Here is a 72,089-nt window from a genome sequence, read left to right on the forward strand (position 1 = left end):
TCTTGAGGGTCTCTGGCAAGCAGTTGCAGCTTCTCAGAAGAAGATAGTGGCTGTCATGCTCAGAGGAGCAGGGATCAAGGATAGGTGTGGCTAATAGGACCTCATTTCAGCAGCGTTCCGTTTGGGCTAATATTTCTGGGTAGTAGAAAGTTCACCTTTATTATCTATCTAATTCTATGTGTGTATGTACGTGTGTGTGTGTGTGTGTGTGTGTACGTGTGTGTGTGTGTGTGTGTGTGTGTGTGTGCAGTCAAACACATGCTAGTGTATGTGTGGAGGTCAGAAGAGGACTTGCAGGAATTGGGTCACTTCTTCTACCACCTGAGTCCAGGGGATAGAACTCAGGTCATTAGGCTGGGCAGTAAGCATCTTTGCCTGCCTAGTCATCTCGTTGCCCCTCACTGACGTTTGTTAATGGTAGCCTTTTGAAAGGAGATTATTCTGTCTGTCGGTCTTTTCAAGGTGGTACGATTGAGTATCTGTTGGTCACAGATGGCAGAAGCCCCAGGGTTCATATTCCTACTAAGGCAAGATAATGAAGCAGGGAAAATCTTGGTGAGGTGATGAGGAGAAAGACAGTCTTTTATCTTAGAACCTGGTTAAAATATCTTACCAGGAGAGAAGCAAGAATTCTGCATACCTGCATATATATATGCATATATACATATGTGTGTGTGTGTCATGTATGATCATACAGACACATACATCCATTAATAAAAAAAATTGAGGGTTTTTTGTTTTGTTTTGTTGAAACTGGGTTTCTCTGTGTAGCTTTGGAGCCTGTTCTGGAACTCGCTTTGTAGACCAGGCTGGTATCGAACTCACAGAGACCCACCTGCCTCTGCCTTCCGAGTGCTGGGATTAAAGGTGTGGGCCACTGCCCTATAAAAATTTTAATTTATTTTAAAAAAAGAACTCCAGCATGGTTAACAACTGCTTAAGGTCTGTGATAGTGTGATTATGTATGGCCCCCATAGACTCACGTGTTTGAATGCTTGGCCCATATGGGGTGGCACTATTAGGAGGTGTGGCATTGTTGGAGGAAGTGTGTCACTGTGGAAGCGGGCTTTGAGGTCTCATATGCTCAAGCTATGCCTAGTGTGTCACATGGTCTCTTTCTGCTGCCTGAGGATCAAGATGTAGAACACTCAGTGTCTTCTCCAGCCCCTTGTCTGCCTGCACACCACCATGCTTCCCGTCATGATGAAAATGAATGAAACCTCTGAACCTGTAAGCCAGCACCAATTAAACATTTTCCTTTATAAGAGTTTCCATGGCCACGGTGTCTCTTCACAATAGCAACCCTAGCTAAGACAAGACCTTTCTGCTTTCCCAGCTCTAAATCTGCAGTATTCAAAGATTCTCACCAGAAGATTCAATTTTTAGGAAGAAGACATGTATTATAAACTCTGTCTGAACATTTGCAGCTTCTTGCTTTAGTTTATGAGATTATAATGCCATCCTAGGCATGTGCTGATCCATCTACCATCTCACTTAACAAATAAATGACAAGAGATGAGGGGTGTTTCTTAGGAACCTTTAGAAAGAAAGATTTAATTTTAATTTTATTTAGGTAGGTGTGCGTGTATGTATGTGTTTATGTATGTATGTGTCGGAGTCTCTCTCTCTCTCTCTCTCTCTCTGTGTGTGTGTGTGTGTGTGTGTGTGTATGTGTGTGCACTGAGTGCAGGCATCCACAGAAGCCAGAAGAAGGCATTGGAGCCCCTGAAAGAGAAGTTACAGACAGTTGTGAACAACCTGACGTGGATGCTAACCAAACCAAACTCAGGTTTTCTGGAAGAGAAGTAAGTGCTTTTCTCCCAAGTCATTTCTCCATCTCCTATTAGCAATCTTTTGAGAAATGGCCGATTTGGTTAATGCTAAGGCAGTTAACTGCTTATCCTCCCTGGAAGAGTCCACACCCAGATGGACATAACTGTCTTTCTCTGGCTCTCCCTCGGGAATCACATACCCACATGCAAATGTGTACTCTTTCCTTCTAAGCACCTCTCTTTCTCTTAACCCTTCGGATGAAGCCTCAGTTAAAGTAACCTTTAACAAAACCTCCAACTCAGGGCAGCAGGACAAAATAGTGGGTCAAGGTTCTCACGGCTGAGCCTGGCGAATTCGGTCTCTGTGACCCGCAGGGCAGAAGGAGAGAAACCTGCTCAAACACGTCGTGCCTGTAGTTGTGTCTTGCCATGCCAGGTCTCCATTCTGAATAAATGTTTTTATTTTTTTTGTTTGTTTACTTGTTTTTAAATCGGCTGGGTGTTGGGGCACAGACCTTTAATCCCAGCACTTAAGTGGGGACACAGAGGCAGGCATAACTCTGAGTTCAAGGCTAGTTTGGTCTACAGGGTGAGTTCCAGGACAACCAGCCAGGACTACACAGTGAGATTCTGTCTCAAAAAAAAAAATAAATAAATAAAAGTGAAAAATCTTCAACTCTACTTCGTCCTTGTAATGAGCATAGTAGAAATGCCTTTTAGACATGTAAAAACATCTTAGGAACCCCACTATACTCCAAGCTACACCTGATAACCAGAACCCAGTAACATCACTCACTCAGGATAACCAGAGTCCTAACCCCATGACCCTTACTGGACAGTTTATAAGCAGAGACCAAGAGGAATGCCCTGCTCTGCACATCTGGAAAGACGCCACCTTGATCTGGCTTGCAGCTAGAGAGTCTCCCCCAGGATCCTGACCCTCAAATCAGAGACTTCTTTTAGAGACTGCACTTGATCTTAAGCTAAGACAGGTCAGAAGGGGAGTTAGACTTAGGACCATGGTTAGGAATTTAGAGGGTGAACCCTGTTGTAGTGAGAAGGCGCAGGCTGCATTCCCGCCTGGCTCCCGGCCGCCTGGCTAGCTTATGCCCCAAAATAACAACACACAAATTGTATTCTTTTAAACACTGCCTGGCCCATTAGCTCTAGCCTCTTACTGGCTATCTCTCACTTCTTGATTAACCTATTTCTAATAATCTGTGTAGAACCACAAGGGGTGGCTTACCGGGAAGATTCTAGCCTGCATCCATCTCGGAGAGGAGAGTTGTGGCGACTGCTTGAGGCATCTGCCTCCCTCCCTTCTTCCCAGCATTCTGTTCTGTCTACTCCACCCACCTATGTTCTGACCTATCAGGCCAAGCAGTTTCTTTTTTTTTAAAGCAGTTTCTTTATTAATTAACTAATGAAATCATCAGATAGAAGACATACCTACATCACCTTGTGTGATGATCCTTAGCATAATAAAATAGAACGTTTGTTTTACTAACTATGCGTGTCTACCTTGTTGCTCACAACACTGGCCATGTAGCACAATGGGAAGCACTATTCCTAGGCTGGTGGGCCTGGGCTATATAGAAATGTCACTCACCCTGAGCCCGGGAGCAAGTCAGTAAACAGCTTTTTCCCCAAGTGTCTGCCTCAGTTTCTGCCTTCAAGTTCCTGCCCAAGTCTGCCCTGACTTCCCTCAAAATAATTCAAATAAGCCCTTTCCTCCCTAGGTGGCTTGTTGTCATGGTCCTTGTCAAAACAGAGAGCCTGGAACATATCTAAGAACACACAGACAAGTCAGTCGCCTTTTCAGTCCTTAGAATAAAAGGTCACATCCCAGAGGATGGCAGTTATCTGACAGGAAGAATTACACCCTGGAACAGGACGAGTCTCTTAAATTCAGGTTATGCCCTCACACAGTGGGGGCTGTCTTGTAGAACCAGATTCAAGGCATGGTTCAGGAGACAGCCCCTTGATCAGAACTGTATTGTTATGCAGATCTTGTCCTTTTACTTTAAATTCAGTGGTTAAGTGTGCACACATCAGTGGTTAAGTGAGCCACATCAGGAGGCCTCTAAGTCCAGCTCTAGGGAAGTCTGAGAGCTCTGGCCTCTTTCCACACTGCATTCATGCATACATGGCTACACACACACACACACACACACACACACACCCCACATCATTTTCTAAAAAGGATAATAGCCCCCAAAGAAAGACCTGGAAGCTTCAGCCACCTCTACTTTGTCTTCCTGCTCTGGGGAGTCATTGAAGTCTGTTGAACCACCTACGACAGACACAATAATTTCTTATTGGTGACCTGCATTGTGACTTTTGTAACCGTTGAGTATCGTCTGAACTATCTCAATTTTGTCAAGGGACAGTTACGGCTGAGCAGCAGCCCCATGTCTGTAAAGCAGCACGGGGCGGGGGGGCAGAACTCATCCTCCCCTGGTCCCTGAGGACTACTTGGCGGCAAACCTCCGGCCCTCCGTCTCACGGTTCTCTTCTGAATTCGCTGTGCACTGAGACTCCTGCTGCTCTTCCTCCCCTGAAGCCTGTGAATGTGCACGCTTCTGTTTTGTTTCTGTTTTAGACAGCATCTCACCATGTCTGCCTGGCCCCACACTCACAGATCCCCCTGCCTCTGCCTCACTCAAAGATGTGTCCCTGATGATGGGAGTGTGTGGGAATGACTTTTAGATCACATATTTAATATGTAAAAACTGTTGCTTTCGTTTAGCTTTTTTTTCCTCTTCCCTTTTTCCTCTAAAATGATGTTCAGCTAAGACGTAAGACGTTAATCATTTGTGTAGAATTGAAGACTGCAGGAAAACTGGTTATACAAGACTCTCCTCCAGCAAGCCTCACCAAAACATTAACAGATTTTCAATCTTCCCTCCTGCCGCAATGGTTTGGTACTCTCAAATGTTAATTCTGGAAACTGAGGCTATAAAACTATCTTGTTATGGACTGTACTGGAGGGATGATCAATATCTTACTTTTAAATGGTGATTAACTTGTTAAAACACTCTTATTACATGCTTAGAAATTCTCTAATCTTTTTTTTGACAAACAAACTTAAAATATAAATTCTAAACATTAATTTAGAACTGACCTCTCCATAGAAATAGTTTTACATGATTTCTAGGCTTTGGTCCATATGAAATATACATATATTTTGTCCTTGTTGAAATAGGCACATTTTCTATTAGAATGATTGCTAATGGAAAATACATTTTGAAGAGCCCTAATAGGCCCAAGCATGGTGAATATGGCTCAGGCAGGCTTTGCCCTACCCCTATTCCCTTTTCCTTGCTAAAAACCATTAGATTGCATTCCTAGAGGTAGCCACCAAATTTCTGTTCCCTCATTTAGCCACTTCCTCCTCAAGATGACTACCAAGGTCCAGCTATCAAAGTATTGAAGTCTAGCAATCATCAAATGCCCCCTTCAGCTACCCAAAGTAACATATCCAAACAAAATCAAACACCCCATCCTAATACGGGGATTTCCCTCTACCCTTATAAACTGCCATTTGCCTATGGGCCATGTCTGTCTCCCCTCTATCCAGAGGCAGTCCATTGTCCCTCTGGGACAAATATTCCTTCACCCTCTTCCTCATCCTCCATCTCCCGTGGTTTTCTGTGTTTCCCTGACCTTTGTTCCTCTGGGGTAAATAATCTCCTTGGTGCTGAGAACTTGGTCTTAAGATGTCTTGTGCTGATCCTGGTCCTTTCACATTTTGTGGTAAATTCTGTGAGACTGGCTAATTTGATATGGGTTGCTGACACCAAATATAAGTGGCCATGGCCCAGGAATAGAGATTTACGTTTCCCCAAATTCCTTGTTCCTATACGGTGACTTCTCCATGGAGTTTTTACAGTTACAGGACAAAGAGAGTCAATCAGGGCACCTGTCACATGCATTGGTGGAGACATTAGGAAGGAGAGTTAAAGCAAAGCGGGGGATCTGTAGGCTTCAGATGCTCTCTGAGGACACCCTCAGCTTTTGATTGGTTGGAAAGTAGTGTTCTATTTGTACGTTCCAAAGAGTTACCTAATGGTCACAAAGATGTAGGGTCAGGTAGAGAAGACGGCAATAAATGCCATGAAGGGGCTACAGATGCCCTAAGCATCTATAGCTCTGGGCTTGCACCATCCCGACCTCTCTGTAGCTGTTGAAGTTCATCAGTTGGTCGGCTTTCAGAGGAGGCAGACATAAAACCTTCATTCCGAGTCTTTTACTCACAATATATACAATGGGGAATTATCAGGACTCTATGCTCAGGTCGTAAAATATTCACCATGCAAGCCGGGCGGTGGTGGCGCACGCCTTTAATCCCAGCACTCGGGAGGCAGAGGCAGGCGGATCTCTGTGAGTTCGAGGCCAGCCTGGTCTACAAGACCTAGTTCCAGGACAGGCTCTAAAAAAGCTACAGAGAAACCCTGTCTCGAAAAACAAAAAAAAAAAAAAAAAAAAAAAACAAAACAAACAAACAAAAAAAAAAACAAAAGACAAAAAACAAAAACAAAAAAAAATATTCACCATGCAAACAAGAGGACATGAGTTTGATTCCCAGAATCCACATGAAAACAAGCAAAAGCTGGACTTGATGGTGGATAGGAAGGAAAGATGGGCAGACCCCTGGGGTTTACTAGCCAGCAAGTCCAGCCTTAGACAATCTCAGGTCAGTGAGGGATCTTATCCCAAAAATAGCAACTAAAGAATGACACCTGAGGCTGACCTCTGGCTCACACATGCACACATGTGCACACACTCACATTCCCATCACATTCCCAGGATTGCAAGCATCTCTCTCTCTCTCTCTCTCTCTCTCTCTCTCTCTCTCTCTCTCTCTCTCTCTCTCTCACACACACACACACACACACACACACACACACACACACACACACTAAATAAATAAAACATAAAAACCATTTAATTGCTTTTGTTATTTACTGAATTTGTCACTTTTGGCTATTTAGGAATTATCAAGGTTTATTTAAGTATCCATTGTTGAGGTCTGAAATGAGCACTTATAAGTACTTGCTTTAATATCTTACGTCTCTGCAACTAGCAATGGCTGGGGCTATTTATTTGAACTTTATATATTTTTCACAAACTTGTAGGCTTATGTGTAAGCTAAATCTATATTAAGAAACCAGTAAGTGATATTTATGAACATGTAAAAATCATCATTATACATACAAATTAGCCCGTGAAGTTCTTTGGACGTGTCTGCTGTTCCTCATCAGTGCCATTCAGAGAACAAACCTGCCATTCACATTATCCTCTCTATATCTACTTGCCTTGACAAAATAAGTATTGTGCTATTGTATATAGAAGATGCAAACTAGTTTTTTGTTTTTGTTTTTCAAGATAGGGTTTCTCTGTGTAGCCTTTGCACACCTGGAACTAGCTCTGTAAATGAGGCTGGCTTACACTCACAGAGATCTGCCTGCTCCTTCCTCCCATGTGCTGGGATTAAAGGTGTGTTCCACCACCACCTGGTATAAGATGCAATTTGTACATAAAACAATGTCTGCCTGTCACCAGCACTGAATGTGTAAAGTGTTCTAACTGTATCGTGAATCTGTAATCAGAAGCAACCAAACACACAAACAACTGTGCACTCCAAGAAGTGCCTTTAAATAATTTAAAGGCACTAGATAGCTAAGGATGGCATCTGCAGTTTTCTTTAAGTGTTTTCTCTAAGGGACCAGAGAGATGGTTCAGTGGTTAAGAACACTGGCTGCTCTTTCAAAGACCAGGGTTCAATTCTCAGCACCCACATGGAGGCTCATGTGGTAACTCCAGTTCCAGGAGATCCAGTGTCTTCGCCAGGTCTCTTCAGGCAATGCTTGCACCTGGAGCACAGACATATACGCAGGCAAAACACCCACACTAATGAAAAGAAAGGCAGTCAAGTTCTCATCTTGTTACTATCATTTGTTTTCTTGTAAAGTTCTTCAGCATTGCCTAGTAACCCCATAAGGAAACACATCATACAGTGAAAGAGCCTGATCAGCATTTTGAGATGCTAGGACATCATCCAGAGTTGAAACAGAATCTAATCCAAGAAAGAACTTAAAACTGGCTGGAGAGTTTTAATGGCCCTGGCTCCTGATATCTGACACTTTCTTCCCCATCACAGGTTCACACCACATGAAATAGATCACAGGTTCACACCACATGAAATAGATCTCCTTGGTGGTGACAGATGGGCAAGACCAAACAAGTTGATAGATCAGTCATGTCTTCAGAGGGTTTATTTGACTTCCATTTCCCTATTACAGGCCATCTTGAGGGATGTCAGGGCAGAAACTCGTGACAGAACCTAGAGGCAGGAAATGAAGCAAGGGGTGAAGGAGCGCTACTTACTGGCTTGCTTGGCTTGTTTTCTTATGCAGCCTATGAACACATGCCCAGGGGTGGCACTTCCTACAGTCTACAGGCCTGTAGACAGAAGTTTTTGTCTTGCCCAGTCTTGCAGCCATTCAGTCCCAAAGAAAAACACAGAGGCAAATATTAATTATAAACTGTTTGGCCAATTAGCTCAGGCTTATTATTAACTAGCTCTTACAATTTGAATTAACTCATAATTCTTGTGTATGTTTAGTCATGTGGCTTGGTACTTTTTATCAGTGAGGCATTCTCATCATGCTTCCTCTGCATCTGGCTGGTGACTGTGTCTCTGCCTTTCCTCTTCCCAGAATTCCCTTAGTTTGGTTGTCCCACCTATGCTTCCTGCCTGGATACTAGCCAATCAAGCATTTTATTAAAACAATACAACTGACAAATCTTTATAGTGTACAAAAGCATTCTTGCACAGCATGGGCCCTACAATATCAACCATTAATCAAGAAAATGAATCACAGACTTGCCAAAAGGACAACCTGATGAAGATGCTTTCTCAGTTGAGGTTCCCTCCTCCCAGATGACCTTGGCTGCATCAAATTGACAAAAAAACAAACGAGCAGAGATGTACTTCAGTACTTGAGAAGCTGAGGCAGAGAATACTAAGGTTTTTGAAGCCAGCCTGTGCTCCATGATTAAATCCAGTCTCTCAGCCAACAATAAAGATGGAGTCGCTAGTGCCAGCCCTTTCATGAACAGCTAAAACCTAGGGAGTATAGAGAAATGATTCTTGTGTATGGCTGCCCAGCACAGTCTTGAATGTGCTCTCACCTTTTCTTGCTTGGATTCTGTTTATGGTATTTGCTTTGAACCCAGGCCTGCTCGCCTGAACATTGACTTGTACAAAGGAAGATAGGGCAACATAACTGTCCTGGAAACAGTGAAGGTACGCCAGATAGACACCAGCCCTCTGTTTGAGTACAAGGCTTTGAAGCAACACACCCCAGAATTAACAGAATAGCTCCAGGAATTTCATACAGGCAAAGGGAAAAAGAAGAAGCCTGGTGTTAAATGGAGGAAAAACTTAGCTCCCCAAAAAGATTCCTAGAGTTCTGGTCACTTGTCAGATCACCTTGCAGGAGACACTGGAGCAGAGATGGGAGTGGCCACACCTTAGGACTGCTGAGTTTGCATACTTTGTGCTTTATATTAAAACTCACGGGGGCTGGAGAGATGGCTCAGAGGTTAAGAGCATTGCCTGTTCTTCCAAAGGTCCTGAGTTCAATTCCCAGCAACCACATGGTGGCTCACAACCATCTGTAATGAGGTCTGATACCCTCTTCTGGCCTGCAGGCATACATGTAGACAGAATATTGTATACATAATAAATAAATAAATATTAAAAAAATAAAATAAAACTCACCCTAATGTCAGGACCCTAAAAATGGACGGTGGTGTCACTGGACCTCGATATTTGTTCCTCTTCCCAATGTGGCCACTTAGATTAATCTTCCTCTATTTTTTTGTTTACTTTTGATTTTGAGACAGGGTCTCTCCATTATAGAGAATAATTATCCTAGAACTCACAGAGATCCCCTACTTCTGCCTCCAGATTGATGATTAATTTTTAAAAAAAAACAAAAGCTTGGACCACCACACCCAGTCTTTCTCTGTTCTTCGCTGCTAACAGGCCTTTGAAGTCTAGGTGTTAGGGCTGCCAGGGCCCAGGCATATGTGCCCCAAACAAATCAACTCAGGTCCTAGAAGTATATCCAAAGCAGACTGGAGTTTTCCAAAACTGGTAGCAAGAGTGTTTCTTCTAGAATCTTCTACTCTCTGTGAACCGATGGGCCATGTTTCCCTCCCTTTAGGCTATTGGGCTATTGGCACTGCCCTGCTGCACAACTGTCTTCTAAGGCCAGACTCTGAGAGACCTTCTGCTGGGTCCCCACCACCAGACCCCTGCTGTCCCAGCTGCCCAGCTGTCCCAGATGGCAGACAGCATAGCATTTGTAGACCTTTGTCAGCAGGGCGTCAGACCCTGGAGAGCCAAGCTGGTGGGCACACCGCCTGCATCTTGGGATGCAGCTCCACCCCCACCCTCCCAACCTGCTGTCAATGAGATCTCACAGCTGTAGCCAAAATTAGTGTGGCTATCACCTGAGGTTGCTAATATTTGAGGTTCTTATTAATTAAACAATAATTGGAGAGAAATGAAAGACATTCACCACCAGGTTGTATAAACTAACCCAGCTGGAAACTTCTACTGGGTAACAGTGGACAATGATCATGGTTTCTACACTGGGCTACTCTATGACCACAAAGAGAACAAAAATGGGCTGGAGAGATGACTCAGGGATTGATAGCACTGGTTGCTCTTGCAGAGGACATGGGTTCAATTCCCAGCACTGACAAGGCTGCTCACAACCATCCATAACCCCAGTTCCAGGGGAACCATTGCCCTCTTCTGGAGTCTAAGAGTACTTCACACATCATTAAAAATAATAAGATAATTTTATAAAACTAAACATTTTTAATTATGTAAATAATAGTTGTTCTTAATTATGTAATGCATACCAGCAAAATGTTGTCAGAAAAATGCATTGAGCATATTCCCTCCCATACATCCTTCTGTCCCCATGAGTCCCTTCAAACTCCATTGGTCACTTTACTTCCCTAGAGTTAAACTCCCATATGGATTTGTATACTTCTATAAATCTCAGAACCACAAGCACACTCTTTTCTTTTTCCTTCCTTCTTTGTCAGTTTCTGCATAGACTTTTTTGTTTATTCAAGACAGAACTTCTTGAGTGTCCTGGAACTTACTCTGCAGACCAAGCTGACCTTGAATTTCGAGATCTGCCTGCCTCTGCCTCCCAAGTGCTGGGATTAAAAGCACGCACCACCGGGCAGTCTGTATTGCATTTTTTGAAACATAGTATCTTTTACTGCTTTTTCGAGAATTTCACATCATGCACCCCAATCCCATTCCCAGTCCATCTATATCCATCATTCACCCTTGCAGTATCCACACCCAAAAGAAAAATTTTAAAAAATAAAAGGACTACTAATAAAAAAACAATATTCCCTCCTTGGTTTTTCCCGCCTCTCCATCACCTCTTCGTGGCATTGGGAGCTGTGTGTGTCACTCAGTAGACCCCTTGTGTCTGCACAGCTTCACTTGCAAATGTTCATTGCCATGAGTCCTTGGTCTGGTTCAAGGTGCACTATTAATGCCGGACCATCACCAGCACCCCTCTTGGGTATCGTGTGGCTGCCCTGAGTCATAAAGACCCTGCAGCTATAGTTCACAGGACCAGTCCCTCCATGTGCTCCAGCAGGTCATAGATGGGGTAGAAGTTGGGTTGGGGCCAACTCAAAGCCCTGGATGTGGGCCTGGGTAGTAGCTCAGTTGGTCAAGCCAGGCCTCCCCTTGGACCTCCCCTGTCAAGTGAGGGTCCGGGCCAGCTCATCTGCATCTACACCACTACGGTCAGCTGTCCCGTGCCTGTGGTGAGGAATAGGGCCAGCTTTCCTGAATGTGGAGTCAGCTTTCCCATGGTTGGGTCATCAGGGCCAGCTGTCTTGGGGCCAGTGAGGGGCAGGGCCAGCACTCCTGCTGCAGCAGCCAGTGAAAGGGTCAGATCTCCCGGAGCCAGCAAAGGGCAGGGCCCTCTCACGGTGGCACTTGGATTTCAATACACACGATTCACTTGGCCCTTGGTGGTAAAACAGGCCACAGACATCAACACAGACCCCAGACATGGCCTTTGGCAGCATCATGGGCTAGATGTCTCCATGGACCCAGGTGGCAGCTCAGGCCACCCAGATCAGTATGGCCCCAGTGGAGGAATGATCTTCAGACACCAACATGGCCTCAAGTGACAGCCCAGACCCCGGGCATCCTCACGGCCTTTGGTGATAACAGGAGCCATGGACATCGGCACAGACCCTGGATATGGTAGGGTTACAGACCCAGACATGGCCCTTGGCAGCTCAGGCCCTGATGCCACCATGGCCCTGGGTAACTGGGTAGGCCACCCACATCTCTGCATTGAAGTTTGAAGCTTCTTCTTTTACCTTCAACAAGTCTGAGACATAAACACAAATGAATTTTAAACAGTCATCAAAGAATGAAGATACGGAGACTTCTACCAAAGTCTTCACGTTAGTGTGTACTTTTTTGTCGGGTTAAGGAATGTTGCCAGCAGCTGGAACACCCTGCAAACCAGAACCCAGACTGCAATGCCTGGGGATGCAGAAGAGGCACACTGCTGCCTGTGGAAGCCCAAAGGGAATAAACACTAGACTTCATAGAAACGGAGAGGAGTCCAGCCTGGTCCTCTTAGTGAAATGCATGGTTAAACATGAATGCATACAGTTTGCTTGTTACCGTAACACTAACCTCAACCTAAATATCTCTCAGGCCACCTAAGCATGGCCCTTTGTACACTGACATATTCCTGGGCACTTGTAGTGGGTCCTATGTGTGCCCTTCAAGAGTGTGGGTGTGAGGATGTAGGCACCTTCCCTATTTGTACCTTCACCCCTGGTAACACATACGGTTTCCCAGCTATAGGTTATGTGTGGTCATAGCCACTTGATGGCATGCTAGGAAACCAACACTAGAATGACCGATAGGGAACATGTCAGGACAGTGGGAAGACCCTAATAGGAAATTATTTTTTCCGGAACCCATGTGGTACAGAAGGAATGGTTTGGAAACATGTTCTGCATTCTCAAAGCTGAGGGCCTGGCTGAAGCCGGGTTTCCCAGATTAGTGTGTGGCATGAGCATATGGACACAACTGTGTCCTATTGTGCACATGCAAAGGCAGAAGGAGAGAAGTTGGCAGCCCTGATCAGCCCTACAGAAAGCCTATGTGGGGGAGGTATTGGCTGGAGGATGCTAGGAAGTGATCTCACTTTCTTAGCAGTGGTTCAGATGTAACTTGGCAACCTGGTTACCAGGTAACCAGAGCCCAGCAGCAGCCTCAACTGACTCACTTGTCTAAGAGTCACTCGAACATTGGGGATGTTCTTCTCTCCTGTTTCCATAAATCTGGTGGCTCAAGCCGCAGAAAAGGCAAGGGTGGTCTCCGTGGTCACCTTCGGAGATGTGGGTGTGCCCTCTCACACAACGCCTCTGTCCATTTTCCAAAAGCAAAACCGAGAAAACACAGGCCAGCCTACAGCAGGAATCCTTTCGGGTCCCCCTAATCCACTGCAATCCCTGCCTGGCGGTGTGATCCTCTGAGAACACTGAGGAATATTCGTCATGCCCACTTTTCACTTCAGTGTGTGTAAATGCATTGTTGATGTCTCTCAGAGATTCCAGGTTTAAAGCTCCTTCCTTTCTTGGTCCTTACTGAGGGTAAAATGGACCCGGACTCCCTATTTAAGCCCCTCAGGTTTGATCACAAATGGCCAGACTTCATAGAAAATGTGGTGCAGTACCTCCTGACTGCTGTGAAAGCTGAGGGTCACGACATCATCATTACTTTCTTTGGTGCCTACCCAGATTTTGCCACGACCTGGGAGGTGCTTGACCTAATAATGAAAACGTGAGTGGCTACACCTGAGCTTGGGCCCTCGAGCCCCTGGTTTGGTTTTAGGAGGACACTGCTCTTCTCTGGGACTCTATGTTCTCATAGGAAAAGTACAATTGTGTCCTGGCAATGTCGGTCTCCTGCCTGCCCCTTCAGATTGACATGGCCGGAGGTTGAGGGTGGGGAGATGAATCTAGTCTGTGATATTTACTTTTGCCCAGGAAGTGTTAAACACTACTCCTTCTTATACCTTGAGCAAAGCCTTTTTCCCATTTGGAAAGAAGGTTCTAGACACTACCATGGTTATGTGGGATCAATAAAGCCAGACAAGATCCCTGCAGTGGCCCCAGGAAGCCCTGTACACCCGATTAAACTTTAAAAGCAGCAGCTTGGGTTCCACCCATTGCCTTCAAGTCCTTGAAGATCTGTGACCAGAGAGAGGCTCATTCCCAGGCCCTCAGCATGGAAGTCGGAAGAGCACAAAGAGCCCCTGGCACTCCAATGCCCTCCCTAGCTTCTATTCCTATACCAGATTCAAGCAGCTCCCTCTAGATCTCTGAGTGGGTTGGGGACACATAGCATTAGTGTTAACAGCGTCATGAAATGCCACAGGTATGGATCTTTCCAGACTGGATGTATAGAGGATCATCATACAAAGACGTGAGTGGGCTTGGGTGACGAGGAGGTTAAAGTCCATCTGCACAGTGGGATGTTTGGGGTGATAGGATTGAGGACTAAGTCATTACCAGTCACCCTCCTCTTGGGATTCCCATAGAGGATGGTACCAGAGACTTCATGTGCAGGTAGAGAAAAACAGAGATCTCCAATGATCTCTTTAGTTCTGAGGAGCAGAGGGGAAGATGAAACTAAAGTGCCCTAGGGGAATCCATCCCCACCACAGCCCAGTCCAGTTAGCCCAGTCTGTCCTCCAAGGGCCAGAAAGTGTCTGGAGCCCTCTCCATAGAGCCCCTCACTCCTGACCGCTATACCCAGAAGCACGTGTACTAAGGAGCCTTTTCCTCATCTGAGGGACCACTGCCATGCTGGTGAAGGGAGGCCAGGCTTCTGACTCTACTTCCCACCGGCCTGCTCCTTCCTGCGGTGCCATACAATTCTTTCTGGCAGTCTGGATGCAAAAACTGTCACAAGATTTTAGGAAGTCTCCAGACCACATCATCCTGAAGAAGCTTTTGGTCTACCTGTGGCACAACATGTTCTTTTCAAACTTCCACCTCCACCTCCAGAAGCTGCTATCACAGCTGGAGGAGCAGGAGCCCCAGGAAATGCATGAAGAGGAGGAGGAGGCCAGAGGCAGGTGCCTGGGAAGATAGGAGGAAGTTTCAGTGATGTGTTCCACCAGGGAATTCTCCAGAAGCCTTGACCTGGAAGCAGAGTTAGACACTGTTGTGGAATATTACTTTAAGATGTGTTACATTCGTTTATGCTGTGGAATTTATGGTTAATGATGCAAAGATGTGTTGTATTCTTTGATGGTGCATTTGTTTAACACTGGAAAGCCTTGTTATTTTGCCTACTGGAAACACCTGATTGATCTAATAGGGAGCTGAATGGCCAATAGGTAGACAGGAGAGAGAAATAGGTTGAGCTGGTTAGAAAAGAGAATAAATAAAAAAAAAAAAGAAAATCAGGGAACAGAGCAAGGAGCAAGAAAAGAAAAAGGAGAAGGAGAGGGGGATGCCAGAGGCCACCCACACAGCCATCTATGGAGTAAGAAAGAAAGGAGGATAAATTTAATAAAGAAAGGTAAAAAGCCCAGAGGCAAAATGCAGTTAGAGAAATGGGATAATTTAACTTAGAAAATCCAGGTAGATAAAAGCCACGCTAAGGCTGGGCAACTGGGATCTGGGTGATGGGCCCCCAAAGATTTTTAAAAAAACAATTACAGAGCCAGGCGGTGGTGGTGCATGCCTTTAATCCCAGCACTCGGGAGGCAGAGGCAGGCGGATCTCTGTGAGTTCGAGGCCAGCCTGGTCTACAAGAGCTAGTTCCAGGACAGGCTCCAAAAAAGCTGCAGAGAAACCCTGTCTCGAAAAACCAAAAAAAAAAAAGAAAAAAAGAAAAAGAAAAAAAACAATTACAGGACACCAGTCAGGTGGTATGTCCTGTTATGGGAATAGGGGAGTGGGGATTCTCTGGCATGATCAGGACCTTGTTTGACCAGCAAGGCCATCTCTGGGAAACTCACCCTATCCTGGAAACTGCTAGGCCACCTTCACTAATGGTCCATCTCTCTGTCCATAGACTGTGGGTTCATCAGGGCAACAAGTGCAGAAGACCCAGTGTTGGATGACTCAGGGATTTAAGATACCCTGCATCTGAGACCAGCCTCTGAGGCAGGACGACGGGGGATTTTTAACCTCAGAGAACACTGATGTCTTGGACCCAGCAGTTGGGAACCATGTATGCCAGAAGCTGGGCCAGTGCAGCTTATACCCACAGGAGCCGACACAGTAGATGTGGTTATAGATCTTCTAGCTGCCGGGCAAGCCCAGCTTACTGTTGTGCAGTTAGGTGCCCCACAGCCTGTATTCCCTCTGTCTGATGTTGACTTGTAGTTCCATAATCGAATTACCTGCTTGGTTCCACCCTGCACTGGCTCTACACATAAGCTATTCTTCCTCTCTGTAGAGAGAATTTCAACTTCAACTTTGTTTAATTCATTTTTATTGTTTTCATTGTCAATATCCCTTCATTTCTATTTAATTTGTTTTTGTTCTTTTCATTGTTGGATGGCTGTTTAGGTTTAATTATTAATAAAAATGGGCTTATTCATTTTAAGTCATGAGGTTCAGGGACATGATGTCTATTCCCCATGTGATGCAATCTACTCGGGTCAACTTATTAAGAGCAGCCCTGAGCCAAACAGGTCAATCCTGGAAGGAAGACCCTTGTAGCCATCCTGGCAATAGGGAGAATCAAATCGCGGGTGTGACAGAAAATGGACAAATAACAGCTGTGGCACTAATTGTAGTTAATGTTAATAATCAAAACTCACAGTCAGGTAAAGAGGTTAATGCTGAAGAGGAACGGCCAGCCACTAGAGGGTTCTTACCTCTACCATTGCTCAGATCAAAAGGGTGATCCTGTCCTCAGGCTGCCTCCTCAGGCTGCTTCAGGCTGCTTCAGTCTGCTTCAGACTGCACTGAGATCTGTTTCCTCCTGCCTTATATTCCTCTTTGAACAGGCACATCACTCCTGTCTCCACCTCCCTGTTGCTGGATTAAAGGCGTGGGATCCCAGTGCTAGGATCACCTTAGTGTGAGCTCTGTTTCTCTTTTAGACAAATAATCTTGCTAGCTCAGGGTGGCCTTGAACTAACAGAGCTCCCTCTGTGTCTGTCTCCAGAGTCCTGGGATTAGATGAGTGTGCTACTATTCCTTGGCTTCTAGTGGCTTAGCTCTGCACTCTGGTCTTCAAAGAAGCTTTATTTGTTGAAACACAAACAAAATATCACTACAAAATCTAGTGGCAAGAAAAGTACACAAGTGTGAATGGGCAGTCCTTTGCTCAGTGGTGCCCCCAACAGTAAGGGACATTGTTTCTGAGCTCTGACACACTGGGGGTCACAGACATAGGTTTGCCTTTCTCCCTGGGCTACTATTGTCCTTGCGGACAGCAGGGCCATGCAGAGAAGGGTGAAGTCATCTTATCTGTAATGCTGCTCATCATTTTCACCAACCCTGAACCCAGAGCTGTGCGCACACCCAACATGTTCAAACAGATCATTTTTATAAAGAATTGCCAGGCTTTCCCACAAGTCTGGGGTTATCAACAAATGACAAGGTTGAGCCCAAGGATGTTTTACACGTTTGCCTGTGGGCAATGGATTGGATGCAGTCTCACTGTTCACTGTGCACAGACAACCCTCCACAGGACAAAACTAGAGAGCAGCATCACAAATGGCTCACTGTGGTTCTCACGCAGGGTATATGAGATCCTTCTACCACTTAGAGGGCACTGAGTGGAGCCAGGGGCCTTTCAGGGTGTAGAGCAGCTCATTTGGGCTCTCATCAGGGGACAGACACATGTAAACACACACACACACACACACACACACACACATGCATGCACTCACACACTCCACATCACTGGCCACCTAGGCATGCGAACTGGTGAAAGGTTATATACATCAGGCTAGTCCAGGTCTCATCAAGAAGAAGTGAGCTGTACATATCGTCTAGTCACAGAGCCAGCATGTCCAATGTCTCTGAGAACTTAGTTAGCCAAGGATGCACTAGCCAGGCTGAGGGAATGCTCGCTCGGGCTGCAGTTGGAGACAGGCTTCCCTGTAGAACAATGGAGGACTATCCAGCACAGAGCACAGAGAGGGACAATAGCCAGAAGTGACTGACGGCTAGCTGTCCTCCCTACACACGGGCAAAGCGAACTAGTGAACTTGTCCTTCACTGTCTTAGGGTTGCTGTTGCTGTGAAGAGACACCATGACCACAACAATACTTAGAGAAGAAAACATTTATTTGGAGCTGGCTTGCACTGTAGACGTTTAGTGCATTATCTTCATGGTGGGTGGCAATGGCGGTATGCAGGCAGACATCATGCTGGAGAAGGAGCTCAGAGTTCTACATCTTGATAAGCAGGTGACATAAGCCACTGTGTGTTACACATGTGTGTAGCTTTAGCAACAAAGTCCTCAAAGCCCACCTCCACACTGACACACATTTTTCAACAAGGCCACACCTATTCCAACATAGCCACACCTCCTTATAGCACCACACCCTGTGGGTGCCATTTTCTATCAAACCACCATAATGACCAATCATTATGTATGGAAATTTTTGAGGAATTGATAGAACATTTTTAGAGCTAGTAAACAATTCAACAAAGTCACAAAAAAAAACAGGCTAACCCAGGTCACATGGAAGGAACTCGCCACACAGCTGCACACCAGCCATGCACAGGGAGGAATCCAGATGAGAGCATCAACTTAAATGCACATCACAGGACACTACGCAGATGCAGCTGTTCAGTCATCGATTCCGTTACATCCTTGTCCCTGCTCTCCACACTGTACCTAATGTTCTCTCCAGAAATTCTTAAGGAAATGTCTGCAATGGGTAAGACATTTAGCAGAAATCATACCATGTAGAAATGGCAGGTTCGTGGATGAAGGACCATACTTGTAAAATTGTTCACACAGGACTCAATCAGCACATCCATGCGATTACTATGGACAGCAGTGGGTATGCTCATGTCACTGTCTCTGTGCAGGTCTGACAGACCCTGAAAACAACACAGATGGAAGACAGGGAGATGGCCGTCTGTGTGCTGCCTGCTGAGAAAGCACAGGGACATAAAGTGGAAACCCAGCTTTCGTATGTTTTTTTTAAAAAGCATGGTCGAGTGCATCGGCTACCCTATATGCTGGAGGTTTCTGTCTTTTTCTTTTTTTTCTATCTTCTGTCCTTCCTTCCTTCTTTCCTTCCTCCCTTCCTTCCTTCCTTCCTTCCTTCCTTCCTTCCTTCCTTTCTTACTTTCATTGTCTTCAGCTTGATACAAAGAAAGGTCAGTTGGGAAGAAGGAACCTTAGTTGAGAAAATGCCTCCATCAGAGTGACCTGAAGGCAAAGAGGTGGTGTGTTTTCTTGATCAGTGATTGATCTGGGAAGGAAAGCCCCTCTGCGGATGGTGCCACCCTGCACTGGTCACTTTGGGTGTAAACCTTGCTTAACCGAGATGTAGTAGGGAGGGCTTTAGACTTTCCACAGGGAGGGGCACATGGCCCTCTCTTAGGATTGGAGGGGGTGGAGTGGGAGGGTCTGTGGAGGGAGTGGGAAGGGAGTGGGAGGAAGGGAGGGAGTGGGAATTTGGATTGGTATTTTTTTAAGTAATAAAATTAAAAAATTTAAAAAGTTGAAATACATGTCTGCTTTTCTGAAGTCATTTTTGGTCAGTATTCTATCAAGAAGAAAGAAGGCAAAGACATCCTAGGAGACAGCAGGGCCCCCGAGCTCACTGGTACCTAAATTTTGTCAATCATTGAGCAATGCATTCAATGAGAGTGTGGCTCAATGAAAACTAAGAGTAGAGGGATTAAGGATGACACATGATGTCATACTCCTGCTTCTACCCACATGGACACCACCTGAACTAAACACATGTGCGCGCATACAACACACATGCACACACAAACCTACACAGATGCACAGACACACACAAACACACGCACACACGCACACACACACACACACACACACAGAGCAAACCCCAAGTTCCCTGCCGATATCAAAACATACCTCAAGCAGCTATGACCAGGGAAGTGTGATCAACTGTCACGCAGACAGAAGGCTCAGCGGAGCTGAAGCAAGAGCATGGAGATACACACAGAAAATGATTCTGAAGGGCACTGACCACACAGGGTCTCCTGTGCAGTGCTGGCCACCTTGGAGTTCACCTTCCTTGACCTCCAGATCCTCCCGTCTCAGTCCCCTAAATGGTGGGATTACAGATGTGCACCCCCACAGCCAGCCAAAGAACAGTTGATCCTTGGGAGAACAAAAGGTCTGAGTGCAAGAAAGGGTTAATGAGGAGAGGGTGCGACCACGGAACAGGCCCCAAAGAACAGTTAGATGTGAAAATCAAATGTCAAGTGGGTGGCTGAGATGTAGATGAGGTTTTTCTCAGCTGTCCCCCGACCTATTGTGAGGTAAGCGTTATGCAGCAGAAGCATATATATCAAGAGAGGACTGACAGGCTGAGGTCCAGCTCGTCCTACAAAGGCCGTCCCCTGATGGAAGGACAAGCACATGGTAGCTCTTCAGTCCGGGAACCCAGATGCCTCAGCCTCAGCAGCCCGGGAGTTGGCTGCTGGAGTCCAGGGGAGTCCCGGAGAGCTGCTGGTCAGTCTGCAGTGAAATCCCTAAGCAGGGTCTAACGCCGGTGAAGGAACGCCTCACCAACAGGAGCGAGGAATTTGCCGAGAGAGCAAGGACAACAGCAACGAAGGCTTTCCTCTTCCGGGTCCTCTTCCGTGGGCTGCCACCAAAAGGTGTGACCAAGGTTTCCCGCCTCACCAGTGCCTGCATGGAGTAGAGATGTGGAGTAAGTGACAGCCGAGATTAGTCACCAAACACCCAGACACATGAAATAATAACGTAATTTTAAAAACAATTTCAATATAAACCATGGACTGTCCCTTTAGGTGGGGCCTTGCCCTATCTCAGCCCTTAAAGGTTGCTCCAGGGTGACAGGTCAGGGGGTCAGCTAGGAGATCCCCTGTAGGAACGCAGGTTCACCTGAAGATAATGCAGTTTTCTCTTTCAGGAGGCCACTAGCCTCCTCCCCACCTCTCCCCATACCCAGTACGGTCCCTACAAGCCAGCCTGCCACCATGAGGTTCTGCAGGGTCTGCCTGCCTTTGAATGACACAACCGTATTTTCCTCTTATCTTCTTCTTTAGGGTGTTGGCCATAGCTCAGTGTACTTTTAAACTCCCCACTGTTTGGGCTTCCTCTTCTTCTACAGTTCTGTTCCCCACCAAATAAACCTCTCCCTAGACAGCATGACAAGGACATTGGATTTGGCCACGCGGTCCTCTCCCTGCCTTTCAACCATGAGATGTTCCCCGCAGTGGGCCTGGAGCTCCCAACGGGAAATACCCTCTTGACTGAGGACAACCCTTTACCAAGCCAGCTGCAATCCGGCCACGGCCAGTGAGGAGAGTCGGGCCCAGAGGTTGGGGAACTTGCCGGGGTCCCCCGTGGACAGCAGAAGAGGCGGGATGTGAAGACAACTCTTCCTGTGTGGGAATCTTTCCCTTATGGGCCTCTTGGGATCCACCAGCTGTTACTGGTAGAGGGGGCTCATCCTCACTTGGAGACTCTCACACCCCAATGCTCTGATAGGATTTCCACATATGTCTTACCCACATTTTATAGTTTTGTATGAATTGGGGAGAAAGGTAAGCTTCATTGTTGACAAAAGAGTTCATGAGCTCCTACTCCTGGCCCACCATAGCGATGAAAGATACTGCAGCAGACCATCTGTGTGTAACAGGACTCAGACCTCACCCAGCTCCAAGACGGACTCCATGATGCAGGTGCCACTCAGGCTGTAAAACGCAGCACGTAGAAAGGACCACCCGCCAGAACTAAAACAAAGGCCTAATCCATCAAAGTCCAGAGTTCCGGGAGAGTCTCTAAATGTGCTCACCTTGCTTTTTGGCTCCTGTACATTTGCTTCTGGCTGACTGTTCTTGTTAACTGAAGTTTGTCAACCCAGGACAAGGCGGCAGGAGGAGGCTGAGGAAACAAAGCGCTCAGAGAAAAGTGTCCCCACCATCGACTGTCCTGACCAGGTCTCCTGTACTGAGAATAACATAGAGTGTGACAGTTCCGAGCCCAAACTCAGCAGCTGGGCCCCTCTCTGCCCTGGAGCCCCATAAAAAAGCCCTAGTACTGTCCTTGACACACCTACAGCTGCGTCCCTCCAGCAGGCGACCAGCACTTAGGAGGTCTGGAAAGTCCAAAGGCAGGCACTCCTCTTGAGCACATCTAGCTGCATTCCCATTCAGATGAAGCTGGAACATTAGCCACCTCAGAGGGGTTGACCTAGAGACTCCCTGAGAGAACCTGTCCAGCACACGGACTGTAATGCAAGCTATGGCCAGCAGAGGGCACTGACACTCCAAGAAATTATGAAAGTGACGTTCGGCTTCAGGAAGCAAGTCCTCTGATGCACTATGTAAACCACAGGAAAGAAAGGAATCCTTAGGTGACTCACACACCCACACACATAAATGCCGTGCTGTTGCACTGGACAGCAGAGCCATTGAGAGGAGTGTCAGTCCAGCCTGCACAGACCCGGAGACATCAGCAGAGATAACTGTCCAGACAAGTGTCACACAGGGTTTCTGGGTGTCTCTTCCTTAGTATTATTGTCATAATAGATAAAGATACATCAGAGCCAGCACTGTATAAGGAGTGTGCTTTTCTATGGGTTGCATTCTTCTCCTATATCCCTCCCTTTGTTTCTCTTAGATTCTTGTTGGGTGGAAGAACTATCGCATGGCCCTCTGTAAAAATTCTTATTGAGACCGATAAGTCATGTTCTTGCTAATTCTTTAAATTTGCATGCCTTCTCCGGGTACCATCCTCTCCCCTTGTTGGGCAGAGCTCTGTCAATCTCATCCGGAAGTTCCTTCTGCACATCAGGGTGGGTGGCCAGGGTATACATCATGACGGGAGTGGACGTGCTTGTGGCCTCACAGCCAGGGAAAATGAAAACAACTGATTGGGCTCTGGCCTCCACATCAGAGCTAAGAGGAAAAGAGCATTGTGGGTAAGGGAGATCAAAGCAGAACATCATAGCTGAGAAGAAATTCAAATGGTGCTCCCAGCTGTCTAGGGAAGAGCAGAGAAAGGAGGTCCAGAGTCACGGGACTGAAATTTACTCTGGTGCCCACCTGTGGCCCGTCTGTCCTGTTGGAGCAGACGGGCCACAAATGTGTAGCGCTACCCGCCACAGCCTGTCCTCAGACACACAAACATAAAGAAACGCAGTGACGTGATGTCACCCTTTCTTGGCATGGAGTCTGCTCAGATGTTTTTCACAAAGGTCTGCAGGAAAAGGCGGGTCTTTCCCATTCTTTGTGCCTTTGAACCACCATACTCTCGTTTGTAATGAAAAACAAAACAAAACACAGTATCTTCTTCTTTGAGTTCCAGCTCTGCCTCACTCTGGGGAGGATAGGAAACCACCACCCTGTTCCTTCCACAGACTACAGGCCTGGCCTCAGTCATGACAGGACCCAGGGAGGAGCAGTCCCACTGAGGTGCTGGAGCAGTGGGCACTGAGGAGTCCAGGACCTTGCCTTGCTATGGAAAGCATCTGGGGCTGAGGCTGCTGTCCCTGAGACCACTGGGCCTGCTTTCATCTGTGTTGCAGGAGCCTGCCCAGCCGTGGTTGCCCGCTAGCGGCAACTCAGGACCCAGTGCTCCCTGCAAGACATCTCCCCTGCACACAGCTCCAAGTCCAGAGTAGGTGAGGCTGGCGGCGGGGAGGGGGCTCACATCTGGTGGAGGCGCCAGAAAGGAGCTTCAGTAGGCCCTTCTTTTCTTTCTTAATGTCCTCGTCTGGTTTCACAGCTGACCTGTTCCACACACTGCTGCAGCCCTGTCAGGAGATGTGGGGAGTCCAGGGAGGATGGTCACTGTTTGACTAGCCGGTTGTGGTGCCTCTCTGGGTTTCTTCATCCACACACCGTGAAACAGCACGTGAAGTGAAGTTACCTTTCGGGGACTCTTTGCCTTTGGAGTCCTGAGTGTTCATCATCAGCTGAAGAAAATCCACTCGGGTCTGGAAGCAGAAAGAGAAAGTTGATGACGGACACTTACAGAAAGGGCACAGATGACGTGTTCACAGCCCGACACTTGATCAAACCATGAGCATTCTGACCGCAACACCTCTGATTTGACTTAAGGTGATTTGCTTCATCTTTATTATGAATTCATAGAAAACGTACATTAGCCTGTTTGAAAAATAGGGATACTTAGCATCTCATATAGTGGAGTAAGGAATGGAAACATAACTACAGAGGAAAAAGAGAAAGTGTAGTGAAAATCTGCACTGAATTCTGATTCACTGATTAGAAATCAAATACAACTTCTGCTAAGCCCAGGATCCACTGTATTTCTATTCGACTCAGAGGAAGGGTCCAAAGCGATGTTTACAAACAGCTGCCTTTATAATCCATCAAAACGTAAACCGCTCAAGATATGAGCTGGAGAGATGGTCAAGTGGTGGAGAGCATTTGCTGCACACACAAGACCCAAGTTCGGTGCCCAGGACTTGGCACTGAATGGTTCATAACCGGAAGTCCAGCTCTAAGGGATCCATCTCCCTCTGCTGGACTCTAGAGGCCTGGCCCTCACGTGGATACATACATACATGCCTACATGATTAAAAATAAAGCAAAATTAAAAATACTTATTATAGGAAGAAGTATTTGTTATTCTTTGATCACTTCATACATAAATGGGTGAAATAACATTTTCACCCCTCTTCCTATATTCCCTCTGCAGCTTCTCCAGGATCCCCCTCTGAATCCCTTTCACAACTTTATGTTGTCTTTGTTTAATAAGACTCTTAAGTCTTAAGTGCTGTGCTCATGTGCATGGGTGTGGGACCATCTGAAGCATGGGAAACTGACCAGTGGCCACACCATCTGAAAAGAATGATTCTCTCTTCCTTAGCAGCTATCAATTGCAAAGAGTTCCTCAGAGAGGGGTGGGACCGAGAGAGCACCTCCCACATCTATAGCAGGAGTATGGACAGGCTTGATCCATGTAGCTTATGTGAGATTGAGGGTGTGATCTCCGTCCACGTCCAGAAGATGATGTTCCTCCTCACCTTCCAGAATTTACATTCTCTGCACCTCCTCTTAAGATAGGAATAAGTTTGCTAACAGTGCATACAATTTAACTAAAAGGGGTCAAAGATCTAGATCTAAGATGGGCACGGGGATCACATGCCTTCAATTCCAACATTCTGGCAGTAGAGCAGGTGGATCTCAGTGAGCAATTTCCAGAACAGACAGGGCAACATAGACCCTGTGTCCCAATAAATAAATAAATAAATAAATAAATAAATAAATAAATAAATAAAAGTTTTCAGGAATATACTGCCCAATTAAGATGAAACTGGCAGGACATTAAGTGTTCATAACCTCAGCTCTCACCATGTGATTTAGAGATTAAATCACAGTACTTCATAAAATTGTACATCATAAAACTTTAAAACATTTATAAATGCCAAATTTATTTTAAAGATAAAAATCTTTAAAAGTGGCCGGGCGGTGGTGGCGCACGCCTTTAATCCCAGCACTTGGGAGGCAGAGGCAGGCGGATCTCTGCTAGTTCGAGGCCAGCCTGGTCTACAAGAGCTAGTTCCAGGACAGGCTCTAAAACTACGGTGAAACCCTGTCTCGAAAAACCAAAAAAAAAAAATCTTTAAAAGTGTACTTCAAAGGATTCCATCAAGAACATTAAAAGACATTAAAAAGAGAGAGAGAAAGTATAGCAATCTTATGCCTGGAAACTGACTGCTATTGGTGATGAACATGCCAATCTCACAGCTCAGTGACAAGCGCGTAAACAATTCAGCTTTACAGGAGCAAAGGTCGCAGAGATGTTTATCTAAGAAAGGCAGGAAGGTCTCAGAATGGGAGAGTGGGATTGATTACCATTTGGAGAAAGCTCAGCCCAGCACTCATGGTGCTGTACTACTTAATGTCCACAAGGGGGCGGGAATGAACATCATGAAACTGCAATAACCCAAAGTATCCAACGGGAGTCCTCATGAACTCCTAACCAGAACAGAAAATGCTGCGTCTATCAAAGAAACAACTTCTCAGTTGCTTGATAAGTCATACACAGAATTCCTATGTAATTCGCTAATTGCACCCCAAGTGCCTACCCAGAAAGCATGAAAACAAATGTTCAACCATGATCTCAGATGCCAATGTCCATGACAGCTTATTTACAACACCCCAATCTAAAAATATCTGAATGACCACCAGATGGTACAGAATCTGATTTGTCTACAGAACGTGGGATTGGCAACAAATGGTTCTGATGAATATACTGTATTAAGTGAAAGAATCTAGTCACTAAATTCTATGCATTCTATGACATACTTATATTGTATTTTTACAGCATATGTGTAATAGGCTGATCTACAGGAGCAGTGAACTGGTGTTTTATTGCAAGGAGGAATGGAAGACAGGAATGGAAAAGTGCAGGTTCTCTTGGATAAAATGTTCCCTGGCTTGTCAACGGTGAGGGATACACATTGCCTTGTATGAGCAAAAGCGGCATTACACATTATAAGTGGCTGCATTATTTTTATATATGCATTGTATCTCAGTAATGATGGATGATGTTATGTTGATGGGAGTATGTGAGGAAGGAAGAAAAAAAGAGAGAAAGTAGCTACTTACACACAGAGAGAAGAAATGGGCCAAGAAAATGCAAACTTGTTAAGATCTATTTGACTTTCTGCACAAAGGAATCCTCTGGGTTGTTGAGGGGATCAACGTTCACTCCAGATGATGTGCCAGTGATCACATCCATGCTACAAGCTCCAGGATGCTAAGTAGAGAGACATGGGAATCAACATCTGTAACCGAGGCAGCTCTTATTTCTGAGCTACCCAGGCAGGGAGCCACACAGTCAGAACCACATGCTGGACCATCAGTGGGGTCAAGGCTCCTGTCACACTCACACATGGGGTTTACCTGTGGCCACTATACAGATGTCCTTTTCCCAGAGCGGAGGGGACACTAAGGTACTTACAGTCCCATCAACCACATCACCACTTACTCTTTCATGGTGACGGGCTTCCCTTTCTCTTCTCCTCGTCTCAATTTTTTCACCAACGTTATCTCCATACTGTGCAATGATGGGGAACGTCTAAGCACAAAGCACAGCATGTGTAGCTAAATGTGGAAACTCAGGTCCCAGAAGAACAAGTCATCCGCAGTCCTGAAGCCACGAGGGGGATACTACAGTGGGTTTTATGATGGGTCCTATGGGTATGAAGACGAAAGTCCAGCTTAGGGGAATTGTGACTCAGGGGACCGACCCTTGGAAAGGGACTAAGGGCTTCTTTTCTACCTTTCTCTGGATTTGTCCCATAAGAAGATGCCCTTCTCAGTCATCGCCTCCTGGAGTTCTCCACTGGTGAAAGTTGGAGACAGCAGTGCTCAAGTCTCTTCCACTCTCCATCCTCAGGTATGGTGATGACCTTTTTCATAAGTCCTGCTGGACCAAAAGTCTAGAGTTCAAATTGACAACAATTTACCCTGCAGAAGTTATGTGTACGTCCATAGCCACAGAAAATATATCAAACAAACATGACTCGTAAGTGTCTACTGACGTACAGTGCTTATACTCAATACATTTTCATTGAAGACACCTCACAACCTTAATAAACCTGGGTGTCACCTATCCACAGGGTATGGCTTCAAGTCTTCATTACAAAGTCTCTTCTTAAATGGAAACCCCTCTTGCACAGGGCAAAACTGTTCTTCGGTGCAGCTGTGGCTCTTGGGGCTGCTTGAGTCCTGAGGCAGAGAGCACTGTGCTCGCAGGCGTGTGATATCTGAGTCTGATACTTTAGCTTGTGTGTGTGTGTGTATGTGTGCAAGTGCATGCATGTGCAAGAGCATGCATGCATGTGCATGTGTACTTGTCTGTGTGTGAAAACTTGTGCTTGTATGTGCATGTGGGTGTGTGCATTGAGTGTGAGTGTGCACGTGTGTACGTTTGGAACATTTCAGTTGACTTTTCTAGATGTAATTAGTGCTTTTCATTTGTTGTTCAACCCCCTCCCCCCGAAGGAAAAAGCAGCATCAGGATGTCCCTGACCACACAAAGTCCGTCCAGAGTCAATATCAGATGTACAGTATGGTGGTGCACACCTGTGATGTGACTGTAACCCCAATACATGGACAGGTGGGTCAGAGACAAGTAGATCATGGGATTCACTGGTCAGTCACCTGAGATGCAGAGCTCTGGGTTCAGAGGGAACTTTCCCCAAAAATAAAGTGGGGAATGGTAGAGGGAGATACCCAGTGTTAACCTCTGGCCTCCACATGCATTCCCCACAGGCGGAAGTATATACATGTACACACGAGTATGCATGCATGCACACCCATACAATAATGTCCATGTCCCCTTATCTGGAAAGCTCCTAGCACCACCTACCCCATGCTGGGCTGACTTCACTGCCCTCTCCTCTGAGTTCCCAGGTGGAAGGACACAGCCCTAGCACACACCACTGCCCAGGTCGGCTTCCCCAAGATACTACCTGGCGCATGACTCTTTGCTACAAATGGTTACTGAGCCCCTCCGTAATCTCAGCGCTCCTGCCTGTTCCAGGTTTCCTGCTTGAATGCAGGCTGTCTAAGGTGCACAGGGAATGGTCCATTAGTAACATTAACTCCTGTGCCAAGCTGCTCTGCACTCATCTTATGATTAAACTCTGCTACTATCATCTCATTTAATCCCATTGTCAGCTCTTTGGGGGCAGGTTCTAAGCAAGCATGCTACACTGATCCATGCCCACAGGCCCTTTTTAATGTTTTGCTTTGAGTTTGGTTCTGGTCTGGAATTCACTCTATGTCCCAGGTGGGCCTCAAATTTGCAAGCTTCCTGTCTCTGCCACCTGAGTGGCTGAGATGACAGGCCTGCACCCTTGGCCCAGCTACCCTGTGCTTTAAATAACTGCAGCCACTGAGATTCACCCAGAGGGTCTGGGCACCAAGGAGAAAACAGAGGGGCCAGAGAAGGGCAGCCTTCAGTGGAGCCTTGTGTGTGTGTGTGTGTGTGTGTGTGTGTCTTCGTGTGCATGTGTGTGTGCGCACACGCGTGAATGCATGTGCTTTGTGCTGTCTCCTCTTCTTCCTGCAGGTTTGAGGCAGGCTAACTCAGTCCAGGCCTCCCCCCCACCCCCCGCCCTGGCCTCAATGTCAAGTCTGGCACCTCCTCACCTGTGTAGCCAGGTATCTGCCATGCAGCTACCATGTGCCCTGGTGTCCCCTAGCAGTGACCTCAGTCCCATCACCCTGCAGGACTGAAACAGGCTGAGCCATGAGCTCTTTTTAGACCCTGGGGTGAAGGAGGCCCTGTGCTTAGAGCAGGGCTGTGGCAGAGGGGTGGTTGGTTGGAGCATCCTGTCCAGTGTAAAGGGGCAGGGCCAGGGCAGACACGGAAGTATGTCCTCATCCCCACTCCCTTTCCCTCCCCTTGCAGGGCCCCCGGGGGGCAGCAGGGCCACTCCTGGGCAAAGCACAGGCGAGTGTGAACTACCCTCTCAGAAAACACATTTACTCAACCTGTACCCCAAGACCTGTCTGAGGAGGCCTAAGCAGCCCACTTTCTAAACCCTTGAACTGTCCACACCCACAAGCCAGCTCCTGCGGCTCAGAGTCCAGACTGCCTGGTCCTTCCCTTCCTACTGTGTTACTCCTGGCCCATGACTAAACCTCTCTCAGTTTGTTGGTTTGTTTGTTTTTTATGAAGTATGAGTCAGGCTAGGACTTCCCTCACAATCTTGTTGGGGAGATTGAACAAACTAAAACAGAAAAAAAAAGTTAAGACAAAAAGCCCAAAACAAACCAACCAACCAAAATCACCCCCCCACACACACACACACAAAAAACACTTTTTCGTGAAGCCTGATTTGCGTTTGGCCCATGATGAGGAAACAATGATTATTCCATGACCCACATACAGGCCTCAGGTGCTTGGTTGTCATGGTTACAATGTAGCCATTTTCTTTCCATGGACCTTCATAGTTTAATGCAACTAATACTGACTGTCAGAGACGTGCATTTGGATTCAGTAACTCCAGTTCTACAAATAAGGAAACTTAAGGCTCAGAGATGTTAAGGAACTGGTCCTACATCACACAGCCGAGGTTAAGGTCAATGCCGTCTGGCTGAATCCACACTGCTGATTGACCTTTCTGGGGTCTGGCTTGCTTTTATTCCAATCAGTCCTGGGGCTTGACTATCACATGCAGACTCCAGGACCGCTGATTCTGAGTGCAGCCTGGGAACCTGCATTCTGTAAGCTTCCTCCAGCCGTATTGCTGTGACAGACTCAGTACTGCCTCTTCCCTGTCTTTTGTCCCCACAGAGGCCACTCCAAGTGACCCTAGTTATCCAGGGGCTGTCGCCCCAGCCCGGGAGGAGAGGACAGGACCTGCAGGGGGCTTCCCGTCAGCTCCCCACACTGCAGGCGCCTATTCCCAGGCGGCCCTTGCCAGTCAGCTGCCACCAGCAGAGGAAGAGGAGGAAGCCAATAGCTATGACTGGGATGAAGCAAGTAGGTGGCTCTGGGGGAAAGGAGGCATGCTGGGAAAATTCACCCCGAAACTGAGCTTGGGATGGGGCAGGAATGGGGCTCTGGAGTCAGTAGATGCCCTCTCACCGCTAACATGTGGACCCTCAAAAAGTCTGTGGCTTGGGGTCTTGCCTATGCTGGGAAAGGGCTACTGCTATCTGCTTCCCAGTGGTGGAACAACTGGTGAGCGCCACCGTGTGGCCAGTATTGGTACCATAAGTCTTATTGGGGTATTTCTATCCTACAAAACCTGAAGCCCCTTGTACATAGTCTCCACTAGAGACGGCTTCCTTCAGTATTCTGGTTAAAGGGTGATTCTGCTTCTGCAAGAGGCCACCGTCATTTCTACATCATCTCTGTTAATCCTGACCAATGGTGCATGTATTTGTGTGTGCCTGTGTGCATGCGTGTGTGTGTCACGTATTTATGTAAGCATGTCTCTGTGTCTGTGTGTGTCTTCGTATCTGTGTCTGTGTGTGTCTTCGTATCTGTGTCTGTATATGTGTCTGTGTATATGCCTGTGTGTATGTCTCTCTGTGTGTTTCTCTGTGTGTGTGTGTGTGTGTGTGTGGTTGTGAGCTGCCATGTGGGTTCTTGGAATAGAACCAGGGTTCCCTGGAAGAGCAGCTGGAGCTTTTAAACACCCGGTTTAAGATGGCTCTTAAACTGAGCCGTCTCTCCAGCCGTCCCTCTGAGATGGGTTTCACTATGCTGTCCTGGCTGGCCTCAAAGGTGCTGTAGATTCCAGGCTGGCCTCCGATCACGAGGACCCTCCCACTTTGCCTCTTGAGTGCTGAGATTAAAGGCGAGCACCAGCATACCCAGCATTACTTTTTATCTTTATTTGTATGTGTGTGTGTGCTCCTGAGCATAACTCTGTGTACTGTCTGTACAGTACCCACAATGCTCTTTGCACCGAGCACTTTCTCCAGCCGCACAATGTTGATTTCTCAGGAACACTTTCTTCACCCTCTTATAGATCGATGTCTGTATATTTACAAAAACATATGCATGATAAACAGTCCTGCTGAATAATGAGAGTTCGGGGTGGCGACAGGCTCAGCTCCTGTGGTGACATTTTGGCCTTAGGCATAAGTCAACACATCTTGCAGAAAACACCAATAAGTCGGTTAGGTGGGTGTAGCTAGGCCCAGTGACCCAGATCTGAGGCTTAGCCGTGCCAGCACTGAGGTGGCCAATGTGGAGGACTCACCAGTTCGAGTCCAGCCTCGGCCTCAAAATAAGATGACGACAGCAACAACGTGAGAAATCTAAACAAGAGATGAAGAGACGGAGGCAGGAGGTTGGAGGACATGGACACAGTTTGGAATGACACCTTGGATGGGGGCCGCATGAGTGTTGCATCTGGGACCTGTGCCACCCAGAGGCTGAACTTCAACCTAGCCATGGCCTTGACAGATAGCTCACTGTAATATCGCAATGTTGACCTGCACATCCCATGAATTATGCCTAATCTGCTGCCTTAAAACTGGTGGCTCAGTGGTACAGCTGTGCTTTACTCTGAGGTGCCCTGGGTTGTCTCCCCAGCACCACAGTGGAGGGGATGTGAGGAGGGGAGGGGCCTTCTGGGAACTCTGGTCTTCCTGTAAGAATTTTCTGTAAGCCTAGAACTGCAGGTCTAGAGTTAAAGGAAGATAAGAACCAGTTACGGCAGTTTTTTTAAAAAAAGAACAGAATTCTTCCAAAACCTTCGCAGGAGCTGGAAAAGCTGAGCTCAGGACTCCCGCTTTTGCAGTTTTCTGACTTGGTTTCCCCTCTTTTCCAACACATACAGATTATTCTTAAAACCTGCTGTGTAACGGCTTTTTCGACAAGAAGAAACCCTGAAAAACAAAAACAAACAAACAAACAAAAACCACCCCAGATGTTTCTCCAGGTAGAAGGCAAGGAAACACAGGAACGGATGGACCTTGTGAGAAGCCCCGAAGCCATTGGCTGTCCGGATCTGGTTGATTTGCATAGCCCCGCCTTCCCGGGGAAATCGAAACTGAAAAGCAGCTGTGCCCAGCTCAACACTCAAGGAGGGGGAGACAAGGGAGCTCATGCTATAGACGGAAAGCTTCAGGGCTTGAGGATGGGGCAGGGACTCAGCAACACCCCAGCCTCAGAGCTGGACAAATTCATAGAGGACCACCTCCTTCCCGATACCACCTTCCGTAATGATGTCAGAGCCGTCATCAATGTCATGTGTACTTTTCTGAAGGAGAGATGCTTCCAAGGCGCCGCCCACCCTGTGAGGGTCTCCAAGGTGGTGAAGGTGAGCCCCCCCTCAGCCTGAACTGACCCGGATGGGGTGGGAGAGGACCCTGAGGAACCAGACTGCAGCCCTGATTCCGCCTCTTCACTTCCAATCACAGCTGCAGAGTGGGTTCTGCCCCCAGGTCCCACATCTGTGTTAGAAAAAGAGCCTCAGTTACAGTTTGTGTTCCACCCTCCCAGGCCACGTTCATTTCAGAGTCAGGGAAACTGAGGCCAAGCTTGGGGAAGCAGTTTTCTCGAGAGTAGTGGATCAAGGGACCCAATATTTGCACTGCGATGTGACCTTGGATGAGTGAATTACCATCTCCACGTCCAGGTTCTCAGCACAGGAATTGAAGACTAAGGCAAATGTGACAGGGGACAGAACAGGACCCCACATGCTGGGTGACTGGATTGATGGACTGTGACTGAGCTCGGTTCTGGGTCCTCGGACTTCATCAGTACCTAATTCACTGTGAAGGCCGCAGAAATAAAGTTCTTTTCTTTTCTTTTTTTAGTTGATTTTATTTTTACTTTTTTAATTTTGTGGAAGGGCACACTGTGCCTGTGTTATTGCGGTGCCCTCAGAATTAAAGAGCGGGTGTCACATCCTTTTAGCTGGAGTTGCATAGGCGGCTGTGAGCTGGCCTATGCGGGTGCTGGTCTCTGAGCTGGGGACAGCTGTAAGAACAGCAGGGGCTTTTAACTACTGAGCCACCTCTCCACCCTCAGATATGACATTTTATAATGGCCACTCCACAGTGGGTGGTGCTTGTGTGAGGGGCTGTTCTCAGCAGGAGTCCTTCTTTTTAAAATACTTTGTTCCACACGTGGATCTCATTTTACTAAACCTTTTCTGTTGCTCTATGACTTTTATGTTATTTTATATTACATAGGCGGATTTCTTCCAAGTGTGTGATGTTGTGTGAGCATATTCCACCAACTAACAATGCCAGCAATGAGGATCAGGACAATAGTCTCATAGCTCTGTGTTAATTTACCCACAGTCTCCTCTCGCCCACTACCATCCTTTACTCCCATGCTGACCCTCCCCCCAGAGAACCCTCCTCTGATATCATGTCACTTGTGTGCAGCTAGAACTGGCTTCCACATGAGAGAAAATGTGCCATTTTGTCTTCCCTCATGACCCTCTTGCTCCTCTTCCTTTAGACCCCTCCCCCACCTTCCCCACATAATCCTCTCTCTCTCTCTCTCTCTCTCTCTCTCTCTCTCTCTCTCTCTCTCTGTGTGTGTGTGTGTGTGTGTGTGTGTGTGTGTGTGTGTGTGTGTGAAAATCTAGACGCCAGAGATAAACGCTGATGTCTGTCATTCTGAATCTGGCTTATCTCTCGTACCATGAGGAGATCCAGAACCATCTATTTTCCTACATAGATCCTGACTTCACGCGCGGTGCTGACTAGTATTCCACTGCGCATGTGCAGGCTTTCTCTACCCAACCATCTCCCTGGGTGGTGGACCCCTTGGCTGTTGAGGGTCCGGACTGCTGGCCATGGCTCTGCCTGTCGCCTGTCATTCTCATCCTTGTCTTTCAGGGCGGCTCCTCAGGAAAAGGCACAGCTCTGAAGGGCAGGTCAGATGCCGACCTGGTGGTGTTCCTTAACAATCTCACCAGCTTCGAGGACCAGTTAAACCGACGCGGAGAGTTCATCCAGGAAATTAAGAAACAGCTGCACAAGTTTCGGAGCGAGAGACACATTTGGGTGAAGTTTGAGGTTCAGAGTTCATGGTGGTCCAACCCCCGAGCACTCAGCTTCAAGCTGAGCTCCCCACAGCTTCAACAGGAGGTGGAGTTTGATGTGCTGCCAGCCTATGACGTCCTGGGTAAGGCAGTCAGAGCCTCAGCTCGCCCCTCCATCCTCTCTTTGGTTTCTTTCTCTCTGTGTCGTGTGTGTGTGTGTGTGTGTGTGTGTGTGTGTGTGTGTGTGTGTGTACGTGAGTTTGATCATGAACTGTGGCTAACACATCTCAGCAGCCATCCATCTTTTTGGAGACCTGGTCTCTATCTGATCTGGAATTACACATTAATCTTGACTGGCAGAGCCCTGGGAACTCTCTTGTCTTCAGCTCCCCAGTACTGGGATTACAATCCTATGCCACCACTCCCATCTCTTCCTGAGTCCTGGGGTTCCAACATGGGTCCTTATGATTGTGAGCCAATCACATTACTGACTGACCATCTTCCTGGCCCACACCTTCTATTCCTGAACTGAAAACACTTAGCATTTGAGAAATTCTTCCAAGCAGAGGATCTTGTTAAAGCTGAGCTGGGGAAGGAGAGATTTAGAATTTGGGAGTGGGAGTGAGAATCCATCAGAGAAGGACATTAAGTAGCAAGGTGGCTCAATGAGGGGATGAGGTCATCTTAGATTCCCCCTCGGTTTATCAGTAGTATTTGTGGCTGGGTGTGGATTTTGTCTTTCTAAACATGAGGCAGCAGAGAACTCACAGAAAATTAATAACTGATATATCTTCTCCTAAAGGATAGGAAATCTTAGACATGTAGAGGCCTGGGTGTCTGTGGGATGGTTAGTACATGATGCAGAACTTCCCAGGGGTTCTCTGTCTGCCTCAGGAAAACTGGAAACCCAGCCATCACCACCCTAGCCCCAGCATGCTCACACGTGTTATATTACACAGTAAATGATCCCCTACGTTGAGATCTTACACCAGGCCTGACACACAGTGTGTCCCCAAATTACAAATTGTCCAGCTCCACCCAAAGACAACCAGGAACACCCCTGAAAGCACAGTGGGGTCATGGGGAGTTTAGAGACTACTTGAGGCTTTATATTTGGGGGACACAGCACCCCCTGATGGCCACGATGTGAACTGCTGCTATTAACTTAGAGACAAGGTCACTCACTTCCCTGGCTTAGGAGAGTCATGGAAATGGAGTCTCAGACAGCAAGGAATGAGAGGCCAGCCTGGGAGTCGGAGCAGGGCAGCTTGCTGTGGGAAGCTCCCTGCAAGGGGTTTAAAACCCTGTTCAGGGGAGGAGGCTCAGAGGATGGTCACCCAGAAATGAGCTGGGAGGGCGGCTCCCCAGAAGCTGTCTTGATCATGGAGTTCCCCAGCTTCAGGCATCTGTCCAGTGGGGAAGAAGGGCTACCACAGAAGGACCTTCTTGGAAATGGCAGTGTGGAAGACAGCCCAAGAGAGGATCTCAGCCACAACTCTACCCAAGATGTCTTAATCGATGCCTTACTATGTAATGGACCTTGAAGTTGAAAATCAGCACTTGGAATGACAGGGCATGTCCCAATATCAGAGTGATTTTGCCATGTGCCAACATCAAAGCCTGATGGTATGACCTGCTGCAACCACGGCCACACACCTGCACATACCTAAGGCACAGCCTACTGCCTGTCTATACTACTCAAGTGTGCACATGAGCCCCCACACACAGCCACATACTCATATGTATTCCCTAGCCTGTTACCTAACCACTCTACAAGCTCAGGACACACACACACACACACACCGCCATATCTTATTGTTCTTAGGACCTGGTCAATCAAAACCACATGATCATACACTTTAGGCACTAAGGAAAACTACTCACTAAAATAACACAGTGGGGCTGGAAAGGCAGCTCAGTGGATAAGGCAATTGCTGCACCCACCTAAACTTAGGAAATGACACACATAGACCTGTAACCCCAGCACTATGGGGGACAGAGACAGGGGAACTCTCTAAGCCTTGGTGGATGCCAGCCAAGCTCCACATTCACAGAGAGACCCTGCCTCTAAAGGAGAAGGTGGCAAAGTATAAAGGAAGACACCCAGTATCCTCTCTTGTTTCCAAACATAGGTGTGTAATGTCTCATGGACACACACATACACGATACATACACAAAATAGGGCTGAGACTGTAAGCATGAGATACATGATAGAAAACACAGCACACTGCTCCACAGTCAACCCTGACACAAGCAGGAGTGTACACACATGACAAGTCCCATGCAGAAGATACTGGATACCGGAGCGTGGCTGGCCATTATTAGATGACCATGCAGCCCTCTTGTGTGTGGCCACAGTGTGCTATTTTCTTCCACCACCATCTCCATACCTGTGAGGAAGGGTCTGCACTAGGATCAGTTGGTGGCAGGAACTTTCCAAGTGAGTGCAATCCTGAGGTGAGGGAGGATGCATGGATGGATAGGGCGTGAGGCTTGCTGTGGTAAAACTCTGCCGTTTCCTGAACTCCACAGCCAATGAGCTCGTTCCCCTCAGAGAGACCAAAGAACCCCAGAGAAGGGCTGGGGTGTAATCTAAGTGAAGCCTTCATTACAGGCCATGTCAGTGTCTACTGCAAACCCGACCCTGAGATCTACAGAAGGCTCATCAGGAAGTGCACATTCCTGGGCAAGGAGGGCGAGTTCTCCACCTGCTTCACAGAACTTCAGAGAAACTTCCTGAAGCGTCGTCCGCCCAAACTGAAGAGTCTCATCCGCCTGGTCAAACACTGGTACCAACTGGTATGGCATCTCGTCCAGCCTGTTTTTTCAGTTTTTTTTTTTGTTTTGTTTTTGTTTTAGTTTTTCGAGACAGGGTTTCTCTGCAGCTTTTAGAGCCTGTCCTGAAGCTAGCTCTTGTAGACCAGGCTGGTCTTGAACTCACAGAGATCCGCCTGCCTCTGCCTCCCGAGTGCTGGGATTAAAGGCGTGCGCCACCACCGCCCGGCTAGCCTGTTTTTTAAAAGCGACTCAGAACCACCTGCCCAGGGCTGGCTCTCCCCACATCAATCACTGATCAAGAAAATGCCCCAGAGGCTTGCCCACAACCTGTCTGATGGAGGCATTTTTCTTATTTGTGCTACAGTCTTCTCAAGATGATTCTAGATTATGTCATGTTGACAAAAAAAATTAGCACAAGTGGTGAGAAAAAATATTGGAAAAACAAGTGGGTTAAAGGGAAGCTGAGGGGAGGGGATGAGAGAGAACCAAGGGGTGGGTGGGGATGGTGAGGTAGGGCAATGCTGAGGGAGGGAGAAGGAAGGGGAGAGAGGGGAACTGAGAGGAAAGAGGACACTGTTTGTTTGTTTGTTTGTTTGAGACAGGGTTTCTCTGTGTAGCTTTGGAGCCTGCCCTGGAACCAGGCTAGCCTCGAACTCACAGAGAACCACCTGCCTCTACATCCTGAGTATTGGGGTTAAAGGCGTGTGCCACCAACGCCTGACCAAAGGAGGACTTTCTATGCTTGTTCTAATTTGTTTTTTTTCTAGTCCACCCTCCAATCAGCTAACTCTCTCTTTAGCCACATCTAACTCACTGTTCGCTGGTTGCTGCTTCATTTGTGCCTTTGCATTTTTCTTCTTTGGAAATCTTCCATGTTACTTTCTACCACTTTGATTTTCATGACCTTTCGGGAGATTATCTCTTCAAGCCTTTGATTTCTTGTTATACTCTGGGCTTTTTAACCTGTGTGCATTTACACCTGTTCATGGAAACACATGCATATGTGTTTATGTGTGTGTCCATTAGCATTTGAAGCTAGAAAGTGATGTCGGGTCCTCAGCCACTCTCCAACCTTTATATCCAGGCAGGGCTGATACTTGAAGACTCAGTGTGCTGAGCCATCAGGTCTGGACCCTAAGATAGCCCTGGGGCCCTCTGAAGGATTATGAGTCAGCTTCCTGAGCATCCTGACCTTCATGTACATGTTGGGATCTGAACTCCCTAACTTGTCTGGGAACACTTTACCCATTGAGCCATCTCCCTAGCTCCTCCCCAGTTATTTCAGAGCCTGTGATAAAACTTTCAATAGTGAGCATCATTATTATCCTGCCCCCACCCCCACTCCCTGGCTGTCACTCTCAGTGTCATGATTCCTCCTGTGTCTGCTGGGAAATGCTCGGTCTTTGTGGACCACATGGTCTCCATCCCATCCACTCAGCCCTTGGCTATAGCATCTGAGCATCCATAGACTGAATCTACATGAGTGGGTGTGGCAGTGTGTCGGTAAGCCTGTAATGACAACATCAGGTGGCAGCTGAACTGACCCCGTGAGAAGTGGTCCCCACACAACAGCTGACAGCCCTGTTCTTCTCATTGCCTTTCCTCAGTGTAAGGAGAAGCTAGGGAAGCCGCTGCCCCCACAGTATGCCCTGGAGCTGCTCACAGTCTATGCCTGGGAACGTGGGAGTGGATTCACTGAGTTCAACACAGCCGAGGGCTTCCGGACCGTCTTGGAACTGGTCACCAAGCACAGGAAGCTTAGAATCTACTGGACAATGTATTATGACTTTCAAGACCAAGACATCTCCGATTACCTGCACAGACAGCTCACAAGAACCAGGTAGACTGTCCCCTCATGACTCACAGGGAGTATAGGCTGCCCAATGTTTTGAAAAGGAGGAGATGGGAACTCTGTCACTGTGCTGGCCACTGTCCTGCTGGTCCCTTAGTGACATAAGAGCTTGCAGCCCTGGGAGACAGAGATGGGTGCTTCGGTCTGCAGATGAGGAGACCAAGGCTCTGACCTCATCCAGACCCAAACAGTAGAGAGAAGGGAACTGAGACTTTCCAACAGTGACAGAAGTCGTAAGGGCTGCTAGACATCACAACTAACTCATGGATCAATTCATTGTAAATAATACAGTAGACTTGTTGCCCAAGGTAGGGACATGCTGTGATCCTGTGTTATGTTCGGCCTTCATACCTCATCCTTTGCGCCTGGCTGGTTGATTGTTTCCCATCTCACAGATCAGAGAGGCTAAAGGACCTGCCCCAGGACACACAGCTACTAAAGGGTAGAGGATTGGATCCCAGGCCTTCCAGGTCATGTCCAAGGATCCCTCCAGGCTTGCTCTACGCTGTGGGGCAGGGACTCAGGACAAACTTTGGGTATCAGTGCTCTGCTGAGCTCCTCCCCTGCCCCTATGCAGTGATACCTGGGGCACCAGCCAGCTGATCTCTTTCCTCTCTGGATGTTGCCCTTGCAGGCCTGTGATCCTGGACCCCGCTGACCCAACAGGGAACGTGGCCGGTGGGAACCCAAATGGCTGGTATCGGTTGGCAGGAGAAGCTACGACCTGGCTTCGGTACTCATGCTTTAAGAACAGGGATGGCTCCCCAGTATGCGCCTGGGATGTGCCGGTGAGACCTTGTCATCATCCTGACCCCTTCCACATAGCTTAAGTCCCTTCATCTGGTTGGAGAATATTCTCACAAAGATGTGGTTTTTTGCTAAAGGTCTCCACACTCCTAGGGAGGCCAGCTGCTCCTCTGTTTCACAGCCATTTTAGCAGCGTTCAGATGGCACAGTGAGTAAGGCACATGCTGCCAGCAATGGTGACCTGGGTTTGATCCTAGATCCCTGTGATAGAAGGAGAGACCAACTCCTCCTAGTTATCCTCTGACCTGCACCTCTATGCTTTTACACAAATGGTCTCTCTCTCTCTCTCTCTCTCTCTCTCTCTCTCTCTCTCTCTCTCTCTCTCACACACACACACACACACTCTCACAAATTCACACAAATTCCTTTTTGTGGTTATTTTTTAGAACTATTATCTTTATTGTTTTTTTTATTACTTTAAAAAAATACCAATCTAAATTCCCACTTCCTCCCCTCCTCACCCTCCCCCCACCAATCTTTTTTTATTACTTTATACATAATACCAATCAAAATTCCCACTTCCTCCCCTCCTCCCACTTCCCTCCCTTCTTCCACTTCCCTCTTGCTCCCCCACACGCCCTCTCCCCACCCCCCTCCAGTCCTAAGAGAGGGCAAGGTACCCTGCCCTGTGGGAAGTCCCAGGCCCTTCCCCCCCCCTACATCCAGGCTTAGGAAGATATGCATCCAAAAAGAATAGGATCACAAAAAAGCCAGTACATGCAGTAGAGACAAATCCCAGTGCAGTGCCATTATCATTGACCCCTCAGTCGGCCCCAATTGTCAACTGTTGTTCTTTAAAAAAATGCTACGGAGTCCCAGGCAGCAGCTGTAGGCAAGCAGCAAATGCTATAAAGTCCCAAATGGTGGTAGCAGGGGCAGACAGCAGGCCCTGCGAGCAGCCAGTCCCAGGCAGAGAAGGCTGCCGGTCCCGGAGCAGTGGCTGGTCCCAGGCAGGGAGACACATGGTGGGTGGGCAGAAGACAGAGACATGGATAGACATGACTTACAGAGTGAGGCTGAATATTTATTCAAGGCGGTTATGAAGGGGGAAGGGAGAGAGGGGGGAGGGAGGGAGAGAGGGGGGGGAAGCAGAGAAGTGGGGAGAGAGGCAGAGGCAAAGCTGCCTCTCCGAGAGGAAGATGGAAAAGAGAGCAAGCTCAGGCCGGAAGCTAAAGATCAGCCTGCCTCAGCGGAAGGGGGAGGGAGTGGGCGTGGCTTGTCTCTTAAAGGGACAGGGACCAAAACCATAACATCAACCACATTCAGAGGGTCCAGTTTGATCCCATGCTTGTTCAGTCCCAGTCCAGCTGGCCTTGGTGAGCTCCCATTAGCTCAGGCACGCTGTCTCAGTGGATGGACCAACCCCTCATGGTCCTGACTTCCTTGTTCATATTCTCCCTCCTGCTCTTCAACTGGACATTGGGAGCTCAGTCCAGTGCTCTGATGTGGGTTTCTGTCTCTGTCTCCATCCGTTACCAGACGAAGGTTCTATGGTGATATTCAAGATAGTCATCAGTCTGTCTACAGGACAAGGCCACTTCAGGCATCTTCTCTTCTACTGCCCAGGGTCCTAGCTGGGGTCATCCCATGGACTCCTGATAACCCCTCCAGAACCAAGCCTCTTGCCAACCCCAAAATGGCTCCCTCAATTAAGATATCTTCTTCCCTGCTCCCATATCCGTCCTTCCTCCATCTCAACCATCCCACTCCCCTAAGCTCTCCCCCACCCTCCCCTTCTCCCCTCTTTCTCCTTCCCTCAACCCTCCACTGCCCTCATGATCCCAACTTTTGCCTGGTGATCTTGTCTGCTTCCAATTTCCAGGAGGATCTAAATATGTTTTTCTTTGGGTTCACCTTATTACTTAGCTTCTCTAGGATCATGAACTATAGACTCAATATCCTTTGTTTATGGCTAAAATCCACCAAAAAATACTTAAGGACATGTTCAACTTCCTTAGTTATCAGGGAAATGCAAATCAAACAACTTTGAGATACCATCTTACACCTGTCAGAATGGTTATAATCAAAAACACTAATGATAACCTATGCTGGAGAGGATGTGGGGTAAGGAGAACACTCATCCATTGCTTGTGGGAATGCAAACTTGTGCAACCACTTTGGAAATCAGTGTGGCTGTTCCTCAGAAAATTGGGAGTCAACCTACCTAAGGATCCAGCAATACCACTCTTGGGAATTTACCCAAGAGTTGCCCAATCATACTACAAAAGCATTTGTTCAACTGTGTTCATAGCAGCATTATTTGTAATAGCCAGAACCTGGAAACAACCTAGATGCCCCTCAATGGAAGAATGGTTAAAGAAAGTGTGGCACATCTGCACATTAGAGTACTACTCAGCAGTAAAAAAAAAAAAAAGACATCTTGAATTTTGCCTGCAAATGGATGGAAACAGAAAACACTATCCTGAGTGAGATAACCCAAACCCAAAAATATGAATATGGTATGTACTCACTCATTAGTGGATTCTAGCCATAAACACACAAACTCCTTTCAGACTTACACACATACACACATGCACACACACTTCCAAACTTACATACTCACTCAATCACACTCACATTCTCACACCTAGACACTCACTCACACTTACAGACACAAGTGCACTCACACACTGACACACATAGAGAGTATGGAAAGGAGACTCAGTGCTGAAGCCACTGACTCGGGAACGCTCAGCTAGGGAGAGGTCAAGCTGGGATTCCCATGAACTCTAAAGCCAGTGCTCAGGTCCACGAAGCAGCCCATCTTTCCTATCTCATCAGCATGTGGCCAACGGGACTCAGGGGGCTTGCATCACATCCATAAAGAGGCACAGAGGGACCTGCACTTGGGCCTTTTCCCTCCTGGTGCAGGGGACTTGCTGATGCTAGGGAATTGATGGTGCCACGGGTAGCTGAGCTTAGTGTGAATGCAGGAATGTTGCAGGGAGTTGGAACTAAATGCCAGGTCAAGAAGGAAGTGAAGGGGACATTAGGGATGTGGGAGAAGGCAAGAGAAGCTGCAGTGGCCTCTGGGCTGCCATGCAGCAGACAGTTGGCTATGCCTGTTCTCTCATTTGACAGATCTGTGAATGAATGACCCTCAGGTGGGAGGCGTGGCTTCCAGGGAAGTACTCTATGCACCCACAAGGGCCTGAGTTTTGAAGTTGTCCAGTTCCTGTCAAAGGGGCCCTGGTGATCTGTTACAGCACCCATTCTCAGGGTTCATGTACACCCCCTACCCAATAAGAATGCTCCTGACATGATTGTGTGTTTTCTATTGCAGACGGAGGTTGATGTGCCATACCAGGAGAACCAGACGAGTAATTTTTTCCGTAATCTCTGTTTTTTGTTGTTGTTTTTGTTTCTTTTCATTGTTTCAAGGGCTTCTTCTGCATAGCACACGCAGCCTGGAGCTAACAACCCTTTTGTATTAGTGCTGTGATAACTGCAGCGTAGGCATTGTTATAACCCCCAACAGAGATGGTCCTGTAGCTCCTGTGCCACTACAGGGCCAGTATGCGAGTCTCGGGAACTATGAGTCTTGGGAACTATGCCTGGAGACTTGAAAACACACAGCGACAGAGACAGTCAGAGAAAGACATGAGGACATGGAGAAAGACAGACAGAGACACGGGCATGGGTCACCCCTGATACAAGAATGACAAATGCCAAATGCCAAACTTCATTGTGCTGGGGGGGGGGGAGCTTCTATAGGGACCCTTAGCCACACCCAGCTCTCGGGATTTTTTATCTGCAGGCCTTGTGCTCAGAGTAGCTGCAGGCAAGATCTCATGCTCAGTTCATTCCAGCAGGCAAAGACTCGGAGACAGGCAAAGAAAATCAAGGGACCCAGGATCTGTAGCTCCCAACAGGCCTGATGTACCCTGCCTTCCCTCCATCCTCAGGTGGGCAAGAATGGGCATTTGTCCTCCTATGAGCACAGCAGCACTTGCCCAGAAGACTCTGGAGTGAGGGGAGGTGCTCCTTTGCTGCAGGCCTTGACCAGAGAGGGCAGGATGCTGCCCAAGGTCCCAGTTAGGGAGTGTCCACCCTGGGATCAGACTCCAGTCTTCTGACCCCTGCCTGCCCACCCTTCTATCCTGTCCCATTACAGACAGCCTTCCTTACAACCAGCTTCATCTGCCATATCCTCTGACAGTGTTCTCTAGGGGACAAGAGATTCAGAAGGGGAGGGGAGAACCCAAGCTTGACTTCTGTCTGTGCACCTGTTAGGAGCTTCTGTCCATGCACCTGTTAGGAGCTTCTGTCCAGTGTCTAATCAACAACAATAAACCACAGCAGATGCCATGAGGGTGTGTGAGATGAGCCAGAGAATTATAGGGGTGTGTGTGTGTGTGTGTGTGTGTGTGTGTGTGCATGGTTCAACTAGATTCATTTATTGTGCACTTGTTACATGCTCCACATGGGTCCAGGCACTGATTGCTCAGCCCTGGACAAAGCAGAAACAAATTGCAGCATTTTCTTCTGGTAGGCTGGGATCGCTCCAGGTCTCTTATTTATAAATCCACAACAGGAATCCTTGGTTCTTTCTGTCCATGTCCCCAAGACAAGCTTCAAGACCTGCCCCCATCTGACTCAGAAGCTGTTCCGCAACTGCACATGGCTTTGGGGACATGGGTGTGTGAGCCGTGCACATGAAGATGCATGGTGGCTGCAACATGCAGGCTGGGGTTCGAGGAAATGCGTGAAAAATTAAAAAACGCGTTGAATTTGTGACACTGGTGACTTTGAAACGTGGTGTCCGTGGTGATGGTGAACTTTTGATGCGCTGTGTTAAATCACGTGGAGTCTCAGCTTTGTCTCTCTGTTTCTGTCTTTATCTCTATCTGTCCCAGGCTGCCTGGAACTCATAGTAATCCTTCTGCCTCCATCCCCCCAGCTCTGGAATTACACACACATGGTCACACACACTACCAACCTCTACACAGAGAGCTAGATGGTTCCATAGTTTAGTGTTGTAAACCAGACCCCTAAATACCCAAATCCCTCAACCACCACTCGGGCCCTGCTCATTAGGAGGTCTGGGCATTGTTCAGGGCCACCTGTTCCCGTCCCCAGTGCCCACTCCCTTAATCATTGTGGCAGGGGAGAACTGGGTCTCATTGGCCCTCATTCATTCAGTTCACATAATAGACACCTTGAGAAGCGGAAGCACCAATGTCCAGGGTGGTAGAAGACACTTGTCCCCTTGACTGCAGGACAAATCACATTCTGCCTTGTACTCTGAGCCCATGGTGGACCCAGTAATGCTGGTCTGTGATTTAAGTCTTGCCTAGTTTGAAACACCTCCAGATGCACAGAGAAGGCTTTAACAAATAATGTCCAAGGGATCCTCATGTATCCTGCCAAGCTGAGGGGACCCACCTTGTGAGCCATCATGTACCCCACACTAAAGCAAGTCTACATGTGACACGGAATGTCCACATCCCATTCCTTCATGATGGAATGGCTCCTTGTGTGGACCTCCGAGAGCAGAAATGGCAGCAGGGGTGTGGTTCATCAGGGAAAGCCTGGCCTGGAGTGGTCTAGTGAGAGGCAGTGGATGCAGCTCAGCGGCAAAGTGCTTACCCAGCATGCACGAGGCCAGACATAAAAGAACCATCCTGAGCTGCCTGTGGCTTTGATGTCAGAGCCAAGAAAACAGCCTAGATCATCATGGCTAAGCTGTTCTCTGTTTCCTAGTGATTCTCTGCTTCCATTTTGGATGGGCTTCGCACATGCCCAAGGTGAAGGTGGAATTTATTCCTGTCAGTGGAGATCCAGCTTTCCCAATTCCCTCTGCAGAAGAGCCCTTCTTCCTTGTTATGTGTTCTTCCTCGTTGTGTGTTCTTGGTAACCTGGTCAGAAGCCACTTAACCATTCTGACAGTTGACCTTCTCAAACGTTTAGCTTGTGTGACAAAACTCCCCAGATAGGAGAGGTGGGCAGACAGCAGGCTCTGGAGTGTTGATCAGTGAAGGAAGCAGTCGGCAGACATTTCTATAAATGCCCTCAGACATGCCCAGAGGTGTTTCCACAGAGGGTCTAAGGTTGGTAAAGTTGGTCATGAAGATGAGCCATCATGGGCCATCAGAAAGAAGCACAAGAGATGATGTCTAGAAGGTAAGAGCAGTGGCTGTCACAGCAGGTTCCTCCTCCAGTTACTGACCTGAATTGAGTTTCAAAGTTGAATCCACTGAGAATAGATGAAGTGGTTTCCTAGGGAACTGAATCCTTGCAGTACCATGGTTGGCAGAGCAATGCCTCCCCTCAGTGGAATACTCCTTACTCAGTAGGTGGGCACTGCAGAGCCGGTTGCTCCCAACCTTAGGCAGAGGTCAAAGTTGAAGACTGGGCTTGGAAACTCAAAGTGTCTGCCATCAAGCCCTGCCACGCCCCTGGCCAGCATGGATGGTAAGTCAGTACCAACATGGCACCCAGAGGAAGTGTGGGGGGGGTGGTGAGAACTGTGCTTAGGGCTAAAGGGCTCTTGGGCAGTTCCGGTCTGGAGCAAGCATGACACTGCACAACATGGCAGTTGGACACAGTGGTATGAAAGTGTCAGTTGTGGAACATCCTACTCCACCTGAGAAATGATCCTGTCTCACTGTTGTCATGGAAACCTGATCCTGCCACCTTGTCGCTCCTCCCTTAGGCTGCTAGTTACTCATTCCTGTAGCCTGCTGTTAACCTTAAAGGTCTCTGTCACTGGGAAGGCTCTCAGTGGTCCACACAAGAGGTCATTTCATCATGGAAACATGGAATGTGGCCATATTATGCTACATGTAGACTTGCTTTAGTATAGGGTACATGATGGCTCATGTGTTGGGTCCTGTCAGCTTGGGAAGAGACACAAGGGACCCTTGGGCATTGTTTATTCAAAGCTTCTCTGTTTATCTTTCTAGAGGCCATGGGAGTATACAGTAGGTGACAACTAGTATTCAACAGATCGACCTAGCAGATGAGTGACTCTCTGATGTGGAGCCTCACTTGACAAAGTCATGGGTCACTGGCTGTAGAAAACAGTTTGTCTGTGTAATTTTTCTCATGAGCCACTAATAATGAGCTATGGGTATTTTATCACTGCTTATGTATGTTTATCTCATGAAAATACTCCATCTACTGGGCACACATATAGCTGTGGATGGTTAGGAAGATAATTTCTGCTTAAATTAGAAATTCTAATGAATAGAAATACAAGGATATGTTTTATCACTCAGATTGACATAAGAAAGTAATATTATTCTTAGTCACAAAGACAGCTGATTTTAGATTTCAGAACAGATTCAAAGCAAACTGGTTGCCCCTGGAGATGAATATCTGGTTGTCCCTAGAAACAAATACATGAGGATAATTTCTGTTTTGCTGATTCAAGATCAGATCATGAAGCAACTTTAGTCAACATAACTTTCTCAGCTCTGGACATTCTGTATGTACTCCCCAACCTCAAGTTTCAGTCAGCTGTTTATTGTTTAAGTCCTGAATTGCAATGTTACTTTTCTGTCTGGGAAGCCTGACCACACAAGCACAGCCAAGTGTTACTCACTAGAAGGTCAGTGTGACATCCCTAGCCTGAGAGAAACTGTGTGATCAGTGCAGTGCCATTTCTTATTGTTTACTCAAGCAATACTGTGACCCTGAAGATTTGATTCATATTTGTCCAGCGGTTTTGACTATGAGATGAAGCTGGAGAGATGTGGGAGAGGAGATGAGAGATGGAGAGAGAAGTGTTATGTAGCTGTATGCAAAGAGATATAGCTGTGTGGAGACAGAGATTTTCAGAAAGGGGTTTTTCAAGATGAGGTAACAGAGAAAGTTACCATTAGAAAGTGTGTGTTTCCTTATTTACCCCTCAGATAGAAGAGTCTAGGTCACACTGCATTTGTGGATTTTTTGCATACCCTGGAGGCAGCCTTGAAGCAGGCTCTCCAAAAGGTCACCAGCAGTATCTAGGGGTGTTTCAGAAAAGGCAAGACTGGAATTGTAGACGAGCATCACCGGGTTCACCAGAGCTCAGATAGAGCACAAGGCAGAATGTGATATATTCTGAGGTCTAGGGGACCTCTGGGTCTTCTCACACCCCGGAACACTGGGGCTCCTGGTTTTCAGGGCCACTAGAGTGAGAACTGAATGAGAGAGCACTGACAGGATATCCTCTACCCCCAGTTATTAAGAGAGTGGGTACTGGGGACAGGAGCAGGTTTGGGGAATGGTTAGCCCTGTGCAATGCTCTGAACTCTTAATGAGCAGGGCCCAAAAGGTGAGCACACATACAGGTCATTTGTGTCTGATGAATGAGCCTCTGGTTAACTACACTACCATGGGACCATTTAGTTCATGGTGTGGAGGGTGATAATGTGTGTGTGTGTGTGTGTGTGTGAGAGAGAGAGAGAGAGAGAGAGAGAGAGAGAGAGAGAGAGAGAGAGAGAGAGAGAGAATGTGTATGCGTGTGTATAATTTCAGAGCTGGAAGACTAAAGTAGAAGGACTGCTGTGAATTCCAGGCAGCCCGGGACATATAATGAGATCCTCTTTCAGAAAGAAAGAGGGGCATGGAAAGAAGAGAGACAGAGAGAGGAGACAGAGAGAGGCAAAGCTGAGACTCCTTGTGGTTTAACTCAGTTCATCATCATCACAGACAACCATGTTTCTGTTTTTGTGATCACCAACGTCACACATTCAATTCATTTTTGTCACGCACTTCCTCAAACCCCAGCCTGCATGCTGCAGTCACCATGCATCTTCATGTGCACGGCTCAGACTCCCAAGTCCCTATAACCATGCGCAGCTATGGAACAGCTTCTGAGTCAGATGGGGGCAGGTCTCGAGTCTTCTCTAGGGGACATGGACAGAAGGAATCAGGGATTCCTGGTTTGGGTTGATGTATAAGTGATCTGGACAGATCCCCAAGCCATGTGACATCATAGCTGTAGTGGGTTGGTTCTGCTCTGTCCATGGCTGAGCTATCAGTCCCTGGACCTACGAGGAGCATGTAGCATGTGTGAAATAAATGCATCTAGTTGAACCATGAAAACACACACACATACACACACTCACATTCCTATACTTCTCTGGCTCATCTCACACACCCTCATGGCATCTGCTGTGGTTTACTGTTGTTGGTTAGACAGGGGGCAGAACCTCCCGACAGGCGCACAGACGGAAGTCAAGCTTGGGTTCTCCCCTCCCCTTCTGAACTCTTGTTCCCCAGAGAACACTGCCAGAGGATAAGACAGATGAAGCAGGCTCTGAGGAAGGCTGTCTGCAAAGGGACAGGATGAAAGGGTAGACAGGTAGGGGTCAGAAGCCTGGAATCTGACCCTAGAGTGGACACTCCCCCTCTGGGGCCTTGGACAGCATCCTGCCCTCTCTGGTCAAGGCCTGCAGCAGAGGAGCACCTTCCCTGACTCCGGAGCCTTCTAGGCAGGTGCTGCTGTGCTCACAGGAGAACACATGCTCCGTTCTCACCCACCTGAGGATGGAAGGAAGGCAGGGCACATCAGGCCTACATCATAGTCATACTAGCACTAAGGCAGGAGGATGACAACTTCTGTGCCACATAGGACTACACAATAGAAGCCCACATCAAAACAAAGAAAATCAACATAGAAAAACGCTAACCTGTTGGCTTGGCAAAGGAACTTGGATCTGTAATAGAAAACACACAATCATGTCAGGAGCCTGCATTCCTACTAGGAAGGGTATGCAAATGAGCTCTGAGGGTGGGTGCATGACTGGCTACCTAGAACCCCTCAGAAGAAAAGACAGTGTATCCCCATGTTGGGAAGATGGCCGTCAGGACATCTTTTTGACTTAGTCCATTGAGGGTTTATGTAGCCCCACTTGAAGTCCCCTCATTCAGGTACAGATCTGTCACATGATGGGGCCTAACCACCTGTCTTCTGCGGGACAGCACTGAAGGTCCCTGCAGCCCCAGCTGCCTCTCCTGTTCACTTTTAACCCTTCCACTTTCCTTCTCATTCCCTGACCTGTGGTTTGGTTCCAAGTCACTGCACCCATGCTAAGCCTCCATCCTGAGGCCACACATAACATCACCCATTCCCTAGCATCAGAAAGTCCCCTGACTTAGGAGAGCAAAGGTCCAAGTGCAGGTCCCTCTGTGTCTCTTTGGCTGTGACACAGCCCCCTGAATCCCGTTGGCCACATGACAATGAGACAGGAAAGATGGGCTGCTTCACAGACCTGAGCACTTGCTTCAGAGTCCATGGGAATCCCAGGTCAACCTCTCCTTAGCTGAGCATCCCTGAGCCAGTGGCTTCAGTGCACTCTCTATGTGTATCAGTGTGTGGGTGCACCTGTGTCTGTGTGTCTGTGCTTACATGTGTGTGTGAGAGCTTGCATATGTGTGAGTGTGTGTGTGTGAGAAAGTATGCATCAGTGTTTTTGTGTGTGAATGTATGGGTTTGCATGGTATGTACATGAGTATGTGTGTGTGTGTGTTCGTTTGTGTAACAGCACAGAGGTAAATATCAGAGGATAACTTGGAGGAGTTTTTCTCTCCTTCTGCCATAGGGTTCTAAGGATCAAATCCAGGTTACCAGTGTTGGAAGCAAATGATGTGGGACCTCCTTCTGTACATGTGTTGCTTTTATTGGTTAATGAATAAAGAAACCGCTTTGAGCCTATAGCTGGGCAGAACAGAGCTATGTATGGAAAACTAAACTGAATGCTGAAAGAAAGAAGGTGGAGTCAGAGAGAAGCCATATAGCCCCGTCAGAGACAGATGCTGGACAGAACCTTGCTGGTAAGCCACAGTCACATGGCAAAACACAGATTAATAGAAATGGGTTAAAGTAAGATGTAATTTTAGTCTTATTTACAGATATTCTTACAACAGCAAAACCTAAAGTAGGGAAACACACGCACTGCCACCACCACCACCAAAACAAACAAAAACAAACAAAACCAGGAATTAACAATCTCTGGTTAATAGCATCTCTTAATATCAATGGACTCAATTCATCAATAAAAAGATACCGGTTAACAGAATGGATACGAAAACAGGATCCATCCTTTTGCTGCATCTAAGAAACACACCCTTCAAAGGCAGACATTATTTCAGAGAAAAGGGTACAGAAAAGATTTTTCCAATCAAATGAACCTAAGAAACAAGCTGGTAGAGTTATCCTAATATCTAACAAAATAGGCTTCAAACTAAAATTAGTCAAAAAAGATAAAGAAGGACATTTCATATTCATTAAAGGAAAAATCCATCAAGATGAAGTCTCAGTTCTGAACATCTACGCCCCTAATATAAAGGTACCCACATTTGGAAAAGAAACATTACGAAAGTTTAAGACACAATCAGACCCCACGCATTAATATTGGGAGGCTTCAGCACCCCACTCTCAGCACTGGACAGGACTGCCAGACAGAAACTTAACAGAGAAACAAGGGCAAAAACAGAGGTTATGGTTCAAGCGGACTTAGCAGACATCTATAGAACATTCTACCCAAACACAAAAGAATATACCTTATTCTTAATACCTCACAGAACCTTCTCTAAAACTGAGCACATACTCGATTATAACATAAATATCAATAGATAGAAAAGAATTGAAATGACATCTTGTATCTTACTATACTGCCATGAGTTAAAGTTAGAGCGCAATGACAACAGAAAAGCCTAAAGACTGAACAGCTCTCCGCAAGTCTCAGCTGGGTCAAGGAAGAAACACAGACAGAACTTAACAGACTTCTTAGAATTCAATGAGAATGGATTCACAATGTACCCAAACTTATGGGACACAATGAAAGCAGTGCTAAGAGGAAAGTTCATAGCATAAGTGTCTACATAAAGAATATGGAGAGCAGTAAGGACAGGAGAGGGAGGGGGAGTGGAGGAGTGAGGGGGGGTAATTGGGAGGCAGGGAGGAGGCAGAAATTTTTAATAAAAAAATAAATAAATAAAAGAAAAAAAAAGAATCTGGAGAACTCACACACAGGCAGCTTAACAGCACACCTGAATGCTCTAGAAAAAAAAAAAAAAGACGCAAACTCACCCAAGAGGAGTAAACATCAGGAAATAATCAAACTCGGGGCTGAAATCAATAAAACTGAGACAGAGACCGATACAAAGAATTGATGAAATGAGTTGTTTCTTTGAGAAAAATCAACAAGATAGACAAACCCTCATCCAAACTAACCAAAAGACACAGAAAAAAATATCCAAATTAGCAAAACCAGAAGTGAAAATGGGGGACATAACAGACTCAGAGGAAATACAGAGAATCATTAGGTCGCACTTCAAAAACTTGCCTTCCACAAAGCTGGAAAATCTAAAAAAAAAAAATAGACAACTTTCATGATAGATACCACATACCAAAATTAAATCAAGATAAAAAAATAAAATCAAGATCAAGGTCAATTTCAATAGACCTATGACCACTAAGGAAATAGAAACAGTCATTAACAGACTCCCAACCTAAAAAAGCCCAGGGCCAGATGGTTTCAGTGCAGAATTCAATCAGAATTTCAAAGAAGAGGTAATACCAATACTCCTCAAATTATTCAGCACATTGGAAACAGAAGGAATATTTCCAAATTCTTTTGATGAGACCACAGTTACCCTGATACCCAAAGCAAACAAAGATGCAACAAAGAAAGAGAATTCCAGACCAGTCTCCCTCATGAACATTGATGCAAAAATAAAGTACTGGCAAACTGAATCCAAGAACACATCAGAAAAATCATCTAACAATCTAGTAGGCTTCATCCCAGAGATGGAGGGATGGTTCAACATATGAAAATGTGGCTGACAATGGGGGCTAACTGAGAAGCCGTTGATAAAGGCACTGGGACTTGTTTCTACTGCACGTACTGGCTTTTTGGGACCCTAGTCTATTGGGATGCAAAGCTTCCTAGGCCTAGGGGGGGAGGGCCTTGGACTTCCCACAGGGCAGGGTTCCCTGCCCTCTTTTAAGGACGGAGGGGGAGGGAGGAGGGTGAGTGGGGGAGCAGGAGGGGAAGAAGTATAAATTTTTGAATGGAAAAAAAAATAAATAAAAAAAGAAAATATGTCAATGTAATCCATCATATGAACAAACTGAAAGAAAAAAAAAAACACATGATCATTTCATTAAATGCTGGATAATCCTTTGACAAAATCCAACACCCCTTCATGTTAGAAGTATGGGAGAGATCAAGGATACAAAGAACATATCTAAACATAATAAAGACAATGTACAACAAGCCAACAGCCAGCATCAAATTAAATGGAGAGAAACTCAGTTATTCCACTAAAATCAAGGACAAAAAACAAAGCTGTCCACTCTCTCCATATCTATTCAATGTAGTACTCTAGCTTCTAGCTAGAACAATAAGGCAACAACAGGAGATCAAGGGGATAGAAATTGGAAAGGAAGAAGTCCTTTTTTTTTTTTATCATATTTGCAGATGATATGATAGTCATATAAGTGACCCCAAAAATTCTATCAGGGGACTCCTACAGCTGATAAACACCTTCAGTAATGTGGCAGGATACAAGATCAACTCAAAAGAAAATCAGTAGCCCTCCTATATACAAATGATAAATAGACTGAGGAAGAAATCAGAGAAACAACACCCTTTATAATAGCCACAAATAACATAAAACATCTTGGGTTAACTCCAACCAAACAAGTGAAAGACCTATATAACAAGAACTTTGAGTCTTTGAAGAAAAAAACTGGGGAAGAGCTCAGTAAATGGGAAGCGCTCCCATGCTCTTAGATCAGTGGTATTAACATAGTAAAAATGGCCATCTTACCAAATGCAGTCTACAGTTTCAATGTAATCTCCTCATAATCCCAACACAATTCTTCCCAGATCTCAAAAGAACAATATTCTACTTCATATGGAAAAACAAAAAACCCAGTATAGCTAAAACAATCCTGAACAATCAGAGAACTGCTTGAGGTATCACCATTCCTGACTTCAAGCTCTACTATAGAGCTATAGTAATAAAAAAAAAAAAAACAACTTGGTATTGGCATAAGAACAGACATGTGGATCAATGGACTCTAATCAAAAACCCAGCTATCGATTCACACACCTATAAATAGCTGATTTTTGGCAAAGAAGTCAAAATTGAACAGTGGAGAAAAGAAAGCATCTTCAAAAAATGGTGCTGACCTAACTGGATGTTGACATATGGAAGAATGCAAATAGATCCATATCTCTATCTCCAGGCTCAAAACTTAAGTTCAGGTGGCTCAAAGACCATAAGTCCAGTTACACTGAACCCAATAGAAGAGAACATAAGATGTAGTCTTGAACACATTGGCACAGGAGACAACTTCCTAAATATAACATCAGAAGCACAGACACTGAGAGCAGCAATTAATAAATAGGACCTTCTGAAAAATATTCTCTAAGACAAAGGACACAGGCAATAACGAAAAAACAGCAGCCTATAGAATAGGAAAAAATCTTCATCAACATCATATCTGACAGATGGCTGATCTCCAAAATATATAAAGATCTCGAGAAACTACACATCAAAATAACAAATAGTCCAATTTTTAAAAATGGAGTACAAATCTAAGCAGATAATTCTCATCAGAATTATGCAAATCAAAATAACTCTGAGATATCATCTTATACCTATCAGAATGGCTAAGATCAAAAACACTGATGACAGTTTATGCTGGAGAGGATATGGAGTAAGGGGAACACTCCTGCATTGCCAGTGGAAATGCAAACTTGTACGGCCACTTTGAAAATCAGTATGACAGTTTCTCAGAAAATTGGGACTCAATCTATTCCCAATCTGTTCAAGACCCAGCAATACTACTCTTGGGCACACACCCAAAGGATGCACATTCATACCAGTAGGGTATTTGCTCAACTATGTTCATAGAAGCATTATTCATAATAGTCAGAACCTGGAAACAATCCAGATGCGCCCTCAGCCCAAGAATGGATGAAGAAGATGTGTATTTGCACAATGGAGTATGGCTCAGCGATTAAAAACCAATGACATCATGAAATCAGTAGGCAGATGGATGGCACTAGGAAAGAAATCATCCTGAGTGAAGTAACCCAGACCCAGAAAGACAAACATGGTACGAACTCACTCATAAGTAGATATTAAATGTAGAGAAAAGGATAAGCAGGCTATAATGCATAACCCCTGAGAAGCTAAGTAACAGGGAGGACCCTACAGAGGCAAATGGATCACCCAGGGAAGGGGAACTAGAAAACATATCCTGAATAAATATGGGCTTAAGGAGGGGTGATGGCAAGGGGGAAGGGAAACAGCAGGGAATGGGGTAGTTGATATAAGCGAGGGACAGAGAAAGAGAGCAAAGAAAAAAGATGTCTTGATAGAGGGTGCCATTATGGGATTAGGGAGAAACATGGTGCTAGGGAAAGTCCCAGGAACCCACAAGGATGACCCCAGCTAAGACTCCAAGCGATAGTGGAGAGGGTGCCTGGGCTTTCCTTCCCTTGTAACCAGATTGATGACCACCCTGTCATCATAGAACCTTCATCCAATAACTGATGGAAGCAGATGCAGAGATCCACAACTGGCCACTGGGCTGAGCTCCTGGAGTCCAGTTAAAGAGAGGGGCGAGGGTTTATATGAGCAAAGGGGTCAAGACCATGATGGGGAAACCCACAGAGACAGCTGACCTGAACTAGCGGGAGCTCACTGACTCTGGACTGACAGCTGGGAAACCTGCACAGGACTGAATTAGGCCCTCTGAATGTGGGTGACAGTTGTGTGGCTTTGGCAGCCTTTGGATCAACTGCCAGTGGGATCAGGATTTATCCCAAGTGCACGAACTGGATTTTTGGAGCCCATTTCCTGTGTAGGGATACCTTGCTCAGCCCTGATTCGGGGTGGGAGGAGGGACTTGGTCCTGTCTCAACTTGATATGTCAGACTTTGGGAGGCCTTACCCTTTCTGAGGAGTGGATGGGGTGTTCAGTAGGGGAAGGAGGTGGGTGGGGGGAGGGGAGAGAGGGGAAACTGTGATTGCTATGTAAAATGAAAAAAAATACTTTTAAATTAAAAAAAGTCACATACTCCACAGACCAAAAGAATAAACTAGAATCTGTAAGCAGAGGTAACTGAACATGTTTTAGCAGAGTGCACTCCAAATAATTTAAATAATTTAAGGATACTGAACACCTAAGGAGAGCATCTGCAGTTTTCTTGAAGTGTTTGCTCTTAGGGGCTTAAGAGATGGTTCAGAAGTTAAGAACACTGGCTGCCAGGTAGTGGTGGTGCATTCCTTTAATCCCAGCAAATGGGAGGCCAAGGCAGACAGACAGATCTCTGTAATTTCTAGGCCAGGCTGGTCTACAGAGAGAGTTTCAGGACAGTTTCAGGGCTAAAAAAAATCCTGTTGTTTTGTTTTTTGTTGTTGTTGTTGGTTTTTTATTTTGATTTTTTGTTTGTTTGTTTGTTTGTTTTTTGTTTTTTGAGACAGGGTTTCCCTGTATAACAGTCCTGTCCTGGAACTAGCTCTTGTAGACCAGACTGGCCATGAACTCACAGGGATTCACCTGCCTCTTCCTCCCTAGTGCTGGAATTAAAGGTGTGTGCCACCACCACCCCGCAAAAAAACCCTGTCTTGAAAGCACCTTACCCCCCCCCCTAAAAAAAATCCACAGCCAACAACAAGAACAAAAACCACCACTGACTGCTTTTTCAAGGACCCAGGTTCAATTCCATTACCCACAGGGAAACTTAAAACCAACTATAACTCCTGTTCCTGGGGGTCTAGTGCCATCTTCTGGTCTTTGTAGGAACTGCATGTTTATGTTGCACAAAATACGTGTAGATAAAACTTCCACACAAATTGAAAGAAATGCAATAAACAATCACCTGTTTTTGTTGTTGCTGCCATATGTTTACATGCAGAGTTCTTCAGCGTTGTCTATTAACACTGTGAGGAAACACATCACCTAGTGAAAGAGCCTGAGCTGCATTCTGAGACACTGGGACATCACCCGCAGGACATGCTCAGCTTGTTTTCTTATGTAAACCAAAATCACATGGCCAGGAGTTACACCTCCTACAGTGAGCTGGGCTCTGCGATATCAATCATTAATCAAGAAAATGAACCACAGACTAGTCTTAAAGGACAACCTGGTGGAGATGCTGTCTTAGTTGAGGTTCCCTCTTCCCAGATGACCTTGGCTGTATCAACTTGACATAAAACACAGATGTAATTCAGTACTTGAGAGTTAAGGCAGAGAACACTAAGGTTTTTGAAGTCAGCCTGTGCTCCAAGGCTAGATCCAGTCTCAAAGCCAACAACAAAATTGGAATCCCTAGTGCCAGTCCTCTCATGAACAGCTAAGCCAAGAGAATAGAGAGCAATGATCCTTGAGCATGGTTGCCTGGCATGGCCTTGAATGTTCCTGCTTAGATTCTGTTTATGTAATGTTTTGGATATATGTCTTTTCGCCTCAAAATTCAGTACTGTAAAGAAAGACTCGGGCAATGTAACTGTCCTGGAAACAGGGAAGGTACTCCAAAGAGACACTGTGCCTCTCTGACTGGATACAAGGAGATCGATTCAATGCACCCCAGAAATAATGGAACCACTGCAGGAAGTTCATGCAGGCAGAGGGAAAAGACTGAAGCCAGGCGCTGGACTGAGGAAATACTTGGCTCCCTAAAGATTCATAGGGTTCTGGTCACGTATCAGATCACCCTGCAGAAGACACTAGGTCAGAGGGAGGGATGGCGCAGTGGTGGACACAACCATGCCTTCATCAGGACGACTTAGCTTTGCGTACTTCTTGCTTCGTATTTAAAACTAGCTCTCATGTCAGGACCCTAAATATGGAGTGTGGTGTCACTGGACCCCATTATTTGTCCCTCTTCCCAACATGGCTACTTGAACTAAATATCCTTTCTCTGCTCTTTATGGTTTTTTCTTCCTTCTGTTTTTGCATTGAATTTTTCAGTTTCTCATTTTCCTTCAACAAACCTGAAACTTAAATATGAATGAATTTTAAACTGGTAATCAAAGAATGAAGATACAGAAACTTTTACCAAAGTCTTAAAGTTACTACGTACTTTTCCCTTGGAGTAAGGAATGTTGGCAGAGGTGCTGACATGATGTAAACCAGAACCCAGATATCAATACCTGGGGATGCAGAAGAGGCACACTGCTGCCTGTGGAAGCCCAAAGGGAATAACACTAGAATGCATAGAAAAGGAGAGAAGCCCAGCCTGTTCCTCTAAGTGAAATGCACGAATAAACATGAGAGCATGCAGTTTGCTTCTGTCTGTTACCCTAGCCCTAACCTAAACTTAAATAACCCTAAGGCCCACCTATGCATGGCCCTTTCTATACTGAAATGCTCCTGGGCCTTTGTAAGTGGGTTCTCTGTGCACCCTTGTGAGTGTGGCTGTTAGGACGTGGGCACATGTACCTATTTGTGCCTTTACCTCTGGTGACACTGATATAGAGCTGCCCAGCTCTAGGGTTTCTGTGATCATATCCACATGATGACATCCTAGGAAATCAACACTAGAATGATCTACAGGGAGCATGTCAGGACAGTGGGAAGACCCTAAGAGGAAATTATTTTTTCTGGCACCTATGTGATATCAAAGGAATGGTTTGAAATCTCTTCTGACTTCTCAAAGCTGAGGGTCTGGCTGAAGCCAGGATTCCCAGTTCAGTGTGTGGCATGAGCATATGGACACAACTGTGTCCCATTGTGCACATGCAAAGGCAGAAGGAGAGAAGTTGGCAGCCCTGATCAGAACTAGAGAGACCCTATGTGATGGAGCCTCAGGCTGGAGGGCCCCAGGAAGTGACCTCATTTCCAGATGGAACTCAGAATCCTGGTTACCAGGTCACCAGAGGCAAGGGGCAGTCTCAATTGACTGTCTTCACTGGAGGCACTTGAGCATTCAGGATGTTCTCCCACGTACAGACTTCTGATGGCTCAGGTCACCAAAAAGCCAAGAGTCGTGGCCTTGGCCACCTTTTGAGATGTTGGGTGTGGCCATTTATTCAACACCTCTGGCCATTTTCCCTCATGGAATTCAAGGTAACACAAGCCAGCCTGTGGCAGGAAACCTTTCTGGTCCCCCTTATCCCTGACTAGGGGTGTGTTCCTGAGAGAACACTGAGGAATATTCTTTATGGCCACTTTTCACTTCAGTGTGTGGTAATGGGTTGTTAATGTCTCTGAGTTTTCATAGCTAAACCCCCTTCCTTCTTTGTTCTTGCCTCAGAATCAAAAGAAGCTGGATAAACCCCTCATGTTCAATACCAACAGCCCAGACTACCTGGTAATATTCATTAGTTGTTTACCAAGAGCCTTCAAGCAACAGGACACCGCGTGCGTATATCTATTTTTGGCCATCTACCAAAAATTTTCTACCACCTGGGAGGTGCTGGACCTAATAATTGAAATGTGAGTGGCTACACACACATATGGGCTCTCAAGGCTCCTGGTTTGGTTTTAGGACGATGCTACTTGTGATCTAGCTGCCCTCACTCCCCCTGGCCAACAGCAGAACTTCCTTATGGTCTGTAATTGACAAGGGTTTGTGTTCTTTCTGGCTGGTGGTTTTCCACAGAAGCAGTAGAGGTATAAAAGGCTTTAGCTAGCTGGGCGGTTGTGGCACACGCCTTTAATCCCAGCACTCGGGAGGCAGAGGCAGGCAGATCTCTGTGAGTTCGAGGCCAGCCTGGTCTAGAAGAGCTAGTTCCAGGACAGGCTCTAAAAAAAAAGCTGCAGAGAAACCCTGTCTTGAAAAAACAAAAAGAAGGAGAAAAAAAAATCAAAGGCTTTAGCTAAGGGAAAATAAAAGTTGCTGTTCTTTCACCTGAAAAGAAGCCTCCATGTCTCAATCCCGGTACACACACACACACGCGCGCGCACACACACACACACACACACACACACACGCACACGCACACGCACCTGCCAGTCTCGGCAGCCAAGCCGCGCTGGCACAGCAATGATCCTTATGCCTTGAGCAGAGCCTTTCCCCCATTTGTATCAAAGGTTCTAGACACTGTCTAGGTTTGATGGGATGAATGGTGCCAGGCAAGAGTCCCAGGAGGCACCCAAGAAGCCATAGCAGGGACACCTAGAAACCAAGAAGCCTAGCAGGGAGCAGCTTAGGTTCCACCTCTTATGTGGAGATCCTTGAATAGCTGTGACCAGAGGCTCATTCCTAGACCCTCAGCACTGAAGTCAGAACAGCGGAAAGAGCCCTCAGCACCCTCGTCCCTTTCCTGGCTTCTCTTCCTACATCAGATTCAAGTATCTCCCTCCAGATCTCTTGGTGGGTTTGGGGACACATGAACTTAGTGACACCCTCATGAAATGCCATAGGTATGGAACTTTCCGTCCTGACTGTGTGGAGGATCAGGAAAAAAAGACGTGAGTGTGCTTGGTTGAAGAGGGAGGTAAGAACCCATCTGTGGAGTGGGATGTTTGGTGGCTAGTGTTGATCCCTCCTCTCAGGACCCCCATAGAGGATGGTATCAGAGACTTCATGTGTAAGTGGAGAAAAACAGAGATCTCCAATGATCCCTTTGGTTCTGAGGAACATAGCGATGGATGAAACTTCAAGGGCCCTAGGGGAATCCATCCCCACCACAGCTCAGCCCAGTTTGCCCAGTCAGTCCTCTAAGGTACAGAAAGTATCTGGAGCCCTCTCCATACAGCCCCTCTCTCCTGACCACCATGCTCAGCAACAAGTGGGCTGCTCAGCATTTTCCTCAACTGAGGGACCAGTGCTGTGCTAGTGAGGAAAGGCCTTGCTTCTGACTCTACTTCCCGCCACCCTGCTCCTCCTTGCAGTGCTATATTGTGGTTTCTGTCGTTGTGGCTCAGAAAACACCCCCAGGACTTCTGTGACTATCCGGACATGGCCACCGTGAAGAGGCTGGTGGACTACATAAGGCTAAATGCGCCGTCCACAGAGGTTGCTATGCAAACGGAGGAGCTCCTATCAATGTTTCAGGAGCAGGAGTCCAAAACGGGTGAGGAGGCCTGGGGCAGGTGCCTGGGAAGGCAGGAGGTGGTTTCGGTGATGGGTTGCACCAGGGAATTCTCCAGATGCCCTGTCCTGGAGCCAGAGCTGGACGTCTGTCGGGTGAGATGTCCTATTGTGGGGAGAGGGGTCTGGGGATTTTCTGACATGAACAGACCCGGTGGGACCAGGAAGGCCATCTCTGGGAAGCTCGCCCCATCCTAGAAACTTCTAGGACACCCAACTAGTGGCCCATCTCTTTCTGTCTTAGATTGTGGCATCATCAGAGCAACAACACCAGAAGCCCCAGTGCTGGATGCCTCAGGGATGCCAAAGACGCTGCCTCTGAGACCAGCTTCTGTGGCAGGGCCACAGGGAGATCTGAAACCCCTAGAGAATCCTGCAGTTTGGGGACCAATTGTGCCAGAAGCTGGACCCGTACAGCTTCTGAATTCAGATCAGCCTCTGCCGGCATCATTCGATACACTAGATGTGGCTGCAGATGCCCCCACTGCCAGGCACTCATTTCCAGCTGCTACAGTGCAATCAGGTGACCCAGAGCCTGTTTCCCCTCTTCCTGATGTTGACATTTAGTTAGGTGTTGGTCATTTCCATGACCCAGGGCTTTGGCAAAATGTCTAGCCACCCCAAGTGCCGACACTTCCGGTTTCTAGGGCCTCACATGTGCCATCAAAGCGATCAGGCAACTTACGTACCCACCCAAGGCCTCAAGCTCTACGTGATCTACGTGCAGTGTGGTCATGTGATCTCCGCGTGACACAGCTAGATAAGCACGTGTGCACGAGTGCTAGAAAGCCTTTAAAAGCTGGACACGCCCACTCCACACACTATTCCTGCACCAACTTCCTCAGGCCTGCGCATGTGTCTTTCTCTCTCTCAATAAACTCTTAAAAAGTGGGTTCCGTTGTGTGTCTTGTGATCCGTTTTCGTGCCCGCTAATTTCATAGGTACTAGAAATACCTGCTGAGTTCTACCCTGAACCAGCTCCCCATAGAAGTTGTCCTTCCCCTCTTTAGAGAAAACATCTCCTTTTATTCTGTTTCTTTTTTATTGTTGTTTTCATTGTTAATATCACCTTTAATTTTGTTTAAATCTTTATTATCGCTCTATTGTTAATGTCTCCTTTAATTTTGTTAAATTCTTTTTTGAATACAATCTTTTCTCATTTTGTATAATTATCTCCGTTCCCACTCTCTGCCCAACTCTTTCCCCCAACCCACCCCCACCTACTCCTCAGAGAGGGTAAGGATTCCCCATGGGGAGTCAACAAAGTCTGAAACATCACTTTGAGGCAGGACCAAGGTCCTCCCCCCATATCTAGGCTGACCTAGGTATCCCTCCAAAGGGAATATGCTCCAAGATGCCACTATGAACACTAGGGATAAATCCTGGTCCCACTACCAATGACCACACAGACTGCCCAATCCTCACTGTAGGACCCTCACCCCGTATTCTCAAAGGGGCGAGAAGAAATTTCCTAGCAGAATGTTTTCCCAGGAAGATAGTGGCCTTCCCCTCTCCCACCCGGGAGATTCCAAGCACAAGGTCACTTAGCTCAGCCCAGCCAGCCACCAGGTACAGGCTGATAAAGATGGCCTAACTCAGGAGCAGTGGCCTTGTTCTAAGAACAAGGAAAAAGCTGATTTAGCAAAATGGGAGGAGCAAAAGTCCTTGCACCCATACCAAAGCAGCTTCAAAAAGCCTCTTTGTAGTTAAGCCTTTAAAAGCTTACCACCACAGAGGAGACACAACTCCTCTCTCTACCTTGCTGCAAGGGGGTCATTTGGAGACAGGGGTTCCAAACATGTTTGTATTATGCTGATTAAACCTTGCTATTACAGTCTGGGCCTCTCTGGTGGTCTCACTGTGGGGGTCATAATCTGGGCACAACATTTGGTGCATTGGTCGGGAACCCCAGAGATTCCACCAGGATGATGAATGTCCGGAGGTTTATTAGCACTTACCGGTAAGAGAGCGCTCTTTGTCTTTTGTCTCTTGTCTCTGTCTCTGTCATTTTGTCTTGTCTGTCTGACTAAGGTGTTGTACTGGTCTACTGATTTGGGATTTTGGTATTGACAGGTGTTCTTTGAAGTGGATGCACTTGTACAGAGAGAACCTGGAGAAGCAAGAGAGGACTTGTCTTCCATTTCCAGACAGTGATGGACCATTTCCAGACAGAGGCTTTCCTGGCCCCGGGTCATTTCCAGAGATGGGAATTCTCCCAGTTCCGGGTCATTTCCGGACAGGGGCCTTACTGGCCCCAAGTTATTTCCAGACAGGGATGGGAATTCTCCCAGTCCCACGTCAGTAGACAGGATTATTTGCAGCTACCTCAGAGACAGCTGTTTGGGTTTCTCCCACCTTGGGAATAAATGTCACTATATGTCTCATTCCGGAAATTTGTCAGTCTCTTTGTGTTATGTTATGGTAATTGTTGCTTTGTTTTCTTTCTCTCTTGACTTCTATCCTGGAGCATCCTAGGGCCCCTAGGGAGCCCCAGCCTCTCTCCCCCAGCCTTTAGGGATGGAGAGGAGAGAGTCAAAGTCTTGGAGAGCACCCAAAAGGAATTGGGGACTGAGAGAGTAGGGAGCGCATGCCTTTGACTTGGAATGTCTTTAGGAGCCTCTACATTGGGCAGATGGTGATCCCCTGGAGTTCCAGGAAACTGTTGTCTCCTGTATATTATAAGACTGGACTGACTAGGACTAAAAAAAAAAAAATGGAACAAAACTTAAATGTGAGAATGCAGGTGACTTGGCAGCAGCCCATCTAGGGTCTGGATCCCTAGCCCTGAGCCAGGTCCTATGGCAGGGAACACACTGCCTGGCTGCTGAGAACTAAATCTTGAGACTGCAGGCAATGCAATGTGGCAGAGGATCTGGGTGGGGCCTGTGGGGCTCTGAGGCCAGGGAGCAGGGACACCTGGGATGGAGCAGGTGGCAAAGTCATCATGCACCGGGCTGAGGGCAGAGGGATGCCTCTTCAAAAGGCAGGCAGTGGATCTAGTGACTAAGAGAGGCTGGCTGCAGCAAAACAGGGCAGCCCCCTCTCCCTTGTTCTCTCTGTATCTTGAGGGTCTTTGCCTTAGGCAGGAGAGAGGGACCTGCAGGCTGGTGACAGGAAATTGACTGCTTACAATTAAAAAACTGGGCAAATAAAAAACAAGATCATGGTAAAAAGAAAAAAAAAGTTAACAAAAAACTTTTTTTTAGAAACATTGGCAACCAAGGACACTCTCTGTGCCCACTGCTGCCACCCTCTTTTCTTTTCTGAGCCAAGTTCTTCAATATGGTAATACTCAAGGTCTCTTCTGCTGGCCAGCAGTTTCCTGTCTTAACCCTTTTCTGCCCTGATACTGCTTATAAGAAATTTTAAATTGTACCAAGCTGTAACTTTAAAAAGCATTAATTTTAAAGTAAAGTCAAAAATGCATTATGTTTGAGAATGCTTTTGTTTCCATAGGAAGAAAAACATATGGGTTACAAATACTTATCACCTTTGGTTAAGATACATATTTCTGCTTTTGCTTTATGCAATGTTCTGCTAGATAAAATCACAGAAAAAACTTTAATAAAATTTACATATTGTCTAAAAAGCAAAAAAAAAGGCAAAATACCAAAATAATAATAAATAAAAAAGTTTGTCTAGAAATGTCTGGCTTAACCAATAAAACAAAGAGAGAGAAAGAGCCAGACCTAAAACTTGCAAAAGGTATATAAAAAGTCACAAAAGGTATAAAAAAAAAAAGATTGTAAAAGGCCAAAAGATGTTTGCTGTAATTTCTTGTACCTAAATGTTTAATGGTTAATTCTGGTTTTAAAAAGCTTCTTTTGTCTTGTTAAAGGATCATGGTTATTTCTTTAAAAAATTATATATGCTTATTTTGTTAAAAAAAATTAGCCTTTGGTAATTATAAGTTTTGTACTTGTAATTTTTCTCTGAGCTCTGGTCATTAGATTTGGGTTCACAAAAGTTTAAATGACTTTTTGATATAGATAATGTTAAAACTGTTTTATGCTGTTCTTTATTGATATACAAGAATGTCAGTCACCACCAGGAATAGTTGAGACTAGACTCCCAAAGAAAAAAGTTACAAGAAAAAACACCAATGCCAGGTAATAGTCACCAAAAGCATCAGCTACAATAAAATAGGCTCTACAACATATATGCTTATAAAATGCTTCATATTGTTAATGTTTAGATTTCAGCCTCATTGTTTTGCTAAAATCATTAATTTAAAGGTTCAATCTGACAAAATATGGTACATAGTTCTGATCTTCTTAAAGATACAAACTGTAAAAATACAAGTTAATAATCAGTCATCCTCAAAGTACTGATATAAGTACAGAGATAAACCTTATTTAGTCTCCTGTATATGTTTTTTTTTTTTTTTTTTTTTTTGGTTTTTCGAGACAGGTCCTGTATATGTTTTAAGGCTTAAAACAAATAATAAAGTCTGTCTAATTAGAGATGCCTGGACAGCCCTAAAACTTCAGAGATCTATAGAAAATGGCATTTAAAATAATGTTTAAAAAGCTTGTATCAGACAGAGACTCCCAGATCCTAACAGTGACCCAAGGTCTCCAAAGAAGACTATGGGACACCACGATGTCTCCACCTGGATGACGACGACACTGACCGCTGGGCAAGATGCTACGACCTGCTGCCAGGACCCAGCCCAGACTGTGGACAAACGGTAGGACCTTGGAGAATTGATTGCACCACTTTTGCCAGACAAAATAAGGTCAGTCTTTTCTATGTCCCTCTTTCACAGAAACCAATCACCTTATGGGTCTGGTAAAGCCTGCTGTTCTGATACTTCTGCCTCCATGCTATGGAGACCTGGGTATGACTGGGTATATGGGCTGGTCTCTGTCATTTTTATAGTTTAAAAGCTGTTTTGTCTGTACTTAAGTATAATTTATCCTTCTAAGATCTCTGATTGTATTAATGTGTAGGCCATCTATAATATCAGTTTAAGAGCAAAAAGTATTCAGATCCTTCCGCAAAGCTATAGCCAGCTTGTTAGCTCATTATATATAAAAGTCTGAGGATATAAAAGTTCATAAACATTAAGGGTCTAAAAAGTAATTTAAAATAGTTCTAATAAGCAATAAAACAATGACTACATACTGTTTTGGTTACAAGCTCAGGATTTTCTGTGTTTTTGCTGGGACTCAAAGGTATGAGTCTATTTTTACTGTTTTATAGATATCTGTTATTTGCTATTTCTATGATATGGATTTTAATATGGGCCTAAAAGTTTCAAATGTATTAACTTCTATTCCTAGTTTAAATTTGTCTCAACAGGTTTCCCCTTGGTTAGCAGACACAAACAACCATTAATTGCTGACTACAACCTGCTCCAAATGATTGTGGACCATGGACTTGCTAAAAACGGATGTGGACCAGTCTAGCTGATGTGAATGCATCCTGACTCTTCAACAAAGTCCACAAACCAAATGTTCCTAAAATTTTCTCTTTTTGACTAGCATTTCACCTTTGTTAACCCTTGACAACACCCCAAAGTCAGCTGGAAGCAGTTAAAAGAATACATAGTCCAATAATCCCTGGTTTAAATGCTAAATCAAAACATTAAAACAAAAAAGCCTGTAATTGTAAGAGACAATTTGCCCAAAGTTAGCAAAGCCAGCTCATGATTGAGCTGACCCTTAGGACCAAGAGGAGTGAGAAATGTAAGACCCTCACCCCTTATTCTCAAAGGGGCAAGAAGAAATTTCCTAGCAGAATGTTTTCCCAGGAAGATAGTGGCCTTCCCCTCTCCCACCCGGGAGATTCCAAGCACAAGGTCACTTAGCTCAGCCCAGCCAGCCACCTGGTACAGGCTGATAAAGATGGCCTAACTCAGGAACAGTGGCCTTGTTCTAAAAACAAGGAAAAAGCTGATTTAGCAAAATGGAAGGAGCAAAAGTCCTTGCACCCATGCCAAAGCAGCTTCAAAAAGCCTCTTTGTAGTTAAGCCTTTAAAAGCTTACCCCACAGAGGAGACACAACTCCTCTCTCTACCTTGCTGCAAGGGGGTCATTTGGAGACAGGGGTTCCAAACATGTTTGTATTATGCTGATTAAACCTTGCTATTACAGTCTGGGCCTCTCTGGTGGTCTCCCTGTGGAGGTTGTAATCTGGGCACCATGCTCACAGCTGTCCCCCACATTCAGTGGGCCTAGTTTGGTCCTATGTGGGTTCCCCCACTGTTAATCCAGAGGCAGTGAGCTCTCACCAGCTCAGGTCAGCTGTTTCTGTGGGTTTCCTCATCATGGTCTTGACTCCTTTGCTCATATTATCACTCCCCCCCACCTTTCTGGACTGGTTTCCAGAAGCTCGGCCCAGTACTATGCTGCCAATCTTGTATCTGCTTCCATCAGATCTTTCTTATTGTTGTCTTCATTGTTAATATCACCTTTAATTTTGTCTAATTCATTTTTTATTACTGTTTGCATCATTAATATTGCCTTTAATTTTGTTTAATTATTTTTATTGTCATTTTTGTGTTACGTTTTAATTTTAATAAAATGTATTGTTTAGTCATTTTAAATTATATGGTTCAGGGGCATCATGTCTATTCCTTATGTGGTACAATCTACTCATGTCTAACTGTGGATTGCAGCTCTGAGCCAAACATGTGGGTCATGGAAGGGGGACCTTCGCAGGACATCTTAGAAACAAGGAAAAACAAGCAGTCTGTGCGGCAGAAAGTGGGCAAATGCCAACAGTGGCGAGGAATATATGACTGTGTACTGGCAGTCCGGTGGTGTCCCTAACACTTAGGGACACAGACTCTGAGCTCTGATATAGTGTGGCTCGAGCACAGAGGCTCCTCCATGGGCTTCTGCTCTGTCGAGCTGGTCAGCAGGGCCATGCAGAGAAGGAAGAGGTCATCTTTGAAAGACCCCAACCTTAGTCTCCATCTTAAGATGTTTTTGTGATCAACTAGGGAAAAACAGGATACCTATGAGTAGCAGAAGCAGCCTTGAGACCAGCTGCACCTGCCAAGGGGGCAAAACAGGATATCTGTGGGCAGCAGGAGCAGTCTTGAGAAAAACACCCAGTCCTTTGTGTATCAAAGCTCAGGAGGCAGAAACTGACTGAAAACTGGCTTAATTTAGACTTGTTTTTGTTCTTAAGGTCCTGACAACTTGGTAACAGCTTTAAGTGTACAATCTATACAGTTAATATAGGTTATACGATATGCTGAACCAGAGAATACTGACAGTTTACTGTACAATAGCTTTACCAGTTAGTGCTGTGGACCATTTCTACCAAAAGGAAATGCACTTGTTTTGATCCTGTTAGACTTGTTTTCATCCTGTTAGACTTGTTTTTATCCTGTTAGACTTGTTTTCATCCTGATGTTGATCCCCCCCATATGTTAATTTGAGTTGACCAATGATATTGCTGTTGTTATGGTTCCCTGTTATGTAACCCTGAGACCCTATAAATGCTTGCTGGAAAAATACCAAGGGGGCTCAGTCTCACTGGAGTATTGAGTTCCCTGTTGGCGCCTTCGACATTAAAGAATCCTCTTGCTGTTTGCATCCATTGGTGTGGCTTATTGAGTCTGGGAGATCCTTCCCTGAACCCTAGAAATTAGGGTCTTTCAATCTTAACTGTCATGGTGCTCATCATTCTCACCAACCCTGAGCCCAGAGCTGTGCGCACACACTCATCCCACCTTGTGACACTGTTGCACCCCAGCGAATGTGTTCAAACAGGTGGCTGTCACAAAGAACTGCCGGACTTTCCCACAATTCTGGGGTGATGAGCAAGTGATGTAGCTGAGCCCATGGACGTTTTACACGTTTGTCTGTGCGAACGGATTGGGTGCAGTCTCACTGTTCACTGTGCACAGACAACCTTCCACAAGACACAACTAGACATCACCATCAAAAATAGCTCATTGCTGCTGCAGCCAGCACAGTTTGAATGCTGAGACTGGTGGGGGGTGCGGGGGGGGGGGGGGTTTGCCGGGATTGAGACACAGAGGCTTCTTTTCAGGTGGGAGAATGGCAACCTTTATTTTTTCCTGAGCTAAAGCCTTTTATACCTTTAAGCAGCTGGCTGGAGACCTGCTGAACAGCCAGAGGTCAAGATCAGGGCATCGTGTACTGGGGAGCTTCTGTGGAAAGCCGCCGGCCAGAAAGATCACAAACATCCTTGTCAATTATGAGTACAAGGAAGTTCCGCTGTTGGTGGAGGCAGTGAGGGCAGCCAGATCACAACACACTGCAGTCCGCATGTGAACTGACCATGTGAGCTGCCTCTTACCATTTAGAGGACACTGAGTGGTGTCAGTGGCCCTTTCAGGGTGTAGGGCAACTCATTTGGGCTCTGATGAAGGAGGACCCCACATGCACACTACATCACCAGGCATTTGGCTTTGGGAAAGGTTATATACAACAGGTTAGTCCATGTCTCATCAAGAAGTGAGCTGTTAGCCAGGCAATAGTGTGCATGCCTTTGATCCCAGTACTTGGGAGGCATATGCAGGATGATCTCTGTGAGTTTGAGGCCAGCCTGGTCTACAGAGAAAGTTTCAGGTCAGCCAAAGCTACATAGAGAAACCCTATCTTGTAAAAACAAAAAAAGTGACTTGCTCATGTTATCTAGTCACCAGAGTTAGGTGTGCAATGGTTCTGGGCTCTGGAGATCCAGGACTTCATTAGACAGCTTGAGAGAGACCCCACCTGGGCTGCAGGCTGGGGACAGGCTTTCCAGCTGAACAATGGAGGCCTGTCCATCACAGAGAAAAAAGAGGGGATAGTAGCCAGAAGTAAGGGCAGCAGTGGTGTGGCTATCATCCCTACACATGGGGAAAGTCCATTATCAATGTGTGCAAACAATCTTGAAGAATCCACAGACCAGTATTAGAGCTAGTAAGTTAATTCAACAAAGTCACAAAGGAAACACTAACACACGTCATAGAAAATGAACTTGCCACACAGCTGCACACCAGTCTTGCACAGGGAGGAATCCAGATAAGCGCATTGGCTCAATAGCACATCAGCAGGAAAGTGACTAATGCAGTTATCCAAATAGCCATCGATTCTGCTACTGTCCTGTCCCTGGCTCTCCGCAGTGTACCTAATGTTCTCTCCAGAAATACTGAAAGAAATGTAAACAGTGGGTAAGAAATTATAAGAGGTAGCAAAAAAAAAAATAAGGAAAACCAAGAGATGCCGAAATGCCAGGTTCGTGAGTTAAAGGACCATAACTCTTTAAATAGGTGAGATGGGACTCAGTCAGCATATTTCATGTGATGTCTATGGACGGCTGTGGGAATGTTTAGCCAATGTCCCTAGGCAGTTTCAAAGTACCCACAGAACAACACAGATCGGGCATAGGGAGATGGCTGTCAATATGCCGCCTGCTGAGAAAGCGCAGGGACCTGAGTTTCAATCTCCAGCGTTCACATAAAAAATGATACGGTCATGTGTAGATGATTCCCAATGTGCTGGTGTTTTGCTTTTGTTGTTTTCAACTTGATACAACTTGAGAGGGAAGAGAAACACTGGTTGAGAATATGCCTGTCAGGCTGGCCTGTAGGCAAGTCTGTGGAGCATTTTCTCAGTTAATGCCCTGTGTGGGAAGGTTCAGCTCACTGTGGGCAGTGCCGCCCTGCACTGGTGTTTGGAGTGGCATAAGAAGTCAAGCCGAGCAAGCCATGGGGATCAAGCCCGTCAGCAGTGTTACTCCATGGCCTCTGCTTCAATCCCTGCCCCCAGGTTTCTGCCTGCGTTTCTACCCTGACTTCCCTTCTTGATGGACTAAAACCTGCAAATGCAATAAATGCCTTCTTTTCTGAACTCAGTATGCTGCCACGCAAGAGAAAAGGAGACTACAGCACCCTAAGAGACAGCAGGGCCCCAGAGCTCACTGGTCCCCCAGTCTTGTCAACCGGTGAGCACTGCATTCAGTGAGAGAGTAACTCAATGAAAACTGAGAGTAGAGGGACTGAGGACGACACATGATGTCATACTCCCGCTCCCACCCTGTTCCTCAACCTGTGGGTCGAGACCCTGTTTGGATTGAATGGTCCTTTCCCTGGGGTCACTTAAGAACATCAGAAAACATACCTTAAGATTCATAACAATACCAAAGTTACAGTTATGGAATATCAACCAAAGGACTATTATGGCTGGGTTTGCCACGGCTTGAGGAACTGAATTAAAGGGTCACAGCATCAGGATGGTTGAGAATCACTGCTTTAAATGGTAGGATTACAGGTGTGCACCACCATACCCAGAAAAAAAAAACTATTCTGGCGGAATCTTCTCCATCATGAGTGCTGCTTTGATCATTAGATGACTTGCCCCTGCACAAGCCTGTGGACACTCAGATTTAAAGACTAGACAGAGACCATGGGCTCCACACAGCCAATGAGAACAAAAGGTCTGAGTGCAAGAAAGGGTTAATGAAGAGATGGTGGGACTCAAGACCAGCTCCAAAATCAAAATGTCCAGTGGGTTGCTGAGATGTAGATGAGGTTTTTCTCCTCTGTCTTCTGAGATCTTGGGTAAAAGATGCACAGCTCAATGAAAATTGACACAAGATCCATTCTCCTCACCCCACCCAAGGATACAGAAGTGAAAACAGCTGCTGAGGGAGGTGGCCCTGACCTGGCTGGCTGCCTACACGTATTAGTAAGCTTGCGGACCCAGGAAGTGTGGGATTGGAAGCCCAGGAAATTTACAACCCATTTCTGACCCCTTTTCCTGGCATTCAGAGGTTCTGTTTAAGAGATCAAGGACAGGGCTGGAGAGATGGCTCAGTGGTTAAGAGCATTGCCTGCTCTTCCAAAGGTCCTGAGTTCAATTCCCAGCAACCACATGGTGGCTCACAACCATCTGTAATGAGGTCTGGTGCCCTCTTCTGGCCTTCAGGCATACACACAGACAGAATATTGTATACATAATAAATAAATAAATATTTTTTTAAAAAAAGAGATCAAGGACAGTTTCCGCGTTTTATAGGGAATGAGCCATGGTTGCTGACAGCAAAGGCTTCTCTAAAACGGTGTCTCACAACACAGTATAGCGTATTGGCCTGGGTAGCTTAAACTGCCAACCTGTCACAGATACAGTCACCTGAGGGAAGACCCTCCAATGAGGAATTGGCC

General features: G+C 46.3%; 1 protein-coding gene and 1 long non-coding RNA gene across 2 annotated transcripts; both read left to right on the top strand.

Moving 5' to 3' along the window:
• Window positions 1-32,579: 32,579 nt before the first annotated feature.
• LOC119824866 (2'-5'-oligoadenylate synthase 1A-like) lies at window positions 32,580-44,205 on the top strand. The gene is made up of 6 exons (XM_038345411.1): window positions 32,580-32,848; window positions 34,383-34,671; window positions 37,143-37,327; window positions 38,914-39,146; window positions 39,793-39,946; window positions 43,249-44,205. Exons 1-6 carry the CDS (start codon window positions 32,666-32,668, stop codon window positions 43,360-43,362), a joined length of 1,158 nt encoding a protein of 385 aa, XP_038201339.1. The 5' UTR covers window positions 32,580-32,665; the 3' UTR covers window positions 43,363-44,205.
• Window positions 44,206-62,680: 18,475 nt separating this feature from the next.
• LOC119824502 lies at window positions 62,681-63,342 on the top strand. The gene is made up of 2 exons (XR_005287103.1): window positions 62,681-62,918; window positions 63,032-63,342. It is a non-coding gene; the product is annotated as an uncharacterized LOC119824502 (long non-coding RNA).
• Window positions 63,343-72,089: the final 8,747 nt, after the last annotated feature.

This window comes from Arvicola amphibius, chromosome 10 (genome assembly GCF_903992535.2).
Source record: "Arvicola amphibius chromosome 10, mArvAmp1.2, whole genome shotgun sequence".
Taxonomy (NCBI): domain Eukaryota; kingdom Metazoa; phylum Chordata; class Mammalia; order Rodentia; family Cricetidae; genus Arvicola; species Arvicola amphibius.

Coding starts and splice junctions, on each gene's coding strand:
- LOC119824866 (XM_038345411.1), top strand. CDS start 32,666: ATGGGGCAGGGACTCAGCAACACCCCAGCCTCAGAGCTGGACAAATTC. Junction 32,849..34,382: donor GGGTCTCCAAGGTGGTGAAG/GTGAGCCCCCCC, acceptor CTTGTCTTTCAG/GGCGGCTCCTCAGGAAAAGG. Junction 39,947..43,248: donor TATGCGCCTGGGATGTGCCG/GTGAGACCTTGT, acceptor TTTCTATTGCAG/ACGGAGGTTGATGTGCCATA.